Below are 72,089 nucleotides of genomic sequence, written 5' to 3'. Positions count from 1 at the left end.
GACTAAAGACACAGTGGATTAGTGCTGAGGCGGGAGGCTTTTTAAAAACTCGGTGTAAAAGTCTCATTCTGAGCCCTCTGTTGCAAGCATATTAAAGTCGTCTCAGTGTTCAGAATGAGGATGAAGTGCTGGGAATGGAGGAATAAAATATCACAAGACACTCAGTGTTGCCTCCTTGCAAGGGGCTCCAAGCAGGCTGAGTCCAGCCTAGAAAAATATGCAGACCTTGAGCTCAACACAGCAGGTGGGGTGACGGGTAGACTCCCTGCTTTCAGCTCTCCGAAACGTTTTCAAAAAACAAAATGAGCTTAAAAGAAATGAGTCCATGAGCTTAAGGGAAATGTAATAACCACCTCTCCTTTCTGTTCCTCTTTTATTGGGCTTTTTAGGGATTTGTGCTGGCAAGGAGACAAAGGTATTGTCTCCTTCTGTGGAGAGCAGGCGAGGAAGGTAACGTGGAGTCAAGGCAAACGCTGCCAATTAGTGAAATGCTGTTGAGTCCAGAGATTGTTGTTAATCTGCTTGCCCTGCTCCTTTGAGCCCTGGCAATTGCTTCGCTCTTTGTTAAATTCTTTTAAATTGGTGGAGACAATTGCAGTCATCAGACACTTTATACACACAAGTAATCCACTTCTGTCTCCCCCAGAGCACACATGCATGCACATACACACACCATGCACATCCTGTGTCTGGAATTGTGAGAGGAATGGGGAGCAAACTGTTCCCCTCTGGCCCAGTGGACTGGTGAACCCAGAGGCACCCTCAGCCACCACCAGGGCATCAGTCACACTGTCTCCTTTTCCTGGGCCCTTCTTTGATGGTATCTCTCTTCACTGATTTGACTTTGTAAGGTGACTCATCCCCTGAGCTTTTCTTTTTGTTTGTGTTGTTTTAGTGGGTTGTCTATTTGTTCTGTCTTTAAACCAATGAGCTATAAAGTGAATATTGGGACATGGGGTAAAGTCATCCCCCGTCGGTGGTGTTTAGCACGAGTGTAGACCCAGCAATGCCCCAGATACTCCATTGCTCAGCCATATCTGAGCTCAGAAGTTTGAAGCAGTCTTCACCTTTACAGGATTGGTGATATAGTTTGTCTGTGTCACCCAAATCTCATCTTGAATTGTAGTTCCCATAATTCCCACATGTTGTGGGAGGGACACGTGGGCGATAATTGAATCGTGGGGGTGGGGTTTCCCCATACTGTTCTCATGGTAGTGAATAAGTCTCACGAGATCCGATGGTTTGATAAGGGGTTTCCCCTTTCGCTTGGCTCTCAGTCTCTTTTGCCTGCAGCCATGTAAGATGTGACTTTGCTCCTCCTTGCCTTCCACCATAATTGTTAGGATTCCCCAGCCATGTGGAACTGTGAGTGCATTAAACCTCTTTCCTTTATAATGACCCAGTCTTGGGTATGTCATTCAGCAGCATGAAAACGGACTGATATAGGTGACCTCCTCTCTTTGTCTCTGCCTTTCTCTCTCTCTCTCTTTTACTGTGTGTGTGTGTACAAGTGTGTGTGTACAAGTGTGTGTGTACAAGTGTGTGTGTCTCTCTCTGCCTCTCTGCTTTTCTCCTATTAGAACTGTAGAATCAGTTGAGGCTCTTGCCTTGCCTTCTAAACAATGGAGGGATCCCATGGACTCCTGGGCTAAGCCCATCTATCTCAAAAGTAATCAGTCAGACTCTGGGCTGGAGGGTCACGGGCCCCAGTGGTACCACTAGCCCACCGGACCTCAGGTTCTCTAGGGTGGAGGGTCCCAAGCTGGCCCTTACCTCACTCAAAGAGCTTAGCTTTAGTCCAGAACTCTTTATATTCCTGTAATGCATACAACCAGATTCCTGGCTACAACTCCATGTATCCTGACCAGCGCCTTCAGCCTGGCTAACTCTGGTTTTGTTCTTTTTCCAATCTAATATGTGTCATTATTGACGAACCAAGCAGTCTCTCCTTTTTGCTGTCTTCCTCCTTTAAATGTTCTCTGTCCTTGTTAGCAGAAAGCATGCATTCACGTCTATACCTCTTTCCTAGAATTCTTTAGTTGGCTTTTCCGTCTGCTTCTGAACTGTAAGTCATTTGAAGGCAAAAGTTACATATTTCTTCTCCTTACGCCCCCATGCTGAGTGCCCAACTCACAGGAGAGGCTCACTCCTGAGTGTCTGGAAGAAGAAAGGCTAGAAACGGGGAAGTGTGGACAGATGCTGGTTGAGGAGGAGGAGGAGGAGGAGGAGTTGAATGTGGTCTCAGCCATTTGGATGATGGAGACTTATCGAGGTGACTAAGTGGAATTGCCTTGGGCCGCTGTAGACAGGAGCCCAAGGCTGGAGGGAGGAGCTAGAAGCAGAAGAAGTGAGCATGATCAGCAGAGGTGAGAGCTGAGGAGCTGAGGAAAAGATGGCTCTCAGAGAAAAGAGGGAAGGGAAGGAAGACGTCAAGGACAGATCCTGCAGGATTGTCTGATTCTTGCTCCCACAGGAGAAGGACAAGTCAAGGAGGATGCAGCAGAGAAGGACTGTCCCGTCCATGCGTGCAGGGTCTGACCTAGACACAGAAATCATAGGTAGAGCTAACGTTTATTGAAAATGTATTCAATTATGTGTGCTACATATTGTTCCAAGTGCTTTATGTCTGTTATTATTTCAGTTAATCCTTCCAACAACCCTCTGTGGTATGAGTTTACAGACAGAGATGAAGCTCAGAGAGTTTCAATATGCCCAGAACCATATACACCCCTGGGGCACTCCACACCCTCTCCCCTGGCATCTTCTGACCTGTTTTAGTCACTGAATTGATTTCTATAATCAACTGATCATCCTATTTCAATGGATTCACAGAAATATCTTAAGAAATCCTTTTTGATGTTCTAGCTGATACTTTCTTCGAGCAAATCTGAAAGCCAAACATGAATGCAATGACTGTTTGTATCTGGAAGAAAAATAATCTATTTACATTGCATTCGTTATTCTCTGGTCACCAGGGAGAGACGATGTTCAGGCAAAACAAGAACTACACCCAATTAAGGGCCATGCTTCCTTGAATGTCCAAGGCCATGAGTAATTGAAACCCTCCAGCCAGCACAGAGGCAGCTCAGAGCAGGGTTGCTTAGTACATAAATAAGGCCATGGCACCTGCTTGGGTAACATACTCTCTGTGGCTTCAATTGCTACTGCTTTCTTTAGAATCTTGATTGCAAGAAGAACAGGGGTTTTCTTTAGTCCAGGGCTGTGATATAATTTTAAAAAACAGAAATGTATTTGATCTTTGTCCCTGATTCCTGGCACAGGGCTTCGAAAACCTTGGCATTTCCTGAGTGATAGGAGTGTCTTTTGTCACTCGTAACAAGCCCTTGTCACCAGATTATATATGAGTTTAGCTAACGAGGTGACTCAGTGGTTCTTAGATACTTTCAAGGGAAGGCTTGGTCATGTCAGAAAAATCCAATATGAGATTAAAGGTTTGGAACTCTCAGTGCCACTCTCTGACCTCAGGGGAGGGGAGAAGAGCTAGAGACTGAACTTAGTCACCAACGGACAATAATTTAATTAATCATGCCTGCATAATGAAACCTCCATAAAAACCCTGAATAATGGGGTTTGGGGGGCTCCCTGTGGGAAATACATCCATGTCGGAGGGTGGTGCACCCTGGCTCCAGCCAGAGTAGGGGCAGAGGGTCCTGCACTCCTCCCTTGCCCTGGACTCTGCCCAGTGCTTATCTTGGTTGTTCCTGAGCTGTAGCATTTACAATCAAACTGTAGTTGTAAGCACAGCGCTTTCAGTGAGCTCTGTGTGTTGCTCTGGCAAATCACCAAGTCTGAAGTGGGGGTCATGGGAACCTCCAAATCTGTAGTCAAGGCGGCAGAAGTGGGGATACTTTGGGGACTGACACTTGCTTCTGGTATCTAAAGTGGGGACAGTCTTGTAGAACTGTGCCCATCACTTGGGGGATCTACACTAACTCCAAGTACTTAGTGTCAGAATGGAATGAATTGTAGGACACCCAGTTTGTGCCCAGAGATTTGGTGCTAGAACATAGAGGCCGTCAAATGAAGGATGATGAGGTTCATAAATTTGGAAAGGAGAGCTTTATTTCTCATGAAGGGCTGCAGCCTGTGGGGTGGCCATTCTGACAGGCTGGGAAGCAGAGCCTCTGGTTAGAAGACCAGAGTAGGCACGTCCAGAGTGGGAAGAATAAGAAAGGGATTTATGCTGCACAGGTGGCCCAATCTCCATCTTCAATAAGCCATAGGAGGAGCATGAGTATGCGTGAAAGGAGAGACATGCACACACAATTGAGCTTCATGCCTCTTCATGAGTCATATGTTCAAAACATGGCAGCATTAGCACAATCTGAGGGTGGAATTTTCAGCCTCTGACTTTAAAAGGTGAAGCAGAGGGCACAAAAACCCTCACTGGGTGTATTAGCCTGTTTTCATTCTGCTAGTAAAGACATACCTGCGACTGGGAAGAAAAAGAGGTTGAATTGGACTTACAGTTCCACTTGGCTGGGGAGGCCTCAGAATCACAGCAGGAGGCAAAAGGCGCTTTTTACATGGTGGCAAGAGAAAATGAAGAAGCAAAAGTGGAAACCCCCAAAAACCCCATCAGATCTCATGAGACTCATTCACCACCACAAGAACAGCACAGGAAAGACTGGCCCCCATGACTCAATTGCCTCCCCCTGGGTCCCTCCCACAACACGTGGGAATTCTGGGAGATACAATTCAAGTTGAGATTTTGGTGGGAACACAGCCAATCCACATTACTGGGCATCCTCTGTAGACTGGCCAGAACCACTCTGTGGTCAGTGGTCTCTTATCAGGAAGGAGTGCTAGTCAGTTGTGTCAAAACTGCAAAAAGAGAGGCACAGCATCTGCCATTCAGTTGAAGTCAGGAGTGGAGTCTTTGCAAAAGGCTGCTTTCTGGTCAGCCTTTAGGGGAGAACGCCTAATGGTGGAGGCTATAATGAGGTGTGTCCAACCACGCATCCCATCATGGCTGGGAACTCAGTTTTCAAGGTCTCGCTGGGATCCCTTTGGCCAAGAGGGGGTCTGTTGAGTTGGCTGGGGTTTAGAATTTTGTATCTCAAGGCTAAGATGGAATGGACAGTGAATATGTATTAAAACGCAGCTCAGCATGGTGGAAGTACACACATGAATGGCAGGTTAGTAAACTTATTTACAGTGTGTTCTCCATTTGCTTGCTGGGAACCAAATAAGATTTGCTAAGGCTCCTTCTGGAAACCTTTGCTGACCCACCAAGCTCGCTAAAGGCAACCTCTCTGGACTCCCAACATACACATCTCTCCTTGCACATGTCTTGTGAGATATCCCAGCTGACTTATTTATGAGTACTCTCCACTCACTGATTCTCTATCTGATTCATTTATTCATCCACGCAGCAAACATTTTATATATACTAAGGCTACAGGAATAAATAAGACATGACCTCCATCCCTAAGTGGTGAGATATCTGATTCTCACTGACTCCCCTCAGTTGATCTCAACTGAGGGCAATTTGGCCCCCGGAGGACATTTGGCAACATCTGGAGACACTTTTGATTCTCACAACTATGCAGGGGATGTGGGCCAAGGCCTAGGATCCTGCTCAGCATTTTACAATGCACAGACAGCCCTCCAGGACAAGGAATGATCCACTCAAATGTCAGTAGTATTGACATGGAGAAACTCTGGGTGTCCACTGGACTGTGAGCCACTTAGGGATGGAAGTCATGTCTTATTCATTCCTGTAGCCTTAGTATATATACAATGTTGACTGCATGGATGAATAAATGAATCAGATAGGAAACTAGGACACTTCTCTCTGACAACTCTAAGAAAGGTTGGTTTTGCTTGTGCACAGGCAAAGTTAACACTGGGAATATTAACATCTTAACACCTTTCCATGAAGTGGATTAGGGTCAGTGCTTCAGGGCATAGTCCAGGGTTCCCAGAGAGCAGGCATTAGGAAGGGTCTGGAGTGGACTGAATAAGGAAGTGTAGTGCAGTGGGGAGAAAGGGGACTTTAGCATCAAATGGTGACTGACATAGTTTTTGGTATTAACAGTATAATATTGAACAAGCGGGTCTTCTGATTCTGTCATCTATAAAATGGTAATAAGCATACATATTGTTTTAAGAAATAAATAGCCAAAAGATAGAATCAACCCAAATGCCCATTAATAGATGAATGGTTAAACAAAATACGGCGTATCGTGGTATATACATACAATGGAATATTATAGAGTCTTTAAAAGGAAGGAAATTCTGACACCTTCTACAAGATGGATGAACCTTGGGGACGTTATGTTAATTGAAACAAGCCAGTCACAAAAGGACAAATACTGCATGATTCCACCTATATTAGGGACCTAGTGTAGTCAAATTCGTAGAAACAGAATATCAAACGGTGGTTGCCAGGGGCTGGGGGAAAGGGAAGGGAAGGAGTCAGTGCTTCATGGGGGCAGAGTTTCAGTTTGGAATGACGCAAAAGTTATGCAAATGGATGGTGGTAATGTTGCATAACAATGTGAATGTTCTTAATATCACCGAACTGTACACTTAAAATGACTAAAATGGTCAATGGTCAATTGTATGGATGTACATTTCACCACAGTAAAAGAAAAAAAGAAAATGCCTGGCATACAGTAAGGATTTATCACTCTTCCTCCCTTTCCAAGAAGAATGTGTTGCCCATGAGACTTCTAGTTGATCTTAAGATGAGGAACCAACAGAGAGTATCTGCAAGTAAGGGATGGGTGCATATGGACACAGATTTGATCAAAAAGAAACATTTCAGACTCATCCTTCCTTTTGAACTTTTTTTTTTTTTTTTTTTTTGAGATGGAGTCTCTCTCTTTCACCCAGGCTGGAGGGCAGTGGCGCGATCTCAGCTCACTGCAACATCCACCTCCCAGCTTCAAGTGATTCTCCTGCCTCAGCCTCCCAAGTAGCTGGGATTACAGACACCCACCAACATGCCCTTCTAACCTAGTGTTCAACTCCCTGCAAAACTTTCCCAGAGCCATCTGAAGCCCATGGCATTCTGTTCCAAGATGAGTTAAATGAGAAGCAAAGGCTGTAAAGGACTAATGCAGTCTATGTAACTAGAAATAAATTATTGTCTACGTGGAAACTATTCTTTCCTGATCAGCTCTGCCAATGTGTTATCCAGAAAAATAGTTTAATCACTCAATCTCTCTTCCTCTTGGGTACTAGTAATAGACTATATTGGACAAAATTCAGACGACTAAAAGCAAAAGGAGAGAAGCAAATATGTAGTGATCAGGGTATTAACATTTGCAGACAACCGCTTACTCACAGGAGTGAATGTTCACTAAGGCTATGCTAAGCCAGATGTTGCTCTCTGTGTAGGATTTCATTTCATACCCAGACAACTCTACCTGGAGGGACTAGCATCATACCCATTTTAAAGATGAGGAAACTGAAGCTCAGGCAGATAAGGAACTTGCTTCAGGATATTACTAGTGAGGGGTGGAGCTAGAATCTGAACCCAGGAACCTCCATATTACACTACCTCCCCCTGTTTTTGAAGACAATTATTTCTGTCTAAAATAATGTCTATCCTGTAGACCATAAGCTCTGTATAGCATAACTCATAATTTGGTGAGTTCCTCAAAGAATTTGTTGAATCATTGAACACTATTGTTATTCCACTTGTGCTTTGGACCTAGTCTTTAGTTCACACAGGCATGCAAAATATTGAGCTAAGTGACATATCCTGGAACGGAGGAGGTGTGGTTAACCATGAGATAGGCATCTGTCAGTGTCCCAAAGCCTGACCCAGCTCTCTAAAGGATGGCCACTACTGTACACGCACCCTCACCCCACCTGGACCTTGCCTTGAGTCTGCTGGAATTTATAGGAGGAATTACCAATCATCCCTTGCAGTTCACTGGTCAGAACATTTTCTACCAACATCACCACCCCCATACCCACCCCCACCTTGGAATTGCACGGGATTTATTCCCTGCCTTCCACATGTGCTCAGATAATACACAAAGCTCTTTCTCTCCAAAGGTTAGGAAACATTAGGAATGGTAATTCAGTTCAGATAATAGAGCGTCTGAAATTTTATTTTATCTGCCAATACTGATGATTTATACAAACTCAGGGAAGATTCTTATCCCATTGGTACCTCATTTTCCACTTAGAAAATTGAAATTTTAGCATAAACTGCTATTAATCCGGAATCTAACCAACCGGAAAATTCATTACCAAAATGTTTTTAAAATCAGCAGTCGGGAAGAGCAATCAGCCATAAGAAGACCCAAGATCAAGCCGAGCACTCGGGTGCTAAGGAAGATTATGATTCCCTGTTTCCTTAAGTGTTTTTATTTTTTTATTGGAGAATGCCCATCATTCCACAGGGTGTGGGGTGGAGGCAGGAAGTTGATATGAAAAAACCTAGAAAACATGGAGCAAGTCTAGGAGGAAGAAAAGTATCCACAGGAAGGAAGAGATGAAGAAAAGAGAGAAGTCTAGGTATACTCCACTTGATGTTAGCCAAAAGACTGAAAAGCAATGAGAAATCCAAGTACTAGAAGCAAACTGAAGGAAATGGAGGAGGAATGAAGTAACTGAAGACAAAAGAAAGTAGTCAATAATCTAAATGAGACAAATCTAAATGAGGCAAATGAAAGCTGGAGAGTATATTATTATATCAGCCAAAGCATCTCCAACTGGGTATAATGGAAAGCAAACAGGAACAGCTTAAATGAGAGGCATGGCCTCTAAGCAAGTGCCAATATCAACGCAGCCTGGAGAAAAGGTGGAAGTAGGAGAGCTTAATGCAAACCTGTGCTGAGGTCTCACTTGTGTTTCTTGGCATCAAGATTCACATAAGCGCCAGGTGTAGAGACTCACAGCTATAATCCCAGCACCCTTCTTACAGGTAGACAGGCATGAGTGGGGCAGGCTCTCCCCCTACACACTAGGAATATCGGTTGGTGGTTTGGCAATTATCACATTGTCTCTCTGAAGGAAGTCATGTACACAGAGGTCCATTTCCAAGATAAAGTGCCTTGAATTGGCTTAGGTCAGCAAACTACATAAGAAATAGGATATACTAGGCCCCTGCTTGCCCTGCTTGAATAGCCAATGCTTGCTTGTCAGCCTCCCCCTTCCCCACCTTCCCCCGTCCTAGTTGCCCTCACCTAAACCAAAAAAGTTTAGTCTAAGAGGAAAGTTGACTGCCCTGCAAAATAGCTTGTTTTGTCTGTTCTTATCAGCCGGCCCAGCTACTTGGGTCATAAGTCAAAATACTTGAAGAACCCCTGAGCTAACTAGGATTGCAATGCATTGCAGGCTGCAACAAAACACAACAAGACAACCCCCAAAAAACAAAACAAAGCACCTGAAGCTCCTATTCAACAATCAATAGGCGATGTCCGGGAAGACTGTGACCCCATAGCACTCAGTCTGTGAGGAACCTGAGGAGGGACCTGTGTACTAGGGAATAAATTGCTTGTTGAAACTGTGCTGGGTGTGCCTGCCCTATCAGACACCCAATCTTGCAAGACCATCATTAAAAGTCTCCTTTTCACTGTTCTCCAGGTCTCTGAGTCCATTCTTTGGGTTTGGATGGGTGAGCTTCTTTGTCACACTCTCTAAAAAGGGTAACTCAGCAGCACCAGGGAGAAGCCATTTCCTGATGGTCCACACCTGTTAACATCAAAATATTAATTGAAAGCAGACCCCAGGGAGAAGCAACTCCGTGGCATGCACATTAAAAGACAAAAATTGGTGATGATTTCTGGGAGCACACTCTACCAGAAAAAGGAAGAAAGAATCAGATGGGCATGGGGACAGCTTCCTAAACACACTGCGCATGCTTAGTTCCTAGGGGTAAGGAAAGCACTGCGCATGCTTAGTTCCTAGGGGTAAGGAAAGCACTGCGCATGCTTAGTTCCTAGGGGTAAGGAAAGCACTGCGCATGCGAGAAGCCCAGCCTAAGGGAAGAATCACGGGAAATCATCTTTTCTCTCTTGGACCTTCAGGCGCCCATTTGGGTCGCTTCCAAGCTGATTTTCCGTCCTTTCCTGTTCTAAAGCCTTTTAAAATAAACTTCCACTCCTGCTCTGAAACTTGCCTTGGCCTCTTTTTCTGCTTTATGCCCTTCAGTCAAATTCTTTCTTCTAAAGAGGTGAGGACTGAAGTTGCTACGGAGCCGTAGGGATAGGCCACCAGTAACTCAGGAGAACTCTCTGTTTCCGGTAAGAATTTGATATACTGAGGTGGGAGGATCACTTGGGGCGAAGAGGTCCAGACCAGCCTGGACAACATGGAAAGACCCCATCTCTCCAAAAAATAAAAATATTAGTCAGGCATAGTTGCAGCTATTTGGGAGGCTGAGGCAGGAGGATTGTATGAGCCCAGAAGTTGGAGGCTACAGTGAGCTATGATCAGACAACTGCACTGCACCGTGGGTGACAGAGTGAGACTCTGTCTCGAAAGAGAAGGAAAGAGAGAGAGAGAAGATTCATGTATTCACATAGGAATATTCCCTGGGTAAGCCTTCATTTTCAGGTGGTCACTGTGGTCCAATGGACTTGAGACTGAAGACCAAGTCTGGGGCCCGACTGCGTCTCTTATTACCTGTGTAATCATGAACAAGTTACTAACTTCAGATTCGATTGCTTTGTCCTTAAAGTGGAAGTATGCCTATTTTATTGGAGTTGTTGTGAAAGCCAAATTAAATTTGTGAAAATATGTAACTTATAGGTGACACACAGAGGCACTCAGGAAATGTCAACATTATCAGGCTGACGGTTTGCCTGTGCCTAAGTTAGCTGTTGCCAAACACCGTTCAGTACGTGTGGCTTTCAGTGAACAATCAGAGAATCTCTGGTCTCTGGCACAAGCAAAAGATTTACATTAGGGAGTGCAATTGACTGGCTGGCCATGTGTGCTTTCTGAAGGATGGTATTTTAAAACGGGAACAAGTGTATTGCATGCAAGATACATTTGGTGAAAAAAAATATTTAGACTACGAAACTGCAGAAAAAGCTTGTGAATTTTTTAGAAGTGTAATTGCACAACATGGCCTAACTCCAAAACAATTTGAAAGGCAGATAAAAACAGTATGTTTTGGAGATACTTGCTGAAATTTATATGAATCCTATTCCTTGTCTTAGGGCTACAGGCTCAATAAAATAAAACTGTTGGGGTGTGAAAACCAGGACTGTCCTGGAACTGGTGCAGCACACATGAACTTGTTGCTCACAGAAGCCGAGTAAACTATGTATAGTCAGAGACATTAGTTTTCCTGATTTGTTTCATACGTATACTTCCAGCGAAATCACAATTTTAAAGCACAGGTTAGACTTAAGTAGAATGCTATGTAGATTTCACACTGGAAAGCAGGATTATTATCTGAAATACTTTCTCCATCTCCCTACTTGCCATTAATATATGTCATTGATTCAATCTCTGTACCCAGATGTTATCCGAAACATAGGATTTATGATTACAGAAACTACAGCACAAAAAAGTTGATCAATCAGAACATTTTTTTTTATCTTGCCTGAACACAGGGTGTTTTAAAAGGTTTTTGAGCTTCAAATTCTATTAGAAAGAAAACGAAGACAATTCGGTGTTATTTTGCAAAAGTGTATTCTAATAAATAATCTGAAGACTTTTACCTTTCAACCAATCCCTCAAGTGAATTCAATTAATGCAGGAGTCAATTTCCAGTGATAGAATTTTTAATCAAGCAAGTTTCAGAGCATTTTTTCTGAATAATCAGTACAACCACAAGCCAATTTCCTATGATGATATGTTAGTTTGAAACTAGACTTTATTTGCACTACATGAAGCAAAGCTAGGGCAGGTAGGACTGTGCATTTTATCCAATAGTGTTAAATAATTGGAAACCAGCTTACCAGTGACTCCCAGCTGGGAGTTACTATTAATATAATTTCCAGCCAGCTCTTTGGGAGTTCAAAGCTGAATATATACATATACGCTTGAATATTTTCCACATGTAAGACTTGTTTCTTTGAAATGTGATAGGACATGAACTTCACTAAATAGAACCTCATGACTTCAGAGAAGATTAAGAAATGAATTCTTTTTAATTGATGTTGAGTTTCATGACTCAAAGATACCCTTATCCTCCTGACTTGAAAACACACTATCATTAGAAGCGGAAATTCACAATAGAAAAAAGCAAAAATAAAAAAATTCCTTTTATCATTTATTAATTATATTGTTCTCTGTTCAGCAACAGAGAGATATGTACAGAAGCCACAAAAGCTCTAGATAATTACATTTTCCAATTACAAGAGATTTAGTTTTTGAGACTATGACATTAGAATATTTCAGAATGAGTCTTCAGTTTAGAACCAGGGTTATTATTCTTTTTATATCGGATTACTTTATGTGTATTTCTATGTTGCTTTGAAGGATTCCTGAGTAATTTCTATGCATGTGTCACAGGTTTTTTTTCTTGTCACGCCTTCCTGGCGTCTGACTTGCCCCCGCCACTGCCCCAATTAACCACTCGCGCCCCTGGTCTGGATTACTGGGTCTAAATGGCACAGGTGTTCGGCTTTTATCCCAATTACCCTTGAAAGGATAGGAAGAAAATATTGGAAATCGTGTCCCACATGGGGTCAAGGCTGCCATGAGCTTAAGGCAGGAAGTTAAGTAAACACTAGAGACCAAAGGACCAGAGGCCATGGCAAGGCCCAGTTGGAACAAATAAGTCACAGAGAATTCGTCTAAATTAATTCCAGAGACAACACGTCTCCACCTGCAGAAACTTCTTACACGTTCCACACGGCATTCCTAAGGTTTGGTGCCATTTAAGGGAGCTGGATTGAGGTGCAGCCACCATCTCCTCCTGGGCACCCTCCATGCAGCCGTGTGAACCAACTCTATCGGCAACAAGAACGCACCTTGGGCCTCTGCATGCCGACCTGTTACTTTATGTAGTTATAACTGTGACTTTCTTTATGCAACGTTGCTTTTATTTATTTATTTATTTGAGACGGAGTTTCACTCTTGTCACCCAGGCTGGAGTGCAATGGCGCAATCTCTGGTCGCTGCAACCTCCGCCTCTGGGTTCAGGTTACTCTCCAGCCTCTGCCTCCCAAGTAACTGGGATTACAAGCGCCCGCCACCACGCCCAGCTAATTTTTGTATTTTTTAGTAGAGATGGGGTTTCATCATGTTGGCCAGGCTGTTCTCAAACTCCTGACTTCAGGTGATCTGCCCGCCTTGGCCTCCCAAGGTGCTGGGATTACAGGCGTGAGCCTCCACGCCCGGCTAGGCAAGCTTTAGATTGCTAAACTTGGGGCCATTGCACAGAATAAATAGAAAACAATAGATCTGAGCAACAGAACCTGAACCGGAGGGGAGTCTGAGCTGTGTGCCTCTGGTACCGTTCACTGATCCAGCTCTATCTTCTTCATAAGGGAGAGCAGTGGCTCCTCCTCGCCCAGACCCCACGCTCACCTGTGAGATGAAACTTCTCCCCAGCCAGGGCACAGTGCGGAGGCAGGGATGGAGATGCTGGTTGGCATTGGGATACTACCCTCACCATTGCCAAAATAAGAAGCGCTGAGGTATTTCTTTGAAAGCAGTTTTTTAAAGGTATGTTTTGAAAGGCATTTTTTAAAAGTGAGATGTCTGATCTGCTTAGGGGAACTAAAAAGACAGAAGAAACTATAGTTAGAAATAAAATGTTGAGAGAGAAAGAGGCAGAGAGAGTGTGCCGGTCAATCAGATTTCCAAAAGTCAATCAGATTTCTAAATCCTTTAGTCATTTGGCTGACAATGTCTAAGGATCAATTACATGCATGACAGAGTCAATACAGGATTTAGAAATTGCTTAAGAAATTAACAACAACAACCCGATCCGGGCTGCAGTGGAGTCTGAAGCCCCACAGTTGGTCTGTCTTATTCCCTGGGGTTCCCATCCCAGCCCTTACAGAGTTCCCTGGTCCCCACACCCTCTCCTACCCCAGGCCTTGCAGGACTGCAGGAGATTATTTAGGCAGCTGAATCAAGATGCTGACTTCAGCACTGTAAAACCCGGCTAGCAGGGAGTCCAAGCGGAAGGGCTGCTTTGCTGACAGTTTTACAAGCTTCAGTAAACGCCAACGGCCCCCTCTTCCTTTCTTTGTGTGGCTTGAATTTCGGGGTCTTGCAGGCTGGAGAGTGGGGGATCTGTGGTCGGTGCTGGGAGGCTCACAGAGGAGCTACCCAGATGAATGAAAGCACAGCACCATCCTGGAAAGCACCGTCTGTTGTTCATCCAATTGCATCCGGGCTACTTCCACACCGGCACGTAGAGGACATTGTTTAAAAGCTGGAGGAAGACAGACCAGCATTTCCTGCTATTGTCTTGTCTTTTAAACGTTGACTCCAAGAAATGGAGTGCCCAACTTTATGCAATAACAGAAACACAGACGAAGGTTTTATGCAGAATTTTCAAGAAGCAGAAATATTTCCCATCTTTGCTCACATTCCAATAAGAATAAACACTCGCATTGCTGTGCACATGTGAGCATGCACATACACACAGCCCGGATCATTCTGTCAGGCTGGGCATGCTCAGCATGTGGAAGTTAATTCAGCTGAACGAGTATGCCCATGCTGCTTTCAGCACGTTTAACTTGTAAAATATGAAAACTACAGAACCAACTGGTGGGCACAGGCCTATGGTGAGCACCCGATGCAGAGGCCTCTGCCTACAGAGCCCCTTCCCAGGCACAGGGTCACCCCACAAGGGCTAATGTAACACAACTGGTACCAGGTGCTGCAGAAAGCCCTTACCAGCATTATCTCATTTAATTAGCACACAGAAATGCATGCACCTTCTAAAACATTACTTTTTAGGTATTTTTATTTTGCTGTCTTTTGTGACAGATATTGTGATTTAGAAAGTTGAAATAATGGCCAGAGCTACTAAGTGACAAAAGTCCATTGGAGCCCACAGCTCAAACACTGTTTGTATTTATTAGTTATTGCTGCAACAATGCAACATCACAAATCACCCCAAAACCTAATGGCTAAAAGCAACAACAACTTATTCTCATGTGTACTGGCTCTGTTCTGGGTGACACATTCTTTTCCTAGGACCCGTGAGCTGGCTGAGCAAGTTCTTCTGATGGCAGTGGCAGATGCACACATTGGCAGCTGCAAGTGGAGATATGCGGACCCCCGGTCTAGCCTTGTAGCCGGTGCACCACCTCCTTCTCGTTCTGTTGAGCAAGGAAAAGTCACACAGCCAACCCAGAGTCAAGGAGACTGAGGGAGGAAGTTCACTTCCCCCATAGGGGAGGAACTGCAAAGTCACTGGGCAAAAGGTGTGGACAGGTAGGGTGAAGAATCGGAGCTAATGCGTAACATAACTCCTCTGTTCTTAGCCTCTGCATCATCCCCCTGGAATTCTGCCTGTGAGCTGACATTTCTGGGAGCTTCATTAATTCATTCTCGAGTATATTAATTAATGCTGAGAGACAAAAATAACTGAGTGGTTAAGAACACTGGCTTTGGCGGTGACACCTAAAAACTGTCTTCATGAATCTCAGCTGTCATTCACTGCTGCAACCTTGACCAATTTCCTTAACTGTCAGCCTCATTTTCCTAGTGTATGAGAGATGCCGTGTGCCCAGCATGGTGGAGTCAATGTTTTCTGCTATTTTAGAGTTTACAGCTCAACAGGTGGTCAGTTCAGTTTAGTGGATGTTCTTTTTTGTTTGTTGGTTTAGAGGCAAGGTCTCACTCTGTCGCCCAGGCTGGAGTGCAGTGGTGCAATTACAACTTACTGCAGCCTCAAACTCTTGGGGCCAAGCGATCCTCCTGCCTCAGCCTCCTGTGTAGCTGGGAATACAGGTGTGAATGTTCTTTACCACCTGTGTAGGATATGGAACTTCATCATGAGACTCCGCCCCTTCTGCTGCTGTTGTCCTCTGTCAATCACCTGCCTCTGAAGCCATCTCCCACATCAGTGGGGTGATTTTTGTTTCGAAGGACAAGCTGACAATGACAAGACTTCCCGCTTCCCCTCTAGGGTGCAGAGACAAGAACTGCAAGGTGCTGCTCCCTCCCGTGACTCCTAAGCTGCTAGATGAGAGCTGTGCTTCTCTTATCTGGGCCTCAGGACATGGCCCTGTGTTTCCAATCCTTCAGGTGAGGTTCCAGGATAGTGTGCAATGGTGGCACCCAGGGTGGACTTGGTCCCTCACTCTACAGAGGTAAGCCTGCAGCCTGCAACTGGCTAAGACAGCTGCAAAAAGGATTAGAAATGAACCAGTGAGTTCACCATGTCACCTCCTTCATTAAGCCCCTCACCTGCAACATAGAGCAGGTGGCAGCATTGCCTGGTGGTTAGGGACACTGGCTCTGCTACTTCTTCACTGTATGACCCAGGGCAAGCTGCTTAGCCTTCATGCCTCTCATTGCTCATCAATAAAATGCAGAAAGCCCTAGGGAAGTTACCAGCCACCCACTCCCTTTGGGGCCAGCATCTGCCTCGCTGGAGCATGAGACAAGGCCCATGCTTGTGTGACTTGGTGTCTCTGCTGGCTCACTTTTCCATTTAGTGTGCACACATACAGTCATTGTCCGACACTTCCATTGGACGCCTTTGGAGATGGATTCTCTTGCTCTGGTGTGAGTCCTCTACAGGTTGGGAGACTGCTGCCACCAAAGGGAGAAGACGGTGGTACCGTGCACCTCCCTTCCCCACTTCTCAGGTCACATTAGCTGAACATGTGAAAATAATTAATGAACCTAATGATTGAGCAAATGGATCAATCATCCATCAGATGGAAATGACTTTATATGTTAATAAAGGATGGCAAGAATGGGCAAATGGTTAACTCCATGGGATAAGTCACAGTGAGTGATACAATTTCAGATGAGCCAGAAGCAAGGCGGGGGTGGCCTGGTCTTTTGTGGAATTCTTCAAACCCTTCCCCTTCAAACCAGTGGGTCCCCATCCTGAAGGATCATAGAGTCACCCAGGAGCTTCTAAAAATGCCACTCGCCAGGACTCGTGCCTTCCTCGCCAGCTCGAGGTTTCCGGGGCTCTGGATTACCAGGTGAGTCCAACAACCAGTGGCAGCAGGAAGCGAGGGGAGGTCAGGAGTGTGGAAGGACAGGGGTTCCCAAACTGCAGCCAGCATCTGGATTCTCTGAGTGTTTAATGAGGTACCACCTCAGATCAGTCGGAATGGCCATTACTAAAAGTCAAAACCGACAAAGGCTGGCAAGGCTGCAGGGAAGAGAAAATGCTTATACCTTATTGGTGGGAATGTTGATTAGCTCAGCCACTGTGGAAGGCAGTTTGGAGATTTCTCAAAGCTTTGAAAACTGGGCTATCATTCAACTGAGCCATCCAATTACTGGGTATATGTCCAAAGGAAAATAAACGATTCTACCAAAACAGACACGTATGCAGATGTTCATCGCAGCACTGTTCCCAATAGCAAAGATATGGAATCAACCTAAATGGCCATCACTGGTGGACTGGATAAAGAAAATATGGTACATAGACACCATAGAATACGATAGAGCCTTAAAAAAGAATGAGATCATGTCCTTTGCAGCAACATGGATGCAGCTAGAGGCCATTATTCTAAGTGAATTAATGCAGGAACAGAAAACAAATACCGCATGGTCTCACTTACAGGTGGGCCTAAACACAGAGCACATGTGGACATAAATGTGGGAACAATAGACACTGCAGGCTATTAGAGTGCGGAGTGAGGGGGCAAAGGGGTAAAAGCTAACCCATCCTGGGTGACGGGATAACCTGGACCCCAAACCTCAGCATCATGCAATATACCCAAGTAACAAACCTGCACACGTGCCCTCTGAATCTGAAATAAAAGTTGAAATTATTAAAAAAAAAAATTTTTTTTAAATTAAAACCGGCCAGGTGTGGTGGCTCACGCCTGTAATCCCAGCACTTTGGAATTTGGAATTTGGCTTTATGAATTAGAAATAAAATTTTCAGAAAATGGACAGAGTCCCAGGCAGGTCACTGTCTCAGCATGCAGAGAGGAGAGGCACCGTCAACATCTGACCTTGATGGACCTTGAGGTCCCATCCATCCTTGTCTGATGAGAAGGTGAGACTCATGGGGGTCTCAGTATTCATCAGCCTCAGGTAAGATTTGTTTGTTTGTTTGTTTGATTTTTGAGACAGAGTCTCGCTCTGTTGCTTAGGGTAGAGGGCAGTGGCATGATCTCCGCTCACTGCAACCTCTCCCTCCTGGGTTCAAGCAATTCTCCTGCCTCAGCCTCCTGAGTAGCTGGGACTACAGGCATGCGCCACTAGCCTGACTAATTTTTGTATTTTTAGTAGAGACGGAGCTTCTCCACGTTGGCCAGGCTGGTCCCAAAGTCCTGACCTCAGGTGATCCACCCACCTCGGCCTCCCAAAGTTCTGAGATTACAGGCGTGAGCCACTGCCCCAGCTGGTAAGATGCTTCTTAAGGCAGACAGAGACCAGGCAAAGGGTAAGGCAGTGGAATCAGGAGCTAGGTCTCTAGCTCCTTTCTGAACTGCATCAATGACATCAGAGAAAGAAAACAAACTTCTGCCCACGCCATGGAGCAAATAGGACCTCATCTCACAGCCTCCGCATTATCGTGAGCTGGCCTGATGCTTCCAGCTAAGCTACGTGCTCTCCAGTTGGACAGAAATAATTTCCGAGAATGTCCACTCAGGCCAGATCATGCTAAATCCCATACATCTTCCACTCTTGCTAAGTAAGCAACTGCTGCATCTTTCCCAGTTCCAACTTTGGTCCCCCTCTACTCTGCCCTCCCTAGAGATGAGAGATGTATTGAGATACTCCCTCATAGAATCACCCCTGGCCTCTGGCAACTCCCCACTAGAGAAAACCTCTGCTTCCTTAGACCCTCCCAAAAATCACCCAACCAAAGCCCAAACCCGGTAGTAGGTTGTTTCCAACATCTTCTTACTCTGAGACCCCCTGCAGTTCTCAAGCTGTGTGTGCTCTCTCACTGCAACTTCTAATAAACCCAACTTGTTCAACTACAGATGTGTTCCTGGTGGCTTTTGGCCACAGGGCAAGTGGTCAGTATGAGTTAAGTACCATTCTCCAAGCTTGTTGAAATATTCTTTGCTGACAGACTACTGAACACTCTCTATGTCAGGAACCCCCCAGGTATCTCAGGCCATATACAAGGTCAGGATCATGAGGAGACTCCGCCCCTTCTGCTGCTGTTGTCCTCTGTCAATCACCTGCCTCCGAAGCCATCTCCCACATTACCAGTCAGGGATCCCCACAGCAAGCACATCTTCAATGAGCATCTACAGGCTAAGCTCTGGGCTAAGGCTTATGGGGAAAAGCCTTGCCCCTATATAATTTTGATTACCCACCAAGTACTAAAAGTGGTGTGGACACAGTACACTTCTCATGCGGTCCTGAAAGCTTCCATCTGTAGAAAGTACAAGATGAACACATTCTAATAAACGGGAAGTTATGAACCAGCTACGTCATCCATCAGCTCTTTCTTATCAGGGAATTGGCAGGATACATGAACAAAAGGATAATTATTTATTAATGGTTACTTGAAACCTGGGGTTTCCTCACCTGATTTCAAAACACACAGGGCCATTTATTTTAAGTGGTTTCCGGACTTTGATAGATTGAATACTCGTCTGAGCTGGCAAAGGCATACACGCAGTGATGCTAACTAGAGTAACTATAGAAACTATCCTATCCTGATACAGCCTTAGAACATCTCCAAACAATCATCCGCATAAAGGAAACATCAAGGGAATAGAAAAACCATCTGTTCTCTATAGCTAGAACACTTGAACAGCTTGTAAAGGGAAAAAAATGGAAACCTCACAACAAAAAATCTGGCAGATGATAAACACAAGATTTGCGAGTTTATCAGCCAGTTGCTGCAGACCAAGATCAATATACACAGAAAGGACACAGTCATAACCCGGGACCTCTGATGGGAATGAAAAGACAGACAGAAAAACTTGAAAGGTTTGAGGCTGATTACAGCTATACTACCCCGAGCCCACTACTCACAGAAAGCTATTTCTTTTCTTTACAGATGATGGAAAATTCCAAACAGAATAAAATCATACAGAATGTTGCAAGATAAAGCATTTCTTTGGGTGTTTCTAGCTCAGCTGCAAACAGAATGTAGTGAAGTCCCACGAGGAAGGTATGCTCTGTTGTAATGTCTAAGTCGATTTTGCAGATTTGAAAGTCACAGCCAATCCGAAGACGATTTCAACCCAAGTTCTTTCGTGAAATAAGCAAAAGTTCCAAATAGTTCCCAGCTCCTAAATCCCAGATCTGACTCTTTCTAAATGTGTCTTTTTTCCTGTCTCTTCTTGTTCACCTCTTCTGTAGCTGCAGGCGTTTTTCAGCCAACAGTTTGACTTCAACGAAGTCAGCAGCATCCTGAGTCAAACCCGGCTGGAGTCCCTCTGCTCAGAGCAGCGTTGCGTGGGTGTGTCACACAGATGGGCACAGTCACCCAGGCCACAGGGCTTCTCTAGAAGCTGGAGGGAACCTTGGCTAGGGCTTAACCTGCTTCGGTTCACCACTTCTCTGCCAAGCCCTTTTCTGTGGAATTTCCATCTGCCTCTCCACAGCAATGACTTGAAAACTGGCAACATAAGGTACTAGTTACTGAATAGGGCATTTTAATTTCTTTCAAAGTCCTTCTAAAGCTGTTTAATGTGTGTGTTTAGGCATCTCTCCCAAAATACAATGTCCTATTTTGGCTCCCCTTTGTTTTTCTCTACGTCCTAATCCCGTTACCCAAAGGGAACCACTGTTAGTAGTTTTATGTGAGTCTGTTTACGTCATCAAACATTTACTTAAGTTTCAAACCAAAATTACGTCATATCTTTCATCTTGTTCTACAACCTGCTATCTTACTTTACAATGGTTATGGGTGTCTTTGGAATACACTAATTGCAAGTATACTTAAAGGTTGCACTGCCATCCATTGCATCAAGACATCCTCAGATGTCCATTCAGTCTCCTAATTTCTCCCGATGATAGTGTTGCAGTCAACAGCTTTGAACATGAAAGAAAATGCAATGTGCTGGTATGCTTGTAACTGTGTTATTTCAAGATGTTGAGATGAATGTAGATCATTTCACCTACCTACGGCCCTATTGCCTTCTCCCCAGACATGAGCACCTCCCAGTTAAGTGAGCAGCTGAGCTTGGCAATAACTGTCTTTTACCCCTACATGTAATTGAGCACCAAGTGCCATCTTGTCTTGCTTTTCAATACTTCCCAAATGAATCCATTCTTTTTCTGTCTCTCCTCCCATCTTGAGCAACTACCATCTCTTATCTGGGATACCACACCATCCGCAATGTGGTGCTCTCTATTCCTCTTACGTGTCTGTAATCCAGCCACCTGGTGATACTGATCATACTCAATTCACCTGTGATTATTCCCCTACTAAGACCCTTCACAGGGGTCCATGGTCCTTGGGATACAATAAACACTTCTCAGCATTCACTTCTCAGGGTACCTTGCTTTCCTTCTCAGCCCTCTCTGCTGCCTTTTCCCACCTGGCAGCCCACAGTCCAGACAGGAATGTGGAACGACGTTCACCTCTTCAAAAGTGTCACTTTCTCTCCTCCCCTCAAGCGTCTGCACCTGCTATGCCCTAAGCTTGGATCAATTTGCCATTTATTCATCTCCCTCAAGCCCCCTGAGACTGTGGCTTTACGTGAAGTAAGTTCAAATGCTCCTCTCCTCAGGAAGTCCTTCCTGAGCTCTCCACTAGTCCAGGCTAGATCTTCTCCTCTCCCCTTCCCTCCTGCATCGCTCGTGACATTTTTATAATTGCATGTTGATTTATGCATTCACCCTGACAGGGGCCACTCTCAGGAAACCCTCTCCACAAGGCACTCTGGTCTCCAGTGGTCCCCATGTGTGCATATCTCTCCTTCTATGGGAGCTAAATGAGAAGAGTAGACTTCTTAATTTTTAAGCTCGGTACAAGATATGTGCACCCCTTCCCAGAGATAAGCTACCATCTGTCTCATGAGAAGACAGCACACGAGCCTATCCCTATGAAAGGTTTGTCATCATTTAGACAAACCTGACAAAAACAAGAAATGGTGAAAGGATTCCCTATTTAATAAATGGTGCTGGGAAAACTGGCTAGCCATATGTAGAAAGCTGAAACTGGATCCCTTCCTTACACCTTCTACAAAAATTAATTCAAGGTGGATTAGAGACTTAAATGCTAGACCTAAAACCATAAAAACCCTAGAAGAAAACCTAGGCAATACCATTCAGGACATAGGCATGGGCAAGGACTTCAAGTCTAAAATACCGAAAGCAATGGCAACAAAAGCCAAAATTGACAAATGGGATCTAATTAAACTAAAGAGCTTCTGCACAGCAAAAGAAACTATCATCAGAGTGAACAGGCAACCTACAGAATGGGAGAAAATTTTTGCAATCTACTCATCTGACAAAGGGTTAATATCCAGAACCTACAAAGAACTCAAACAAATTTACAATAAAAAACCAGACAACTCCATCAGAAAGTGGGCAAAGGATATGAACAGACACTTCTCAAAAGACGGCAGTTGATAGACGCATGAAAAAATGCTCATCATCACTGGTCATCAGAGAAATGCAAATCAAAACCACAACGAGACACCATCTCACGCCAGTTAGAATGGTGATCATTAAAAAGTCAGGAAACAACAGATGTTGGAGAAGATGTGGAGAAATAGGAACACTTTTACACTGTTGGTGGGACTATAAACTAGTTCAACCATTGTGGAAGACAGTGTGGCGATTCCTCAAGGATCTAGAACTAGAAATGCCATTTGACCCAGCCATCCCATTACTGGGGATATACCCAAAGGACTATAAATCATGCTGCTATAAAGACATGTGCACATGTATGTTTATTGTGGCACTATTCACAATAGCAAAGACTTAGAACCAACCCAAATGTCCATCAGTGACAGACTGGATTAAGAAAATGTGCCACATGTTCACCATGGAATACTATGCAGCCATAAAAAAGGATGAGTTCATGTCCTTTGTAGGGACATGGATGCAGCTGGAAACCATCATTCTCAGCAAACTATTGCAAGAACAGAAAACCAAACACCGCATGTTCTCACTCATAGGTGGAACCTGAACAATGAGAACACTTGGACACAGGAAGGGGAACATCACACACCGGGGCCTGTTGTGGGGTGTGGGAAGCAGGGAGGGATAGCATTAGGAGATATACCTAATGTAAATGACGAGTTAATGAGTGCAGCACACCAACATGGCACATGTATACATATGTAACAAACCTGCATGTTGTGCACATGTACCCTAGAAGTTAAAGTATAATAATAAAAAAATAACCCCCCAAAAAAAAGAAGAAAAAGAAAACATGCTTCTTTCTCCTTGTTGTTGTTTTTAATGTTTCTGTTGAAGAGACAATACAGCAGCCTATGAAGTGAGGGAGAGAGGATCAAGTACCCCTGGGTGTTCCGACTTTTTTCCATAAATCTAACCATATGGAACAAAACTCCCAATGGGAGAATCACCACCTGGTCCCAGGAGAACAATGCCAGCATCAACCAAGCTATACCACTTCTGAAGTCCAAGACTGTTTGGACCAAAGAAAAACCCAAACAAGCAAACACACACACAAAACGTAGCAGAGGGCTGAAGCCCGTTGTCTAATACCTACAACTTGCTTAGCAATGAACTTTTTCAGGAATAAAGGGATCGTGAATCCCTTTGACTGGTCTCTGCATCTTGGAGTTCTGAACTGAGAGTCATATTAGTGTATTAGTGTATTGCCTGGGGAGTATGAGCTATGATTTGGGCAAATCCTGGAACACGCCCACTCTGCCAGCTCCATACATTCAGGGATCTAACTGTCTCATTTATCATGAATCTCCACACCTCGCACAGTGCATAAACCATGGCAGGTGCTTGAAAAATAGTGCCGGAATAAATTAAAAACTGATTGAGAAGAGACAATAAAAGCCATCAAGAACAATTGTCCCACCCAATTTTCCCCCATAAATGACAGAATGTTCTAGAATTCCATACCTGGAGAATTCCCAGATCCTTTCTAAAGTGACAGGAGGCAAAAAGACAGAGGGTTGGAAGCTCAAGGAGTGGACTATTGGGTGGAGGCAGTAGGGACACGGGTCCTATCCGCCTTCCAAGGTAGTCCATTGGTATGCATCACTGATAAAATGATGGAGGGAAGGCATCTCTTCCAGCTTCATTACGGGGAAGACCAGCACGCAGAATCAGAGGCTGACTGGTGTCATCCAGACACAAAGACACTACTTGAGGATGCTGCCTAGAATGGAGGGAATATACTACATCAGTCAAAGGCCCCAGGGTTTATTTCAGTTCTGTGCATACTTTTAACATCGTAAGGTGAAGCTGCAGCACCCTGAGAGAGAAACAGCCATATCTGCACGCTCCACCGCATAGGACACTGAATCCCCAGACCATACACTTCCTGAGTGAGCCAGAGAGAATCCATTTAATGAAGACTTGGATCAGGATTTCCCATACTGTGTTTCATGGAGCATTGTGCTTTGAGCTACTCCAGGAAATCAGTGGTTACCTGGTCAGACAAGTAAAAAAAATGCTGCACATTCTACTTCCTTATTTTTATTTATTTTTTATTTTTTTGAGATACATGCTCTCTGTGCTGCCCAGACTGGAGTGCAGTGGCATGATGTTGGCTCACTGAAACCTCTGCCTCCCGGATTCAAGCAATTCTCTTGCCTCAACCTCCTGAGTAGCTGGGATTACAGACGTGCACAACCATGCCTGGCTAATTTTTGTGATTTTAGTAGAGACAGCGTTTCACCATGTTTGCCAGGCTGGTCTTGAACTCCTGACCTCAAATGATCCACTCACCCTCCTCGGCCTCCCAAAGTGCTGGGATTACAGGCGTGAGCCACCACACCTGGCCAGATCTTACTTCCTTCCTTAAAAAGAAATAATCTAAATTAAAAACTCATTAACCCCTTAAAAAGGAAGGACATTTTGACACATACTGCAACGTGGAAGAACCTGGAGGATGTTAGGCTCAGTAAAATAAGCCAGTCCCAAAAGGATGAATACAGCACCATCTCACTTGTATGAGATCCGTAGAGTAGTCAAATCCATAGACAGAAAGTAGAATGGGGGTTACTGGGAGTTGGGGGAAGAGGGAACAGGGAGTTATTCTTTTAGTGGGGTAAAAGTTTGTTTGGAATGATGCAAAAGTTCTACAGACAGATGATGGTGATGATTGCACAGCAATGTGAATGTAGCTAACACCATTGAACTATACACCTAAGGATGCTTAGCATAGTAAATTTTATGTTATGTGTATTTTTACCACAATCTTTAAAAATTAAAAAAAAAAATCTCATTAACCCAGAGTTGACCCAAATTTTCCTTCATGGAATAACTCTCAAAAATTCTTTTAACCTATCACCACCTCCCTCCCAACAACTGCTGTTGCCATGGGATATATCAACTAGTCTAGGGCTTGAAAGTGAAATTCTAAGCTTGAGGGTTTTCGGGGAGGGGGACTGACACTGTTAGGAACTGATGGTCATAGATAACAAAGCTAAACCTGTTTTGAATTGGAGTGGGACTAAGGAAATGGACTTGCCTGCTCCCTAGCTGTTCCCCAGGATATTGTCTTTGTTGGAGAACAGATCACAGGCCACAAGGAGGTGGCTGCCTCCAACATTTAGGAGAGGATCCTATGATACTGCTTAGAGCTGTAGAGATCCTGTCGCTGACAGCTCCGTGGCTTCTGCCTTCCATTTTTTCCTTTAATCTAGTTCCCACCTAAGACAGAGAAAGATCATTTGCTCCATTTCCACGTCCTTGGCCAAATTTCACACTTGCTCAAAGGAAAACGATTTTATTTTTGTCACACGCAGTGTCCCACATTTGCTATTACAAGAAGACCTGTGTATTATTCTCACACTGCCATAAAGACGTACTCAAGACTGGGTAATTCATAAAGAAAAGAGGCTTAATTGACTCACAGTTCCACTGGCTGGGAGGCCTCAGGAAACTTATAATCATGGCAAAAGGGGAAGCAGGCACCTTCTTCACAAGGCGGCAGGAGAGAGTGAAGCAAAAGAGGGACTTTCAAACACTTACGAAACCATCAGATCTCATGAGAATTCACTCACTGGCATGAGAACAGCATGGGGAAACTGCTCCCTTCATCCAATCAGCTCCCTTCTTTGACATGTGGGGATTACAGGTCCCTCCCTCCATATATGGAGATTACAATTCAAGGTGAGATTTGGGGGAGGACACAGAGTCAAACCATATCAACCTATTTTTACCAGTTGTTTTGAACCACATGAAATTGTCAAATTTGACCATCTTTGACCTGCTAAAATAGCAACTTCAAATGGTTTAAATTAAAAAGCTGTGTGCTGATCCTGCCTCCTAACCCCAGAAGAAGTTGTTTTCCACAAAGTATACTCCAGGAAATGCATCTTTGAGCACATGATTTTTGATCCAAATGTCCTCTAGCAATATCGGCCATGACCTTGTATTCTAAGCTAGCCTCCACCCCACATTTGTCTGCTTACAATCTCCTTTCCTGCCCACCTCACAGACATCACCTGGACTTTAAATGAAGCACCAGGCATGGAGCGGGAGCACTCAGCTTCCTGTGCGGGAACACTCAGCCTTCCACTCTGCCACTCTCTCCATGCTCCCTGTGTATTTTCTCTTGAGGTGGGGCAATGGCAACCACATCCTCTAGGCTCAAAGGGTTTTTCTTTTCTTTAAAACACCTAGCATTAAACGCGCACACACGTCTTCATCCCAATCGCCTGCTACAACCCTCAATTCTTTATTATCACTATTATTATTATTTCAATAGTTTTGGGAAAAACAGGTAGTGTTTGGTTACATGGGTAAGTTCTTTAGTGGTGATTTCTGATTTAGGTGCAACCGTCACCCAAGCAGTGTACAAGCGCCCAATGTGTAGTCTTATCCCTCAGCCTCCTGCCACCGTTCCCCCAGAATCCCCAGAGTCCATTATGCCTCTCCATCCTCATAGCTTAGCTCTCACTTATAAGTGAGAACATACGATGTTTGGTTTCCCATTCCTGAGTTACTTCATTTATATAGAATAACGATCTCCAGCTCCATCCAGGTTGCTGTGAATACCATTATTTCATTCCTTTTTATAGCTGAGTAGTATTCCATGGTATATATATACCACATTTTCTTTATCCACTCTACAATACCAAATGCTTAATTCGCCTTTCTTCCTCCCTTCTTGTTCTAAGTAATTCCATAGTAAGATATTTCCACCTTGGTGTGTCTGCACAAAACTTCCCACTCCTACCTCTGGTGCTTTAGTACCTGCCTTTTCTACTTGAAATATCTCCCCACCTCCAACCTGAATCCCATGGGAAATTTGGAACTTATTTCTAAACCACCTCCTTCTGTGTGGTTTTCCAAAACACCCTACACCTTTGCCTTCTGCATCAGAGGGACTTCACTTGTACATACAAATGGAAATACTATTTGTTACCCAGGCCTGCTATGCTAATACAGATCAGGAAATGCTTATTTATTTTACATATCTGCTTAACCATTTGGTTTTCCTACTCCACTCTAAACACCTTTAAAGCAATAAATTCATACATATATTATGTATTTGTATATATAATAAATGCATACAAAATTACAAATGTAATTTTGACACTTATATTTGAAATTCCTTAGGTTTCTGTTGCTAGCCAATGTCTTAGTATGCTTGGGCACTTATAAATGACAGAAACTTATTTCTCTCAGTCTAGAGGCTGAAAATCCAAGATCAAGGTGCTGGCAGATTTGATATCTGCTAAGGGCACACTTCCTTCATGGGAGAGCATCTTCTCACTGTAACCTCCCAGGTGGATGGGGCAAACAAGTTCCCTCCTGCCTCTTTTATAAGGGCCCTAATCCCACGCATGAGGGCATCACCCTCATGATCTAATCCCCTTCCAAAGGCCCCACCTCCAAATACCATTCCCTTAAGGATTAGGATTTCAACATAGGAATTTTGGGGAGACATAAACATTTAGACCATAGCACCCAACTAGTGAACCATCAGGCCCTAGGTCTCCCACAAACACCCCCCAACCACACACACACACACACACACACACACACACACACACACACACACACACACCAGTCTCTTCTTACTCAAACCAGGAAGAAAAAATATTTTATTCATGATAGGCTCAGCCAGCTTAGGCAGATTCACCATGAAACTCAATGAGCTTAATCTTTCCAGTCCCTCCTTTCCTCCAGTCTCTTTCAAGGTCCTGTACCTAATTTTAAATTAATAACTTATCTTTTGCTTAAGGAAGGCCCCCCAAATTCTGTAAACTCCAGGCCCCACAATCCTGAATTCTAGCCACTGAACAACACGGCTAATCCCTACTGAATTTGTTCCTTCCTCTCCCTCCTGAATTGTTCTCCTTTTGCATTTCTACAGCCTAATCTTCTGCAGATCAGCGGGCTGCTATTTTCCCAGGTGGATCCCATTTCCTTCCTTCCTTCCTCCTTCTTGAGCACACTTCTAACCTCTTTGTTTATCCTTCTGCACTAAGACTTGATCTGTGCTTCCTCTAACACCAGCCAAGTTCGTATTCCTGGAAGAATTCACGTGCATCCTGTGACTAGTTCTTCTGACTCATTGATAAAGATTTTTAATATACTCCGTTCTCACAGTTACCCCAGGGGCATTCTGCTAAACACCTTCTTGCAGATAGATCTGCTGCCATTTATTTATCAGTTCCATTACATTCGGTTTATAGTTTTGGAGGCAGGTTTCAAGCTGCATCAGAGTTTTCCTATTCCAGCCAATTTGAACTTGTTTTGCAAGTAAAATTTCATGGGACATTTTCATCAAGCGCTTTCCTAGAGTCCAAATAGATGACATCTGTTGTGTTTCTTCTGACCATCCATGTATTGGGTTGTGTGTGTGTGTACAGACGTGCACATTTCTTTTCAAGAAGCAAGCCTTTAAGCCTGCCTGGCATCACTGGTACCTAAAATCCCACCCACGTGGCTGTCGGTCCCAGATTTCATTACTCTCTGGTTTGGTGCTAATTAGTTTGCATGGGTTAGGATTTTTCTTCCCTCTTATAATTTGCCTTATACTATAAACAATTGTTTTAGCTTTAACAGTGAAGTTGAGCTTATGGAACTAGATTTCACAAGATCACCTTATCCTTCATTCTATTACCTCGGGGATTCACTCTTTGCTCCCAGCTGCTTCTCATCAAAGCTAATTCCCTCCCACAACATTCCCCCAGCTCCCAGTGCTGACACCAGTCTCCCCATTACACACGATGACTCAGGGTGCTTGGGAAGCAGATTCTCATTTCCTGTCTTTTCCCGCAGCTTGCTACCGCCTCCCTATGGTATGTTTCCCGGTTGGACAAGCAGCTCAGAATGCCCCCTGCCCATCTCACTTCATAATTTGTGTCAGTACTTCCTGGAGTGGGACTGCTTCCCTTGGAAGTTGCTGGAAGGTGGAGTTAATTCAGGTCATGGTGTTCCGGCTGCAAAGGGTCCCGCTGGACCAGAGGCTTCATGGAGGGGTGGGGCTAATGGAGCAGAGATGGAGAATGGAAGCTGAAAAGAAGATTCCAAACTGAAAGGAGTTTACACTGGCAGTGATTTGTACAAGACAAAAGGAGAAAAACTGGAAAAACCGAGATCATATTAAAGTGAACAAATAAGGATCAACAGCTTCAGAGAAATGAAGACATTGCTAATAACAATCAGTGATGAGGGAGATATGGTTTGGCCGTGTCCCCGTCCAAATCCCATCTTGAATTATAGCTCCCATAATTCCCACATGTTATGGGAGGGACTCAATGGGAGGTAACTGAATCATGGGAGTGGGTCTTTCCCATGCTGTTGTCATGATAGTGAATAAGCCTCGTGAGAACGGATGGTTTTTAAAAAGGGGAGTTCCCTTGCACACACACTCTTGCCCATCACCATGTAAGACGTGCCTTTGCTCTTTCTCCACCTCCATCGAGATTATGATGCCTTCCAGTTATGTGGAACTGTGAGTCCATTAAACCAGTTTCCTTTAGAAATTACCCAGTCTTGGGTATGTTTTTGTTAGCAGCATGAGAACAGACTAATACAGGAGGTAAATTTCTTCCCCCACCAAATGAACATGGAAGGCATTAAAGGCTTTGAAGTTAAAGGTAGGAAGCATGCTGGATGTGAAAAGTGTGAAAGCTTCTTTCTCTCAAGGAATCCTGACTTCTGCAGGTACAGAGGACAGAGAAGCCTAATGATCACTCAGAGAGTGAATAAAGGCTGGGAGCTGGTAGAGGATAGAGGATGCCACTGCCACCAGCCCTCACTGCACTTCCTTCAGGTAAGACAGGGAGGAAGTGAGAGGGCACAGAGGCCACACATTCAGTTTTGCTGTCATCAATTCCTAGAGTCACAAGTTTTATCTCCTGACACATTTCTGATACAGTGCTTAGGACATCCTGCCCTTCAAAAACAGCTCAGGAAATAAACCTTGTGACTTCAGGCATTGAGCCATTCTTGGGATCGAAAATCTGTGACCTATAGAGTATGGAATGATAGACACTGGAGACTAGGAAGGATGAAGGGTGGAAGCGGGTGAGAGATGAGAAATTATCAGAGCCACTGGAACCAGAGTGACTCCATCTTGAAGAGGGGCTGGGTAAAATGAGGCTGACACCTGCTGGGCTGTGTCCCCAGGAGGTCAGCCATTCTTAGTCACAGGAACGACGGGATAGGAAGTAACAAAGACCCCTCTGATTAAACAGGATGCAGTAAAGAAGCCAGCCAAAACCCATCAAATCCTAGATGGCAATGACGATGACCTCTGGTCATCTTCACTGCTCATTCTACACTAATGAAAATGCATTTGCACACTCAAAGACACTCCCACTCCTGCAGTGACAGTTTACAAATGCCATGACAATGTCCAGAAGTTACCCTACATGGTTTAACCCTCAGTTGCAGGGGAATTGCCCACCCCTTTCCTGGAAAATTCATGAATAATTCACCCCTTGTTTAGCATGTGATCAAAAAGTAACCATAAAAATAGCCAACCAGTAGCCCTTGTGGCTGCTCTGCCTATGGAGTAGCCCTTCTTTTGTTTATTTACTTCTCTCATAAATGCTTTCACTTTACTCTGTGGAGTCACCCCAAATTCTCTCTTCCAGGGAGATCCAAGAACAGTCTCTTAGGGTCTGGATCAGGACCCCTTTCTGGTAGCAAAATTACTTAATGGATACAATGTACATTATTTGAGTGATGGTTACACTAAAAGCCCAGACTTTACCTCTAGGCAATATATCCAGGTAACAAAATTGCGCTTGTACCCCTTAAATTTATACAAACAATTAAAAAAAGAAAATCACAACCTGGGGGGAGACTGCTGTTACTCAGCCCTCGGGTTTCCACCTGTCAGTGTTACTGTGAAGAATAACCTTAAAATTATCCCAGGAGTGTCTAAAGGAAAAATTCATAGTACATTTGATGGTCTGCTGTCGGAACTTTTCATGCCATTTTTTTTCTGGTTAAGTGTCAAAATGAGCATCATAAAATTCTGCGTAAGAGTCTAACTGATACTATTAGAATCATTAACATGTTACTGCTCCTTTATGTTTGAGATTCTTCATAACCATTCAGACTATCCATTCATTTACCGAATACATAGTCATAAAGTTTGTAGGAAAGCTCCCTTCAGCCTACCTGCTTTGAATTTAGTTCCTCACTAATTGTGTTCTAACTCATCTCCCTGTGCCTCCTCACCTTCCAACCCTACCATCAGCGCCTTCCTGACGAGAAAGTAAAAATTAGCTCAGAACAAGAAAGTAAAAACATGCCTGGCCATTCATCAGGCTGGAATAACAGACACGGATAAAGCCGTCTTCAAAGTAACAGGGAACGGTATTTCTCCCAAGGACATACTGCAACTCTAACAGGTCAGAACAGCCCCTTCTTTGAGTCACTACTGCTTTTTTACTCTCTAAGAAACTTTATTCTCTAAAATCATGGACTCTCCAATGCTTTGCTGTTTAGAATTGTATCAGTAAGAATGAAACCTCCACTTTTGGCTGGAAAACCTAGTCGCTTTTTGATGCAGAGAAACAGTCTAGGTTTATAACGCGGAGGCAGAGCTTCAGACAAGGGGTTTCCACATCTATCTCACAACTGCATTGTTTCCATAGAAACAGGATCCTGGGTCCATTTTTCAGTGCAGATCTGATACTGACCCCTTTATACTACCCTACTTCACTGTGAGCCTATCAAAACACTGCTTCATTCAAATTTCATCTAAACCCCACCCTTCCCCAGAATCCTAGATTACTTCTGTTTCTTCTTTGTTTGGTGAAATGCCCTCTAGAGTTCCATTTACCCAATTGGATTAGATAAATAAATCCAAATGTACCAGACTATTGGTTTGTTTCTGGTGGTCTTTGGTTGATGCAGCTAGCACATTGAGCAGCTAATGCTTATTCTGCCACAAACAGAATAAATTTTTCAAGAGGTTGGCAGAATGGCTATAAGAGTCATCTCCAGCTGGGCACAGTGGGCACAGTAGCGCACGCCTCTAATCCCAGCACTTTGGGAGGCCAAGGCAGGTGGATCACTTGAGGCCAGGAGTTCAAGACGAGCCTGGCCAAGATGGTGAAACCCTAGCTCTACTAAACATACAAAAAAGAAAAGAAAATTGTTGGGTGTGTTGGCAGACACCTGTAATCCCAACAACTCAGGAGGCTGAAGCAAAAGAATCACTTGAGCCTTGGAGGTGGAGATGGCAGTGAGCCGAGAGTATGCCACTGCACTTTAGCATGGATAATGGAGAGAGACTCCGTCTCAAAAAATAAAAAGAAAAACTAAAATTCATCTCCTATCATTATGTATGGTTCGTTTATTTTTTTCAAAGTATTTAGATGATGGAACTTCTGCCTTTGTTAAGGGTATTTGTACAGGACATGGGGTATTTGAATTATACAAATCTTGTACTCAAGGATCCAGGACCAGTCAATACTTTCATATAAACTTGGAAATAATTACCCTAGACCAGAGATCACTGGTATATTATTATAAAACTGTTTCTGTAAATGGACGAATAGTAAATATTGCTGAAAACTATGTAACTCTGTTGTTGTTGTAGCCCAAAAGTAGCCATAGACAATATGTAGTGATGGGGCTTGGCTGTATTCCAACAAAACTTTGTTTTAGCAAAACAAGAAATGGGCCAGATTGAACTCAAGGGCCACGGTTTGCTGACCCTCATCCTAGACCATCGCAATAAAATAGAATCAGTGTTCGTTAGTTGGCTATTGTCCTCTCCATTGTGGATGGACTGTCCAGTGTTACCTGAGCTCCTAGGGAAGGAAGGTGGAAACCTGAAGAACTTGGGGAGTGTCCCCTGAACAAGATACATTACTCATCCATGGCGGTGGTGAAGGGCAAAGAGATATTTGGTACCTACGCTGTGCTTGGCACTTTGCATAAATGGTAAATCCATACAGTACTGCCAGCTAAGTATTGAAATGCCCAATTTATATGTATGGAAATCTGAGGTCTGGGTCATGCTGCTTCTTTCTGTCACTAAACTGTTAAATTATGGCACCAAGATTCAAAACCAAGTCCATCTTACTCCAAACCTGCTCTTTCTCATATGTTTTCTTTAAGGAAAAAGCAAGTCAAATCTCCTTTGCCCGTCTATCTCTTTTTTACTCACAAGTTTTAGCAGAGCCAGTGTGTTACAGTTCCCTCTGCATTTCATTAGAGCCTTCTCCAGCAACTCTTAGTAAAAGGGAAGTTTTATAACAGTGAGTCAGGGCCTGCTGGGGATGTTGGGGGAAAGGGGAGGGAGAGCTTAGCCCAAAGACAGCCTACCCTCCAAAACTGGCTATACTGTCATCTGTGACGAGGGAGGAGTGCAGAGGTGCAACCTCCCTGCCTCCTTCAGCACCTTTACAAGAACCAAGAGAAGAAGCTGGAACTTATTGAAGACGCAAGCTCAGAGCAGTTTGTAAAGCTCTGTTAGCTGAGCCAGCCAATGGAAAATCAGCAGCAACAGCCCCGGCTCATCATGGGACACACAAATAGAAGAGATTTCACAAGCCAGTGCCCTGATGCTAACAGTATTTGGCTTAATTCTCCTAACACCCTTCAAGGTAAAACACACACACACACCCCCACAGACACACACACATACACACACACATACACACACAAAAATTATTGAAATGACTTGGTCTCTTCAAAAAGTGCCATTTGAAGAAAAGCAGACAATATCTAAAGAAATAACAACCTATACTCTGTTTGAAGACCTGAATACAAATAAGCTATTTTGGCAGAAGCATTGAAAGTTTTTCCCTTTGAGTGCTCAGACAACAAAATTTGAATCAATTTCTAAACTAGAGCAGGCTGTTTCTTTTTGCTTCTGGGAGTATGCACTTGCCTTACTATTAGCTGCAAACCATGAAAAGACCTGCCTTTGTGAGCCACGTATGTGGCTTAAATACCTATTTTAAGAATTGCTGAAAACCTAGCTTCTTTAAAGAGTTCACTGATACTAATTACCATCCTTTTAACATACATTTTAGTACCATCTTATTTTTCTTTTCTTTTTTTAAAAATTTTTTAAAAATGTTGCTTGAAGTTCTGGGGCAGGTGCAAAATGTCCAGGTTTGTTACATCGGTATACATGTGCCATGTTTGTTTGCTGCGCCTATCAACACGTCCCCTAGGTTTTAAGCCCTGCAAGCATTAGGTATTTGTCCTAATGTTCTCCCTCCCCTTACCTCCAACCGCTCCCCCACCGACAGGCCCTGAACACCATCTTATTTTTCTTGTTGGAGAGAGGATGAGAGGGAACAGCTGATGGAAAGAGTAACTGACTTTCAAATTGTAGTTCCCTGAAAATAAGCCCTACAATATGAAGCAAATAACAAGTCACAGATTACAGTATAGCCAGTTTTGGAAGGTAGGCTGTCTTTGGGCTAAGCACTCAAGAAGCCCTTCATGTCAAGCAAGCCTCAGCTTGGACAATGTGATAAGCTTTTTTTTTTTTTTTTTGAGACGTAGTTTCAACCTGTTGCCCAGGCTGGAGTGCAGTGGTGCAATCTCAACTCACTGCAACCTCCACCTCTGGGTTCAAGTGATTCTTGTGCCTCAGCCTCCCAAGTAGCTGTGACTACAGACATGCACCACCATGCCCGGCTAATTTTTGTATTTTCAGTAGAGATGGGGTTTCGTCATGTTGGCCAGGCTGGTCTTGAGCTCCCAACCTCTGGTGATCCACCTGCCTTGGCCTCCTGAAGTCCTGGGATTATAGGTGTCAGCCACTGTGCCTGGCCTTTTTTTTTTTTTTTTTTTTTTAGACAGAGTCTTACTCTGTCACCCAGGCTGGAGTGCAATGTTGCAATCTCTGCTCACTGCAACCTCTGCCATCCACGTTCCAGAAATTCTCCCACCTCAGCCTCCCGAGTAGCTGGGATTACAGATGTCCACCACCATGCCCAGCTAATTTTTTTTGTATTTTTAGTAGAGACAGAGTTTCACTACGTTGGCAAGGCTGGGAGGCCGAGGCGGGAGGATCACCTGAAGTCAGGAGTTGATAAGCTATTTCTTATTGCACCTGTGTATGGCCTACTACCATGGCCATCCACTCAGTATACACAAGACAGCTGCAGTGTTTCAGAGACACTAAGCAAACTGAGGTTGCCACAGAATTCCTGAGACTTGATCAAAATTAAAATTCTCATTTCTGGGCTAGCAGGCTTTCTTTGGTTCTCAGGTAAGCCTTGGAATTTTCTGGAGAACTTCTGACAGGAAAACATCTTGGCAAATGACCATTTTGTTCAAAAAATAAACTAGAGCTATTTTTCCTCCTATGGCATGCTAGAAACAAGCTTCATGAGTTACCTCAAGCCCTCCCTCACAGTAGTGCTGCCATTTAACAGTGTAGGCAAAAGGGCCACGACCTTGGCTTGAGTTGTTCAGTCTCTACCCAGATAATCTTTGGCAAGTTACTTCATGCCTCTAATCCTCTTTTGCTGGTAATTGTTTTACCATTGATGTCTCTGATTCCCATTTACAGATGTGGCTGGTAATACCTACCTTAAAGTACTGCTGCGAGGGATAAATGAAAGGGCTTGGTATAAACCAAGGATTTGGTAAATATTCTGCCTCCGTTATTACAAGGAAGATGAAAAAGAGAGGACAGATCTCCTGCCACAACTTCCGTATTGGCAAAAATGACCTGTTTCCCACTGTTTTTAGGGTAAAGGGGATGGGATCAGAGCCAGAGGTCTTTCCATGGGCCTTGTGAGTCAAAGCTGCCCACAGAGTAGAACAAAGTTGCTGCCTGTATTCTCTTCCCTACACGCATTTGCCAGTGCTTTAGATCTTCAGGGGCAACTCTAAGCTCTTGCTCCCTGTGGTGTGCCCAACTTCTAGGGCAAAACCGTAGAGAGGGCTTCTTCCCTTCGTTCTGAAACTGTATGGTGGCCCCATAAACGTGGGGACACATTTAATCAGTGTAGAAGTCCTCTTAGTGGCTATTGGGAATAAAATGGAAAGGGGGCTGGGTGCGGTGGCTCACGCCTATAATCCCAGCACTTTGGAAGGCCCAGGCAGGCAGATCACTTGAGGTCAGGAGTTCGAGACCAGCCTGGCCAACATGGTGAAACCCTATCTCTACTAAAAGTACAAAAATTAGCCTGGTGTGGTGGCGCAGGCCTGTAATCCCAGCTACTTGGAGGCTGAGACAGGATAATCACTTGAACCTGGGAGGCGAAGATTATAGTGAGCTGAGATTGCACCACAGCACACACACACACAAAAAGAAGGGTCTGCACACTTGAGGATAACAATATATGTGGGAAAATTAACACATGGATGGGCTCTAGCTATGGAATAAATCCCAGTTAAAATCTCTTCAATGTATCTAGGAGGCTCACCCTAGAAAGATAGTCTTTTCTGTACTAACCTTCTTTTCAATAATAATTTGGGTAGCAAAGATCCACTGCAGATGAATTAAGAAGGGAAGGTCTACAGTGAATGAACATCTTCAGCCTGGAAAGCCCCTCTAAGGATCCTAGAATTACAAAGCCAGCCTCCAGGGCAAACCACACCGAAGCCATTAGGAGGAAATGAGGGAAGAGTGCAGAGACAAGAGCAGAATTCAGCTCTCCTGGCCCTCAGCCCCTCTTCTGACCACTGAAATGAATTTCCCTTCAACCACAGAATAAAAAATAATTGGATTTCTCTAAGTCTTATTAAGGTGTAACGTGCAGTTCAGAAGAACCTGTATATTTAACTGTATTTCTCGTCTAACCCGGGGGACTGAAATGAAATAAAAGACTAAGACAATAATGCTGGAGCTGGGAGTCCTTGCACCCCCTCCGCTCCCTGCACCCCCTTCCCCTCACAGCACCCCCTTCTCCTCTCCGAAGCCCCTCCCTTGCCCGCACCCCCTCCCCGCATGCTCCTTGTCTCCACGCACCCCCTTCCCCTCCCCAAAACCCCTCCCTTCCCCACACCCTCCTCCCCTTCCCGCACCCTCCTCCCCTCCCCGCGCTATAATTGCGCTGCTGTAGCAGATAAGAGGACGGAGAGCACTGCAGCGCTGGCTGAATACAAAACCAAAGCCTCCTCTCCTCCTCCCATAATTAATCATTTCTGCTTTCCGCAGGAACCATCCTCTGCAGTGTTCGGCATTTGGCTGGGACTTTGACGTTCTGTTATTGCCATCACGGTCTTTGTTTTTTTGGAAAAGAAGAAAAACCCATCCGTGGCACATGGACCCTACACGGGGGCAGCATCCCATGTAAAATTCATGTAGCTCTCTTCCCCTAGCCACCTGAGCATCCTTTTATCCCTAAAGAACTTGGGAAAGGCAATGCCAAGGGGCGTTCTTTCCTACACGGTAGTCCCAAATATTCATACTGATTCATGACTCAGATTACTCTTTAATGAGCGGAATACTTTTTTCAAGCCACCAAAAATATCGTGTGCATGTAGACATTCCATTCATGCACCGAAAGAAACCAATATTTCTAAACTCCTTTACCCTTCACTGATGTGGTTTCCATGGAAACCATAACATTAAGCCAGGCAGTTACTTACTTCCACATTACATAATGTTATCTAATGCTTAGTTACTCCTGAACAAACGTGTTTGTTCAGTAGCTTTTTGTCCATGTAATCAACCATATCTACTTTGATTTGATTAAACAGGGAACAGTGGCCTAAAATCATTTACTGCAATATGCTTTGTGTCTGCTACTCATCCAGAAAATGACATGCTGTGTATTTGCCAAAGAGGACGATGTGCACGTGAAGTTGTGGGAAGAGATTCTGGCAAGGCTGATGCAATACGTGGTTATGGATTAGAGTAATTAAGATTAAGAGGATAGGAAGTTAGAAACTAGAGCAGAAATATGGCATATGAAATTGTAAGAGTTTTGATCCTCTTCCTCCCCCTTCTCTGTATATATTGGTAAAATACTGCAGGAAAAAAAAAAGGTTGCCATTAAAATTCTTGTTTCAGTTAGGAACATTACTTCCCATATTAGCAGTAGGCTCTGTCGAACGATTACTATTGATTTACAAGTGATTTCTAGAACATAATAGACGACCCATTCTCCATCACCCTGGGGCTCCTTCCTTTTTAATACGGCATTAGGCAGTCGCTTCATCCCACCTCTGGCTCCTTTCTAACATCAAAACTTAGAAAAAGATTTTCCCCATCACCCAACAGAGTTACTGTCTTCTTTTTCTTTCAAACTATTAGGTGCTTTATCTATGATTTTTGCTCATTAAAAAAACACACATTGGCCGGGTCCCGTGGCTCATGCCTGTCATCCCAGCACTTTCGAAGGCTGGGGTGGGCAGATCACGAGGTCAGGAGTTTGAGAGCAGCCCGGCCAATATGGTGAAACCCCATCTCTACTAAAAATATAAAAATTAGCTGGGCGTGGTGGCGGGCACCTGTAATCCCAGCTACTCGGGAGGCAGAGGCAGGAAAATCACTTGAACCTGGGAGGCAGAGGTTGCACTGAGCTGAGATCACGCCACTGCACTCCAGCCTGAGCAACAGAGCAAGATTCCATCTCAAAAACAAAAACAAAAAAAAAGTTGAGTTATTCCTCTATGAGTGAAAAATGATGGATAAAGCTCTCAGACATAAATAATGCTTGTTGAGAAAAAATTCTTTAGGAAGTGTTGATGCCTGATTTTACTCACAGGTAGGGTCCACTGTCTACACACAGCATGACCTGGAGGAATTTATTTTTTCCTTCTTTTCCTTCCTTCTTGTCTCTCCCTCACCTTTTTTTTATTTTCTTTCTCTCCCTCCCTCCCTCTTTCCCTCCCTTCTTACCTTCCTTCCTTCCTTTTTTCCTCTCTGTTTGTCTTTTAAAAATAATTAGTGTTTTAGATCGATGTTAAAAGAATTCATTGAGAAATAAATTAAATCCATAAGCTGACTTTTTAAAAACAACCAAATTTCTTTATAACTGTATAATCTGTTTAATAAGTTTCTGCTTTGTTCTCATAGAGTGTAGTCTTATTAAGGACATGATGGTAATATGAAGAGTTACTTTAGAAAAAATAATTTATTTTGGGAAAAGAAAGAGACAGACACACTAGATGTCCATTAAAACTACTCCAAAATCCCACCCTCTCAAAAATGGCTTGTGCCATTTTTATGCAAAAGGCAACAGCATTTAGCGAGAGTTCCTGAAGGAATAATGCTTCCTGTAGTTTGTTCTGTATCCCTTTCTTCCCACATTCCTCCTATCTCTTGATTCTCTCCCACTCTGCCCTGACCCATCACCTTCTTGTGTCAGCATCCTAATACTTTTTATACATAGTTCTTAGTTTTTGTATTTGTAAAAGCTCATAGTTGAATTTCCTAAGATTCTAGAGGCTTCACTGTCCTACAATATTGTCTGTCTCCTGCTCTCTCTTCTCGTTTTGCTCTTCCTAACGTCTTCAAGCTAGCTAGCATGAGCTGTTCTCGTCATCTTTGTCCTCTGTTGCATTCTTCCCTCCCCACTTCCTTCCCCACCCTCTGGGCATCACAACCTCCCAGCCCACTCACCTCTTAACAGAAGGTTCAGTTCAGGCATCAAATCCTGAATCCAGTCTCCGCCGCCGGGCATCCTCCCTGCAGTCCCCATACCTGACTGGATTTTCCCCTCTTGCTTCCAGTAGGCTCTCCGGCTTGTATGCTGCTTTCACAGCACCTGTAAAATGTTACTTTGTCAGTTGTTGATCAGTCTCTATCCATTCATTTATTGAACAAATCCTTATAGGGTTGTTCTCTGGGTCAACCCAGGACATGGGTTTACAGAAGTGAGGAAGCCAATGAGGTCCCCATCCAGAACTTTCCCCTCCTCTAGCTTGCATCTCTTTATGTATCCTTTTCCCTAGCTCAATGTCCACAAATCGGGGCCTAGCAACATTTGTTTGTTGAATTGCCTTTAAAAACTTAACTTAAAAATTAACAGAGTATGGGTAAATAACAATTCACTCATACTCTCACTAGCCAGAAGTTAACACTGTCATAGTTTTAGATATATGTTTTCCAAGCAAATTTCTTTAGATATTAATATAAATCTTTTTAAAATGGAATCATACACTGCATGTTTTTTAATACTCAATTCGTAAGCATTGCTGTCAGCATTCTGAATGGTTTCATGTCATGTTGGAATAAATGTTTCTGAATGAGAAGACACTCCAATGGACCAAGTGACTTTTTAGCAATTTTTGTCTTGGGCCTGGTTCAATATATTTACAACTGTATCAGCAGTGAAGTCTTCCCTGATTTTCCCACTTGTCTGGAAACAGGAACAAGAAGGAACCTAGGAACTTGAGTCCCTGAAGACAGAGCTCAATTTCAAGAAAACAGATGAGGATTAATCATGCTTTGTCTGTGGTTTCTAATCCAAAGTTTCCATTTGCAATCAGTCTGACACCTTGAAAGTCTGATATTTAAACCCCTTTATCTGAGTGGTGTCTGATTTTTCACTCAGAAGATTCTTGTAAAAGCAAATTTCAGAATGTAGAATCAGGTACCTCGACTTTCAAATGCTGGTCCTATTTGGGAATGCTGGGAAACCTTTAGAAAAGCTACTACATATGTTTTGTAAGATGAGACTAATAATAGAAGATTAATTGAACTAAATACATATATTTGTATTTAACAAATATAATACTGTAACTCTCTCTCTCTCTCTCTCTCTCTCTCTGTCTACACACACAGACACAACCCAGGGACACAAAGATCAATACTGATCTCCTTTGGAAAATTTTTAGGTGTTTTTCCCCTAAAGTAATGCAATATTAATTACATTCCTCCTTTATGTCTCACCCCCACCACCTTCTCTTAAAATGTTTTCCACTGACTGGATATCAAATCAGCTTATTCTTTTCTTTATAATTCTCCATAATTTACTTGTCTTCTAGTATAAGCGACTTCCTCCCCTTTAAGCCTCAATGTTCACTGCACTTAGAATTTTGGTAGTAACCATTTTGCCATTGTTCAGTCATATAATCACATAGGAGAAAATTTTGACTTTTAATAGTCCTAAATGATCCTAATCCTTTAACACTTCTGTGATATATTTTATTTAAGGAGATGAATTGAAACTATTTTGTAAAATGAAATTTAATACAGAGAATTGCAAAATAAGAATGTAAAAATAGTGGGCATTGCTAACATTACCCTAATTCCCTTTGATTGTTCAGAATTTTGCAATTTAGCTCAGTTGGGAAATGCAGTATGTACAATGACAGACGGCTCGGGGACTGCCTTATCTGATATTCCAAAATCACAAGGTCAAATGATCTAGTTTTCACATGCTCCAGCAGGAAACTCAGAAATTAGACAAAAAAAGAAACAAAGCTGACCCTTCCAAATGTGGGGTTCTGAGTGAAAAGAGCCCCAAGCAACCAGTCCACCCGTGTCAAAGGGAGAAGATAGTCAAGAGTGTGAAGGAGACAAAGCAAAGGAGGCTGTCCATCTAGATTTCCTTTTTCTTTTCTTCATGGCTGCACTACAACTCCAGTGGCCTTTGCACTGCATTGCACTCATTAAAGAAAGGATCTGTGTATTTCTGCTGTTAACAAATCCGGACCTCTTACTGAAATGTTTGCGTTAGTGTGAGAAACATTGCGATTGACAGATAAGGTCAAATCCGACACAGTACACTTTCTGTGGTGGTGATACAGGTGGGATGATGATGATGATGATGATGATTATTATTATTATTATTATTTTTGGCGAGGAAGATTGGATAGATAGAGAGATAGATAGATAGATAGATAGATAGATAGATAGATCAAGATTGATGATAGATGGATGGCTATATGGATGAACAGATGGATGGGTAGATAGATAGATAGATAGATAGATAGATAGATAGATAGATAGATAGATAGAAAATATGTATATATATTATATATAATGAAATTTTAAAACTCTACTTTTCTACAATTAGATATCTACATTTACCTAAATATTTTTGGATGTGTTCATAAACCTATTTTCAAAATAAATGGTTCAGATTTTATTGCCTACTGCATTTGTCTTCGAAATCTCTTTCAGTATAACACACATACATTCTTACGTCTGACTTTTTATAATTTTGGTCTACATGTGAGTCCACATCTAGCCTTTGAAGTAATTGGGGCTTCTTATCTCCACTTTGTAGGAAAGGCAGCCAAAAGGTCAGAGAACGTGCCCAAAGTCCAACAGTTAGTAAATCAGTGATGTTCCTTTTGTAAAATGAAAGCTATAGAGTCTGACCACAAAAAAATGCAAAGATACAGAAACCTTACATATAATATCTGGAATTGTAGACTCCAGAAAGCCCAGTTCTAGAACTTCAGTTTAGAAATTCCTGTAATAAATGAAAAACCTAGAATTTGCACCCCCAGTTCTAGATGCAGGTCTTGCATACCTGCCCCCATCCTATGATGTTCCAGTATCTAAGCTCATGTTCACTTGGTCTGTGTCTGTTTATAGATTTTTTTTTTTTTTTTTTTACAATATCCTTGCTCACTTTTTTTTTTTTTTTTTTTTTTTTGAGACAGAGTCACTCTCTCACCCAGGCTGGAGTGCAGTGGCACAATCACGGTTTTCTGAAGCCTGGAGTTTCGGGGATCAAATGATCCACCTGTCTCAGCTGCCTGAGTAGCTGAGACCACAAGTGCGTGCCACTAATTTTTTAAAAAAATATTTTGTACAGACGGGCTCTTGTTGCCTGGGCTGGTCTCAAATTCCTGGGCTCAAGGGATCCTCCTACTTCAGCCTCCCAAAGTGCTGGGACTACAGGCGTGAGCCACTGTGCCTGGCCGTTTTTTTAAATTCCCAAGCAGCAACACAGTTTTTTGCCTGCCTGATAGAAAAGTTTCTCCAGCCCCGAATCCTGTTGGAACACCTCTGGGAGAACCTGCAGCAACCTGACAGAGGCTTCCGTGAGGATTTGTGTGGAAAGAAGCACAATGCTTTATACCCAGGGTGCCCAGAGATTCCCCTCGCAACTCCAGACAATAGAACAGTGAGTCCACATCTTCTGAGCATGAAATCTTCACTTAATCTTTGGCTATTTCTCTTTTCTACCCATTAACCTTTCTGTATAGCGATCACCAATTGTTGTCACTGATCTGCTATTGCCTGACTTGTCTTAGGTATAACTAACAGGCTTCTTATATGCACGTAGATACTAAAATCCTAAACAAACTATGAACAATTAAATATTATGTATATTAAAATAATGACCAAGTCAGGCTTATCCTCGTAATGCAAATACTATGCAACATTAATCAGGTAATTGGCTTAACAGGTTAAAGGAGAAAAATCATGTGATCCTCTCAATTGATGCTGAAAAAGCATTTGATAAAATCCAGGACCATTTGTGATGAAAATGCTTTGCAAGTTAGGAATAAAAGGAAACCCTTTTTTACATAATATTTGAAAGTGACATATTAAAAAATACACATTCCCATTATAATTTTAAAAGCCAAGATAGCTATGCTTGCTGTGACTGTTGCTATCCAACATTATTCTACCAATCATTGCTAATGCAAAGGAATAAAAAGAAATATTCTGAAGGAAGAGGCCAAACAGAGTTTTTTCTCTCACAAAATGTTTGAAAAATGCATTGGCCTTTCGTTTTCATAACACTGTTGTGGAGGGAGTATAATATTGTCTTCACTTGCCCAAGCTCTTCAAGTCAGCAAGATCTGAAGCCAAGATCTGACCTCAGGCAGTCTGAAGCCAGGCCCACAGGATTCATCACCAGCCTATTCCCTCCTATGTGCTGCTTGGAAATCAAAACAAATAACTACATTAAAATGATCAGGGTTATGAAAAGCAGGCATCAAAGTTTTCTAGCTATTTATCGTGTATCTCTTAAAAAAAAAAAAAAAAAAACTGGGAAGTTTGCTTTTTAAATCAGAGGTTTTGTCCTAACTAAAAATAAAAGAAGGAATATCCTTTATTAAAATAAAATGGCTGGGTGCTGTGGCTCACACCTGTGATTCTAGCCCTTTTGGAGGCCAAGGCGGGTAGATCATTTGAAGTCAGGAGTTCAAGACCAGCATGGCCAACATGATGAAACCCGGTTCCTACTAAAAATACAAAACAAACAAACAAACAAACAAACAAATTGGCTGAACGTGGTGGCACATGCCTGTAGTCCCAGCTACTTGGGAAGCTGAGGTGGGAGGATCACTTGAGCCTGGGAGGTAGAGGTTGCAGTGAGCTGAGATTGTGCCATTGCACTCCACCCTGGGCAACAGAGTGAGACTCTATCTCAAAAACTAAAAATTAAAATTAAAAAATAAAAGAAATGGCTGGGTGCAGTGGCTCATACCTGTAATCCTAGCACAGTGGAAGGTCGAGGTGGGAGGATGGCATAAGCCCAGGAGTTCAAGACCAGCCTGGGCAACATAGAGAGACCTTGTTTCTCCAAAAACAAAAACAAAAACAAAAAAACCTACAAAAATTAGCTGGGCATGGTGGTGTGTACCTGTAGTCTCAGCTACTTCAGAGGCTGAGGTGGGAGAATTGCTTGAACCTGGGAATTTGAGGCTACAGTGAGCCATGTTCACACCACTGCACTCCAGCCTAAACAACAAAGGGAGACACTGCCTTAAAAAATATAGCTAGAATAGAATAGAATAGAATAGAATAGAATAGAATAGAATAGAATAGAATAGAATAGAATAGAATGTAGTAGCATAACAGGAGGATGACAATGAGCACCAAATCCTCTCTGACTTCTAATTTGTGGAATTCAGACCAAGAAAGGACGTACCTTTATTTATTGTTTTTTATAAGACCTTATGGATCAGTTGAACTCTCACCATTTTTCTAATGTAAAATGAAGCGCATGTTTCTTTGTCCTCACTCAGAGGGTCCTGGAGAGCCTAATAAGTGAGTGTCCTCGAGCATGTCCAGTGATTCGGCGGCTGGAAAGGCTGGACAGGCACCGCAGGATCCCTCAGCAAGACGCTTTTGTTTCCATTTCACCTTCTGTCCTGCCTGTCAACATTTGTCCTGCAACTTTTAATAGAAACTACATCAGATGAAGAGAAGGAAAAAATAAACCTATCTGGGCTGCTAAATTTTAATTTTTCAAAATATAGTTGGCTTCACAGTCTCAAGTTAATTTTGTTGCACACAGCTTAAAGCCCTGCTGAATTTTTCACTGTGTGAGTGGTTAAATTGCATTGCCTTTTCTTCTACTGGTAAAAACCAGTGTTAGGTTTGAGTCTTTTGCTGTGTCCTCAGAAAAGAAACTGCATCGCCAAAACCTGGTACTTAGAAAGTAGGCTTTGAAGTTGTCAGAGAAGCTCCGAACTATATTTCAGAAAAAAATACGTGTTTTCTGTATTATATTTAAGTACTGAGTGACTATTACATGAATGTTATGAATATTGTATAGTGTAGGCTTTCCCTGGTTCTTCATTGTCCAGTTTACTAATATAAACCATTGTAATAGCAACATGCAGATTTTCCTACTCATTTTAAAATTCATAGTTTCAGCTGGGTGCAGTTGCTCAAGCCTGTAATCCCAGCACCTTGGGAAGTGAAGGTGGGAGGATTGCTTGAGGCCAAGAATTTGAAACTAGCCTGAATGACACGGTGAGACCCTGTCTCTGCAAAATGAAATAAATTAGCTGGGCATAGTGGTGCATGCCTGTAGTCCTAGATACTTGGGAGGCTGATGAGGGAGGATTGCTTGAGCCAAGGAGTTTGAGGTTGCAGTGAACCAGGATCACACCACTGCACTCCAGCCTGGGCAACAGAGTGAGACCCTATCTCTAAAAATAAATAAATAAATAAATAAATAAATAATAAAATGCATGGTTTTAATTTTACCCCTAGACTATCACGTTGAGGTGAATCATGTCTGAACACCTATGGAGGTTAAACGGGAGATTTCAAATTACTTCCACAACAACTTATTTCTGCAGAGTATGGGGGCCACATGGAACACGGGGTGCAGAACTTGTCAGAGGATCCTTGCCCCACTTAGTTTTGGAAAACATGGAGTTCTCCTGAGCAAAGAAGGTTGCCTTGTCTGGTTGCTGCGGTCACTGCACCTCTAGCTTCTGACACTGACAATTTCTGAAACTGTCCTCCTTTTAATGAATGGCAGCACAAATAGCATGAGGAGCCCACGCTAGAATATGGTTGAATTATAGAATTTTATATATATAAACAAACAACCTCCCTCAGTTCCATGGTTGTATCATATGGCATGGATGCAGATTTTCTCTGTTATACTGGATTCCTTAAAACTCAGGGTTAAGGGGAGTTGGATTATGAGCTTAAAAATATTTGTGTATCCTCAGCCTAGTTTGCTCATTCTGAGCTGAGCCCATCAAGACGTCATCTTCTCTGAACACGCTCAGGAATATGACGGCTGCTTGGCAAGGGGAAAGGAGCTCTATCTAATGCTCTCGGAGCTTTCCCAAGAACACACATTCTTCTTGCAAAATATTTGTTGCCTGGCCTGACTGTTGGATGCTGTCCTCTGACGTGAGTATGAAACTGAGCTTCAGAGGTGCCCGTGTTATGCACCAACCTTGGTATTTACAAGTTCACGGGAACAGATGCTTCGCTGTTGTTTCATTGTGCTGGGCTGTCAAAGGACACAGGCAGCTGTGGTAGGGTAGTCAGGAGCCGTGCAAACCATGAAGCATTTCAAGCATGTTGTTGTGCCATGTACCTTAGACGACAGTCTGACCTCTCAGAGGGCTATGCAGAAAAGATTGGCAGCATCACCATCAAGGCCATTGTCATCATCATGCTCATCGTCATCATCATCACTTCTGCGAAGATTAATCAGACACCTGAAATAAGTCAAAAGCCCCAGAAAAAATAAGGTGCACAGCTATGTATCACACAGAACATAGCATTACCCCTGCCTGCAAAAAGACAGCAAAGAGAAAGGAAACTGGCCCTTATTTAGTGTTCTGAGTGCCAGGCCTCGTGCCAAGTACTTCTGTGGCATACACGATACTGGGCCTTGTGAAGAGGTTAATAAGCAAAAGAGAGTTTCGAGGGACGATCTTGACACCCATGTTTGTTCCAAATGAAGAATCCATTTTCAATCCACTTCTTATTAAGGATGTTACTTGTCTCACATACAGTTCTAGAATTGTCCCTTTCCGTGGCCACAGTACAGAAGCCAACTCAATGATTAAGATAATGTGACCAAAAAAAAATTTTTAAATTTTAAAAAATTAAAAAAATAAAACAAAGCGAAACAAACAAACAACAAAGATAATGTGACCAAAAATAAATCAAGATTTGTGCTTGGATCGCCTGGGTCTAAATCCAGCCCTGCCTTGCACCTGCCACTTCCCTTCTCTCTCTGGTCAACCCCATCTGCAGGTGTGGATGATAATAGGAGGGCTATTTCATTAAGAGTGTTGCAGGACTTAAATGAGAATCCAAGTAAGCACTCATTACATCAATATGTACAGAATGGCCATGGCCTATTTTTAGTCCGAAAGAGATTCAGGACACAAAATGTTCAGAGCAGCACAGGAGATAGCAGATCACGGCATTGTGCAACACAGAACGAGGCTTTCCCTGAAACAAGTGCTTAGCGGCAGGTGGTATTTTGCAGAGCATACTGGAGAAAGGAAACCTACTTAAAATACAAATGACGATGATTATATGTGAGATTCCCTTTGTGTATAGGCTGAGAGTGGGGACTTTGGTGTGAGCAGTGGTACCCAAGCCCAGGTAAGCAGAGACCAAGAGCAGCAAGAGTGACAAAAAAGGATCAGCAGAACTCGGTCCGCATAGAGGGAGCAGAAAAGCTGACCAGAAAAGAGGTCATTCTTCACCACGTCCTGCTAAGAAGTTTTCCTTTCCTTTCCTTTCCTTCTCTCTTAAAGCATCATTTAAACCATTTCTTAATGAAGCAGAAACAAAAATAGATAATAGTCTCCCCACAGTACAATATGCACTCAATGCTTTTGTAAATTGCAAAGGAAAATAATTGTAGTTTTCATTCCGTTTTTTGATAGTCACTAATTGCTAGCAACAACTTCTGGTCATCTTTAGGCCCCTGGGAGCACCTTATAGAAATATTTTATTCAAGATTCCAGGAACCAAAGGAGTTCAGCTGTGCATCTTATGGAAAAGTGTGTTGTTCCTCCTGGAAATGTCTCACATCAGGGATTCACGAACTTTCCCTCATCTCAGCCCTTCCATAACAGTGAGGCAGGTGTCTCGATTTTCCCATAAGGAAACAGTTGAAAACCCTGTTTCCAACTTTATGTTGCCTTTACTACTCTATCAGTGTCTACGTTATTCTGCTAACACTTCCACATTCTCTGAAATTGGGCTCTCCTTTAATCAATTTGAGTCTATTTCTCTTTATCCCCTAATCCAAAACCTTTCTAGATCGAGAAGGAAAAAGCTGCTAACATCAAATTTCCTGCCTAAACACGAAATTTTAATGACTACTCTCTCTAAGATGCATGCCAACTATATATGTACTTTAAAATCCTGACACTTAAAATCTACTCATCGGAGGCCTAGTGTAATACCAATATTTGCTGCTAAATTGCCACTTGCCTTTGCATGTTTTATTGTGGTGTGGTTCTGGTTTGTATTATCAGCTTGTTATGGGCAGGGAAGCATCATAAAGACAGATGGGTTAGATGTGGACTGTAACATTTTTTCTGATCATATGAATAATAGGAATGTGTTTTGGGGTTAATAAGCATGGAAAAATTTAGAAGACACTCCAAGATGACACGAGTGGGTTATTCTGTGACCAACACGTGTTTGTATTGAGGATATGAAATATATTTTGCTAACCAGAGATCACTGAAATGCCTCTTCTTGGATGTAGCTCTAAGTTGCCTTTTCTCCTTCTCAATATAGAAAATAAAGAAGCTATGGAAATGTCCCTGCAACTGTGCTCAAGAAAAGGTAGCAAAAGATCATTCCAGCAATTACAGAAAGCACTTCCCAGCATGGCCACTGAGGTATCAGGAGGTATCAGGCATTCTTCTAGGAGTTTATTTGAATGAATGAAAGCAGAATTACCCAATTCTGGATTTGCTGTATGCTCTGAGAGCACAACAAAGACACCATATTATACTTAGGACTTTTTCTCAGCTCTTTGTATTTATTTAGTTTTATAAGGAAAATCAAAGGGGAAGAAAATCGTAAGTGGACATTTCTGAGCCATGTTTCAAGTTACTTAGAGAGTTTCAGTTATGAAAGATACATGTATCCCAATTAAGAATAGAATGGAACCTCTGAGAGAACCTGTCTTCTCCCAGAGCACCCATGAATGGTTGCACAGGTTGAGTACAGCACAACTCTAGGGGGCGCCATTCACATTGTGGTCACGTTGTAGTCTATGTGAATGACACTTAAAGTTGTGCAGTGTGCAACCTGAACAGATGCTCGGATTACATTGCTCTTTAGTCATGGTGTTGACATGTCTTGAAAATTTCAGAAGAGGGACTTGAAAAACGAGGGTCCCTATGAAAAGGGTAAGTCGGGTATTTTCATAGGGTAGAAAGAAAATGCATATGGGAGAGCTTTCACCATGACATGAAGAGTTTGAAACCCTGTACCACAACTTACAAGGATAGCTTTGTGCGAGTTACCGGACCTCTCTACACGTTTATTTTGCATTTGTAAATAATGTCTAGACACATGTTGCAGAATGCTGTGAGGAAGGGTGAAGCACCTGCTCGTAAAGCATATTGTGAGTGGTGAGTATTAGCAATTATAGCCACGGTTGTTTTGATATGTATCTGGTCAATCGGCCATCCTATGGAAATCCTAATGCAATACAGTAGGACAAGGTCGAGAACAGCAAAGAAAAGGTTATCTTGGTGTGGAACCTGCAGAGATCTTCACAGAGAAGCCAAAAAGAAATGATTATGAATTTTCAGAGGAAAGAGTCATCAAGCACACTCACGATATGTTCCATTTAGGGAGCAAAAGACCCAAGTGAAAAGCCCAGGCCTTTTACTTGTTTCTATGTGTATATGTGTTTATATTTGTAAACCTTGCTCATACGAAGAGGAATTGAGTTGAGTCACCTTACTAAATACAACTTTTTTTTTTCAGACAGTCTCGCTCTGTCACCCAGGCTGGAGTGCAGCAGCGTGATCTCAGCTCACTGCAACCTCTGCCTCCTGGGTTCGAGCGATTCTCCTGCCTCAGCCTCCCGAGTAGCTGGGACTACAGGCGCCTGCCACCACACCCGGCTAGTTTTTTGTGTTTTTAGTAGAGATGGGATTTCACTCTGTTAGCCAGGATGGTCTCAATCTCCTGACCTTGTGATCCGCCCACCTCGGCCTCCCAAAGTGCTGGGATTACAGGCATGAGCCACCGCACCCAGCCTACTAAATACAGATTTATATTTGGATAGTCTGAGGTTTCTTTTCTCAGTGGGCCTGCCATTATAATAAAATATTTAAAAATATAGAGGATAGAAATTTGCAAGGAAGTGAAATAAGGGTAGGAAAATAGGCGATAGGTCTCAGATAGTTGCTAAGATAATGTGGTCAGATGCCAGAGTCGTGGTGTACATGAAACAGAAACAGATCAGTTATTACCCAAGGGAACAGATTTTTCTGGCCCTGAGACCCAAGAGAAATTTATTTCTAGGTGCTCATCAAGAAATGGTTAAACAATAACAAATTATAAGGACTCTGCATTTGAATAAAAGACAAAGGGATTCCCAAACTGAAGAACTAGGACAAATCAATGTGCGTTAGAATTTCTTGCTTATCTTGAGTGAGAATTAGGTTACTTCAGGGAACCTAATATTTGCCTTTTTTCCTGGGAGGCAATTTAGAGGTTGAGGAGAGAAAAGGTACAGGAACTTCGCTCTATTTCCATTCTGACCTCGGCCCTATCTTCTTATGGTAAGATTTAATCCACTCCCAATGACGTCACTTTTTTGGAAGCTCAAGACTAGGAGTGTCGCCTCTTGGGAACAGTCCAGGCTGGTGAATAGGGTCTTACCAAGAGCTAAGGATGCCAGCATTTGTGGACTTTTCGTACACAAATGCGTCCTCTGCCGTTTGCCTACCCTGAAAGGATCTCTGGTTTCCAGATTCTGTGTTCTGTGAATGCAGCAGCTGTTGACTAATGTATTTCACATTGCTTTTGCCCTGAGTCTGTTTAGGGAAAAGGCACAGTTTAGAGGAGTTGAGGAGTAATCAATAAACATAGACTCAGGAGTTTGCTAAAACACCTCTACTAGCTCATTTTAATCCATTTACTCCCACTGAGCTAGTCTCTTTTACAGAAAGGCTAGAATTGGCAGGAAGATCAAATCAGAAAATCTATGACTTGTCTACACAGAATGAAAACAGTAATAAATTGAGACAACTCAGTCTCCAGAATATAGATATACAGAAAATGACATAAAGCATCCATTTTAGTCTTTTAAATATATCCCTCAAATTAAAAAAGAAAGACAAGAGTACAACTTATAGCTTTTCTTTCCCAAATAGACATTGCCAATACTCCTTTGCTTTTTCTCATCTACATTTTATTCTAAACCTAGGCCCATACTACAAGAATAACCCCCTTACAAAGCCTCTATGTCTTTTGTATAATCTGTGGCATAACTTCGTTAGATGGGACTTCACTAATTTGAAGGGAGTGATCATTAAGACAGGAGGGGATCACTGCGGTTGTCCTTGGCACTAGCCAGCGATAAAATGATTTGCTAAGTAAATTAATAGTGTCCATGAGATTTCAAGGGAAATGTTTGCCTACCTTAGGAAACAAGCTGTTGTCAAGTACATTCGATCCCAAAGCTATCAATTAGGCACACACTGAATGCTGTTTAAATGGAGAGTGTAGCACAGTTTCACACAGACATGGGGAGCGATGCCAGCCACGCTGCATGGAAGCTGAGTGACCTTGGGCAAGATGCTTCATCTCACTAAGCCCAGGTTTCCTCCTTGAAAATCAAAATGAAACTATCTCAAATAAGCTAAAAAATCAAACACACTAGACAGATCTTAAGTTTCCCTGCGTATCTGTTGCCTTTCTTCTTCTATCTCTTCCATTTGTTCCAAAATAGCACGTCCACACAGTAGAGAGAAAAGCATTTAGTTACCTCAAGGTAGAGGCCTCCACTTGAAAAGTAATGAAAACTCTATTTCATTTCAAATTTGCTATTTCACAGACAGGCCTTTAAGCTGGATGTATATGATGTGAGTGTGCTTTCAAGGTAAAATGAGAGTACCTAAAAATATAACAAGATTATGTTTTGTCTCTTTTTTTTTTTTTTTTTTTTTTTTTTTTTTTTTTTTTTTTTTTTTTTTTTTTGAGACGGAGCCTGGCTCTGCCGCCCAGGCTGGAATGCAGTGGCCGGATCTCGGCTCACGGCAAGCTCCGCCTCCCGGGTTCCCGCCATTCTCCTGCCTCAGCCTCCGGATCTCGGCTCACGGCAAGCTCCGCCTCCCGGGTTCCCGCCATTCTCCTGCCTCAGCCTCCCGAGTAGCTGGGACTACAGGCGCCCGCCACCTCGCCCGGCTAGTTTTTTGTATTTCTTTTTAGTAGAGACGGGGTTTCACCGCGTTAGCCAGGATGGTCTCGATCTCCTGACCTCGTGATCCGCCCGTCTCGGCCTCCCAAAGTGCTGGGATTACAGGCTTGAGCCACCGCGCGCGGCCATGTTTTGTCCTTTTAAAGTGAGTTGTCTGTGAGCATTTCTAGGATGGGCCAAAATAGCTTTAAAAAAAAAAAAACAACAACTGATTGTCACTATTGGGAGTACATTTCAGCACATACATTCCTTAGGAAAGGTACCCAAACTGTTACCTGCATAAATAAAATGTGGTCTCTAGCAGGGGTGCGGTATTTAAAGCAGGGATGCTTGTGCACAGCTCGGGGTCCTGTTTACCAAGCTGTGCAGCGCTGAGTTAACCATGCCCTAGAGGCCTGCCTCAGCCACCATAGTAATGATTCCTGCATACACAAATTCATTAGTTGTTTAATTAAGTTAAATCATGAATTGAATTTGTTTAATCATTAATTAAGGAGCAAGTAGTGTTGTGCTAAAATTTAGCACCTCAGGAAGAAACCAAGAAAATAACAATTCCAACATCTTTGGACTTTATGCCTGCTAAAGGCCTCCAATTCTGCCCTTGTCCCCACTAGACACATACACACATACACACATACAAACACACACACACACACAATGCACACCATTTTCAGAAACACTTTTACCTTTCCATTCTAAACTCTTGGTGGTGTTTTCAAAATCAAAGTGAAAGTCATTCATTGACACATCATACGTTTGACTTTTGTTCCCTCCACAGATAACATTTTCCATACCTAAGAGAGGAAAACAAATCTACCTTGCTTCACAGGATAAAAACGTTGGCCGTTTTTACCCTCAAAGGATCCATATTCGGTAGAGGGCTCACGTTTCAAACCCACCTGGATTCTCAGGAGAACTCTACCAATAATCTCAAATCCTTCAATAACCATTTTCAGAGTTCAGATAACAGTACAGCTAGAATCACAAGCAGAGGTATTTTCAGGACTCCACCTTATCATGACATGGAGAATAAGATGGAGCCTTGTATTTATTCAACACCTAAAATTAAGCTCCTTTTCAGCAACCGCCATAAGCTGTTGGCTGCCACCTGGAGATCCTGGGATTGTGAGAAGGAGAGAAAGTGGTCCTTTTCTGTATGACTATCCGCAGCTCCCCAAGTGTGATCTTAGGCAAGACTTAGGAGTCTTCAGAGCCTCCCAGGTGGTTCCTGTGTGGACGCGGTGAAATGATGCATCGTGGCAATTTACACTGGCTGCTGGCACTCATCAGTAAGTCATTTATGGCATCTCTTACAAGTGTCTCCCCAAAACAAGGTGCAAATTCTGATGCACTTGATTTCATTTTACATGTTGCCAAGCGGGCATTTGGAGCATTATCTTTGGTAGTGTGACTCAGCGGGCTCGTGGCTGAGAATTCCTGCCTTGGCATAATTGTCCACATCCTCGCCAAAGTGACTGGGTTAGTTGTCATAGCAACAGACACACACATTATTCACCTGCTTTTTTCTTCTGGCTTCTCAGGGTACAGGACCCTGAAGTGTGGGAAGCCCTCTCTCTAAGGTGCTCTCAGCCAAGGTAGGTGAGTTTTCTCACCTATTACTCCTGAAAGCTGATTTTCAAAAACCTTATCTTTCAGGTTGTAGCCTAGTGGATCAGTCAGAGCACACACGCATTCAAATGACACACACCCAGACCAAGCAGTCTATACCATGTCAGATCAATGGAGCCCCCGTATTTGCTAAGGAAGGTGGTGTCTCTGTAGACTGGAGGGAGAGGAAGGACAGGTAGAAAAGGGAGACAATCATTTGTCCTCCTAGCTTACTGAACGGGAATAGGGAGCATAATGTTTGGTAAATTGTCTCTCTGCAGAATTCTGATGTTTCTCCGAATGAATGAAAAAAACATGGGCAGGTTTAGTGCTTTAGAATTCATAGATATAACATATATGTAAATATTTACATGGTTAGATATGTGAATCTCTAAATATCTGTCTATTTTAATAAATCAGATATAATTTGAGTTTATGGCCAATACTTTGTAGTTAATATAATTCTACAAATCTGTATTTAGGAGGTAAATACAGATTTACTGCATTTACCTGTGAGTTAGAAAACAGGGTTGCCACATAAGAAATAAGGGTGAAAAATTAAAAAAAAAAACAAAAACAAGAAATGAGTTGTCCTGCAGAGAACCAACAACAAGGATGCTCATGATTATAACACAAAGCGCAGAAATGATGCTCTAAAGAGAAGCATAAAATGCAGGAAAATGCTGGAGAACAGGTTGGCTTCATAACAGAAGAGCTCAGGAAGAGACTCAGATGGGAGAGGTGTTTATGATGAACCATGGAATAAATAAAGTACTGATGGAGAGGGGATAGCGCGAGCCAAAGGTATCTGATATAAGGAGAACAGAATAAACAAAGACGGAAGTGTAACTTCACTGTGTTACTTCAGGGTGGAAGGAAGAGGGTCAGAAATAAAGCTAGAAGGGACGTTGGTACACAAGGGGAGGTTTGGAATGGGTATCAGTCTGTTTTTGCACTGCTATAATGAATGAGTAATTTATAAAGAAAAGAGGTTTAATTGGCTCACAGTTCTGCAAGCTGTACAGGAAGCATAGCGACTTCTTCTGGGGAGACCTCAGGAAGCTTCCAATCATAGCAGAAGACAAAGGGGGAGTGAAATGTCTCACATGGCAGGAGCGGGAGGAGCAGGGAGGTGTTACACACTTTTAACAACCAGATCTTGCCAGAACTCACTTACAATCACGAGAGCAGCACCAGGGGCATGGTGTTAAAACATTCATGAGAAACTTATCTCCATGATCCAATCACCTCCCATTAGGCTCCACCTCCAACATTGGGGATTAAAATTGAACATGAGATTTTGGCAGGGACACAGGTCCAAACCATATCAAATGGCAATGAAAGGGTTATATTTGATTTGGGGAGTCACTGAGAATTTATTGAGGGTTGTATTTAATTTGGGGAGTCACTGAGAATTTATTGAGCAAGTAATGACATGATGGGAGAATCATCAAAAAATATTAATGGCACCTACTAACAGGTAAAAGGAATTGAAGTAGAGAGGATGGTGGACAAGAGACATGAGAGTGGTACCCAAGAATGTGCCATCTAACCAATGACCATATGTCTTCAGAGAAGAAGTGGGTTCAAAATTGTCTCCAGGGTCCCTGTGGCTAAAGATGGAATAACTTTAACATCATTAAAAATAACTGCAATGGAGTAGGGCATGCAGATACACACACACACACACGTGCACACACATACACATGCGCATGCACACACTCACACATACACATATGTGCACACCCATGCACACACGCACACACATATGTGCACACACATACATGCACACACACACACTTCTCTGGCTACCTTTGGAGGATATTGATTAGGCAACTCGTTATTTTGAAAATGGATAAATAAACAAAAAGAATCAAACATGAGGTGGCCCTTCTTCTACAAACTAGACCTCAAGGCCACCAAATAGAGGATTTGGAAGATTTCTCTTTATAGAAGCATTCCAGTCAATGACTTAAGAAAGAAGGGTAGAATACAGCATCACCGTTTTGCAACCCCTAATGAAATCATAGATCCAGGCTAGTGGTTCTCAAAGTCTGGTCCCTGAACCAGCAGCATCAGCATCACCTGAAAGTTTGTTAAAAATGTACTTTCTTGAGCCTAATTCAGACCTACTGAATTGGAAACTCAGGTTAGGGCTCAACAATCTGTATCTTATCAAGCCTTCCAGTGTGTCTGGAGCATGCTCACGACTGAGAACCACTGACCTGGACAGTAGTCATCATCAGTTGCTGATATCACAGGAAGACACGGCCCTGTGTCACGAGTCTCCTGACGAAAGGATATGTCATCATGCAGTAATTTGTCAAATAATGCATACCATGCCTCTATATCAAACTATCAACTTATAGTAAACGTAGGGGAGCATAGAATATGCTAAACAAACTTTCATAGGAATGCAACCGATAAAACCCTGACTGTGGAAAACCCGACAGGACAAGCACACTGGCTTCTTCAGCAAATTAATTGTAGGGGTAAGAGGAGAAAGAGAGAGAGAGACTGGGGAGAGGGCATCTACAGACTAAAGGAGGCTGAAGAAAGTAACAAGTAATTGCAATGTATGAACCATATTTCAGTTTGATTCATACAAATGACAACCACAGTAAAAAAAATTCAAGACAATTGGCAACTATGGAAAGGGGAATACTGCCTGGAAATATTGTCTGCTATTAATTACTTTTCAGAGGAATAATACAGTTGTGGCTGTTTCTTGTCAAAAAAAAAAATTCTTATCTTTTAGAGATAAAAACTGAAATATTTATAGCTTTAAAATGATCTAAGTGGGGTAGATGTAGGAAAAAAAGCCACAAGACTGGTTATGATTTCATCATTAGTTCCTGGATGGTGGGTACAAGAGATTTATTATAAAATTCGGTTGACTTTTGTAAATGTTTGAAATTTTCCAAAACGATTAAGTGGAGAGATTTAAAAGGCATACTATACATACCTCCCCTCAACACACACCTAAAATTGATCTGAGGTCTGCAAGCAGGATGATTCGAAAAATGGCAATGAGGAGAAAGTCCTAGGGTTGAAGGGGAGAGTAAGTATGTTCTCAAGCTTGTTGGACTTATGGCACTGGCAGCTCATTCATGGGAAGAGTTCAATCAGCCATTTCGAAAGGCTGGTGTCCAGCCCAGCAGAAAAGTTGGTATTAGAGAATAGCCAGGTTAAATAACGTATTTTGTAGATATCAACAGACTCACCCTTAAAAAGGAACAAAATAAAATTATTTGCCAAAATAACTACCATAGCATACTATATTCTGACATAGGAGGAAGGGTGAACGGAAAGGTGTGTGCTGCGTTTTGTCGATCCACATGTCGCAGCAAATGAATCCTTGACCATTGTGCAAGTCAGGATGGGCTAGGGTATGCACAAGCAACAAACAACCACAAAATATCAATGGCTAAACATTCTTAAAAGTGTGTGTGTAGGCCAGGCGTGGTGGTTCACACCTGTAATCCCAGCACTTTGGGAGGCTGAGGCAGGCAGATCACAAGGTCAGGAGTTCAAGACCAGCCTGACCAACGTGGTGAAACCCTGTCTTTACTAAACATACAAAAAGTAGCCAGAAGTAGTGGTGTGTGCCTGTAATCCCAGCTATTCAGGAGGCTGATGTGGGAGAATCACTTGAACCTGGGAGGTGGAGGTTGCGGTGAGCCAAGATTGTGCCACTGCACTCCAGCCCGGGTGGCAGAGTGGGACTCCATCTCAAAAAACAAAGTGTGTGCGTAGACATGTATATGTATACACACATATCTACACAGAGACACAGCTATACATATATGTATATATGTACATACATATGTATAGAGATTTAAAATGTTGCATTCACATTAACTGGACAGCACCAGTCAGCAGTGCTCCACTGAAGAATTGCTGGTTGTTTTTTTTTTTTTTTTGAGACAGAGTCTCACTCTGTAGCCCAGCCCAGGCAGAGTGCAATGGTGTGATCTTGGCTCACTGCATGCTCTGCCTTCAAGGTTCAAGTGATTCTCCTGCCTCAACCTCCGGAGTAGCTGGGATTACAGGCATGCACCAGCATGCCTGGCTAATTTTTGTATTTTTAGTAGAGACAGGATTTCACCATATTAGCCAGGCTGGTCTTGAACTCCTGACCTCAGGTGATCCACCCACCTTGGCCTCCCAAAGTGCAGGGATTACAGGCATGAGCCACCGCACCCGGCCTAGAACTACTGTTTTCAGGGGAAGAGAATGTGGGTGTATTAGTCCGTTCTCACACTGCTATAAAGAAATACCAAGACTGGGTAATTTACAAAGGAAAGAGGTTTAATTGACTCACAGTTCCGCATGGCTGGGAAGGCCTCAGGAAACTTACAGTCGTGACAGAAGGGGATGCAGGCATCTCTCACACGGCAGCAGGTGAGAGAGAGGAGGAAACGAAGGTGGAAGAGCCCCTTATAAAACCATCAGATCTTCTGAGAAGTCACTCACTATCACAAGAACAGCATGGGAGGGGGGGAAGTGGTCCCACGATCCAATCGCCTCCCTCCCTGCACACCTGGGAATTACAGTTTGCGATGAGATTTGGGTGAGGACACACAGCCAAATCATATCAATGGGATTCGTGCCCTGGATTTTAAAGCTTCTTCCTAGTCAGTTTCATGTCTGTTCATCCCACATTTCACTGAACAAAGTAAGTCATCCACAACCAAGTCCAAAAGGAGCAGGGATGGTGCGATCTTGCCAAATGCCCAGGAGAAGAAAAAGAACGTTTGTGAACAGCCCTACAAAGAACGGTGTCCCCCGAAGATTCACACGTTGAAGCCCTAAATCTGAATGTATTTGAAGACAGGGCGTTCAACAAGGTAATTAAGATTAAATGAGAGCCTAAGGGTAGGCCCTAATCCAATAGGACAGGTGTCCTTATCAGGAGGGGAAGAGATGCCTGGAATGTGCGTACACAGAGGAAGGCTGTGGGAGGCCAGAGCGAGAAGACGGCCTTCTGCAAGCCACGGAAAGAACCCTCAGGAGAAACCAGCTCTGGCACCTTGATCTTGGACTTCCAGCCTCCAGAATGGCAAGAAATAAATGTTGCTGTTGGAGCTGCCTGGTCTGTGTGTCTTGTTCTGCCAGTCTCAGCCGACTAAGACAAACTCAATGATTATCCCAACCACAGTGGCTGAATCGGTACAGAAAATGCACTCAGCACTATGCATCTTCATTAGATTTCCATGGCATTATACTGAGGCATAGATGATCTATCAAATTAAATGAACTCGGTAAAAACAGGGAGAAATCAGGTGCAAATAAATGCTTTATTAAGGACTCATCCCAGTCTACACCAAAAAGCATTTTCTCAGTGTTGTTTTGCACACATTTCAGATGAGGATAAATAGCCTAGGCGCCAGCTTTCATCCCAACTTACTTTAAAAACAGAAATGCTGCCAAGAGAACTGTATCACTTATTTCAATGTAATATGGAAATGATTCAGCACAGAGACCGAGTCCTACCTGCTGGCTGATTACTGTGTGTATGGATACTCACCCAAGGTTCATCTTGCATTTTTCATCCAAGAAGCTCACGATGGTTAGCAAACATATTCTGATCATCTTCAAAGGTACAACATGAAGAAATAAATCTTTTATATCATCAGCCCACAGACATGCAGCCTCGGGTGCAAGCCTCACCTGTAGTGAGGTATTTCTTTTCTCACTTTTTATTTCAGCTTTACTGACCTGCTCCAGGCTGGTGAAGGTTCCCCACTAGCTCTTACCCCTGACCCTGTAAGACTCTTCCCACTGCCTGGGATTCCTACAGTTTCTTGAGGGACCCCCTTCTTGTGGCTTCTAAAAACTTGTCCTTGAGGACTCTTGTTTCTGTTTTATACTTGGCATTCAGCCAGGGGTAAGCATTCTTTTTATGCCCTTCCTAAGTACCTTTTCACAGCTATAATAGTATCTATTTTGTGCATTTAAATTGCCCCTTTACGTGGGTGCACCCTCAGGTCTCCTCTGGAAAGGGCAGCTATGGACTCAGGGTAGGCAAGGAGCTTGGCTGACGGCACGGATGTGGTTTGTTCTCGCCCCATCTGAGACGAGGCCTGAGTCCTCCCTGTGGGCAATTTGTCCAGAACCCTGACAAACTGAGGCAGAATAAAATTTAGACAAAGTGTCCAAAGAGATACCGAAAGACCTTGGGGAATAATCATAGCAAATATTAACTGAGCACTTATGTGCCAGACACAGTTTATAAGTGCTTTAGACATGACACAGAGTATGTGAAAAAGGATGCTTGGTGGTGGGGAAGTACCAAGTATCCCCCATTTCAAAGTCCGGACCATCTGTTCAGGGCTTGGAAGGTGGTGTCTGAGAGCAGGTTTTGTAATGGTATGCTGATCTGCTGTCTCCGAGAGTGTGTCAGAAACCAGAGGGAAGCTGGAGAAAGAGTCGGGGGGACAGACTTTGGATAGCACTGCTGGCAAGCTGAGGCCATTGCTCAGGGGCTGTCTCTTGCCCACCTTAAACATCTGAGAGGGGTTTCAAGGGGACATATTTATTTGTATCCCCTGGAGCTTGGGAGACACAGGCAATGGCTGTGTGATGCAAGCCTGGGAGATGTAAGGGTGACATCCTGTGCTGAGGTCCAAGACTGCAAAGTGCAAAAAGATGCAGACTGCATTGGAGAGACCTGCTCCTGGCCAGCCACACGTGAGTGACATGAAGCATGCGTGGCCATGAGCCAGTGGGTCTCTTTGCACTGGACGTTGTCCAGGAAGACTGCCTGGGAAAACAGGGAGGCAGAAAAGGATGGATCGTCAGCGGACTAAGGAAAGAGGGGAGCGTTGAAGAGGCTCCCTGGCATGTGCAGGAGCCACTGTGGGGTGGACCCAGCTTACTGGGAATCTCACAACCCTCCAAAGAGCCCCATGGGACAGCATCTGCATGGACATCTGCAGAGCCAGAGAGTGTTACTACTAGATTAAGACAATTCCAGCCGCTTACTCTCCTCGCCCCCTGTCCCCTACCTGCCCTGAAGGGACCAAGAATGAGAGTAGGAGTGGGGCAGAGAGGGCCTAAGGAAGCAGCAGACGCCGCTCCCCAACTCCAGCTCAGGCTTCCAGGTCTAAGTGATACTAACAGAGGGAGAAGCTCTGAAGGGAACAAGAGCTCTAACTATGCATTATTACAATGCACTGGGTGTTTTAATTACTGAAACTAGAAGGTTCTTGTGAGTAAAATGGACCAGAAAGCTGTAAGACCTGCCTGCTGGGACAGAACAAGAACTGACCCAAACTTGGATTGGAAGGTACAGTGGGAGGAATAAAAGGGTAGGGTTTATGGTTGTACCCCACTGAGTTCACCTCAAATATGATCAAGTAACATAGTCAGTTACTTGATCCTCACAATTTTCTCAAGAGAAAGATGCAGAGCAGGTCCCTAGATGGCCCTTTGGTGACCCAGTTCTTCCCCCTTTGTCACTCATGGTTCTCAGAATAACTTTAGAATGTGCTGGGGATGCAGCATCCTGAGATGAGGAGGCACTGGCCGAAGCAGCTTGGTTCTGTTTCCATCGCTCCTACAATGCTTTCACCCAGGAAGTCAAGTTTCCCCTGGAGTATAAAACCCAGAGTGGAGAGCTTTTGGGGTCCATCGGCTGCAGTGCAATGTGAGACTGCATCGGCCCTGACAATTTTCCTGAGCCTTGGGGGACTGGCTCACCGTAACCCCTAGCTTTCTCCTGTCCCTTGCTGCCTATCCATGAGTCATAAAGCCACTTTGCTTAACTTGTTGGGTGGGGGCTCACTCTCACCCGTCTTGTGCAAGTGGTAGAAACTGCAGCCCCAGATGCAGAATGCTGCAGTGTTGGAATAGTTAGTGCACAGTGAACCAACTTTACGACAAGTGTAATAGCTGATGACATTTTACTCATGAGAAGGTTGAGGCTCAGAAACATTCAACACAACAACCTCTTAGACCATATTGCTAGTGGGAGGTAGCATTAAGATCCACAACCGGGTAGTTCATCCCCACATCCTTAACCACTGTATTACAGCAACCTACCAAATTGTGTAGAAGGAACAAGATTTAAAGCCAGAGCATTTAGGCTAAAGTCCTGGCTTCAGCCATAAGTAGCAGTTTAACTGGGGGAAATTAACTAAAGCTCAAGTATACTCATCGATAAAATAGGGCTAAAAATATCTTCCATATCTACTTCTTAGAACTTCACTAAAGTTGAAATTAGATAATTCACATGAAAATACAGATTACAGATTGCTTAAAAAAAAAAAAAAGACGCCTGAATAATATTGTCGACTAAATGTATTTGGGTTGTCACATAACTTTTTTTTTAAAGAAAACTACAATGAAAGAAAGATAGTGAAAAAGTCTTTAATGATACTTTGAAATAGTAAAAAATTATTTTAAAAAATTTAAAACTTTTAAATTTTAGTTTAAACAAAAAATTATTGTTGCTGATGCCTTGAGTCAGTGGTTGCCATTGAATCCAGTGACAATATTGTAATGTTTAGCATCAATGGTTTGAGTTTATTCTATTGAATACACCAAGCCACATTCCTCAGGGCATAAAATCTATTGCCTGAGTGAAAGGCTACATCTCAAGCCCAAGAGACAGCAAGCAAAAAGAATTGTTTCTAAAGAAATAAAGTTGTTTACATAAACATCTTCATGCAATTCTTTTAAAAGAAGTTCACATTTTTTAGGCTTTGCAAAAAAAGAGGAGTATGTCTCAAGACCAGATGTGACAATTTTACTTTGGTTTTATCTGTCTCGCTCACATTTCCAAATGATGATTGAATCTCCTAGAGCCTCTTAGTTCTAGCCTTGGACACTTTGAAGATCATGGGCTAAAATCTACACATGACATAGGCCTTTCTTTTAAAATAGGAAAATGATCTGGAACTAGATCAACCCTTGAGGAGACAGGACTTGCTTGTGGAGTTTTGGAACCCACCATAAAGAAAATCTTATTGTACATGTTGACAACTAAACATAGTAACACATGTTTGTTTGTAGCCAGGCATGATGGTGCATGCTCATAGTCCCAGCTACTCAGGAGGCTCAGGTGGGAAGATCACTTAAGCCTGGGAGCTCGAGTCTTGCATGGACAACATAGGGAGAGAGATCTCACCTCTTAAAAAAAATTGATTCATTCATTTAATAAAAATCTTAGGCCAGGTGGGGTGGCTCATGCATGTAATCCCAGCACTCTGGGAGGCTGAGGCAGGTGGATAATTTGAGGTCAGGAGTTCAAGACCAGCATGGCCAACACAGCGAAATCCCGTCTCTACTAGAAATGAAAATTAGCCAAGCATGATGACAGATGCCTGTAGTCCCAGCTACTGGGGAGGCTGAGGTGGGAGAATTGCTTGAGCCCAGGAGTCAGAAGTTGCAGTGAGCTGGGATCACGCCTCTGCACTCCAGCCTGGACGATGGAGTGAGACTCTGTCTCAAAAATAAATAAATAAATAAAAATTGAAAATTAAAAAAAGAATCTTAAAAAGTAGATCAGGAAGAGTAGTATTTATTATTGTTAATAAAAGAATATTAACATATTGGAAATCTGAAGCCTATCCACAGGTAGAATTGGCAGCTTGATCATTTCATACTGGTAAGAAGACAGTATTGTGTTGACTCATCTGTTCTGCAGAAGAAAAGGCGCTGGGCTTAAGAGCATCCTCTCTTTAATTACTGAAGTCTCCAACATCAGGACCAGCATGTTTGCAGATTTTCTGCAATTTCAACTTCTCAGAGTCAGAATCTTTATTATAAGAAAAGTTTTCCTAATATGTAGGGAACTTGTAGAGGTCAACATTTTGGTTACTCTCTTTGACTGACAAAAGCAATAAAACTTTGGGTGTCATACAAAGTGAATTGTCACTCTATTTAAATACAGAGTAAACATCTTTCTATGGAATACTTTGATTCTCCACATTTTTCCCTATTAATGTGCTTAGCAGTATTTATTATTTTAATAGATTTTTTTTTTTAGTAAAGATGGGATTTTACCATGTTGCCCAGGCTGGTCTCAAACTCGTGACCTCAGGCAATCCACCAGTCTCAGCCTCCCAAAGTGCTAGGATGACAAGCGTGAGCCACTGTGCCCGGCCAGATTTCGTTTTATAATGCCATGATCCAACAGTTTACATTTGTCAATATGTCCTCTATAACATACCACGACATCTGAATGACTTATTTCTCTTGGCAACTGTAAGATGATAATGAAATTGATCCTTTCTGTTCACATCCATAAAAAGACTTTACTTCCCTGAATGTCAACAATGGTCCCTGTCGTTATTTTTTGGAAACTCAAGAGGTTATTTGTGAAAATGCCCAGATAACCAGCTGCCCTTCCATAGACTTCTTTCTCCTGGAGCTCCCTTTACAAAGGCTCCATTTGAAGTAATCCCTGATTATACTATTGGTGTTCACAGTCAAAAACATTTCATCAAGCAAATGCAAGCAGTCACCTGAAAAGTTTTCTGTTGTTGTTTTGTTTTTTTAAAAAACAGAGTCTCACTCTGTCACACAAGCTAGAGTGCAGTAGCATGATCATAGCTCACTACTGCAGCCTCAAACTCCAGTCCTCAAGCAATTCTCCTGCCTCAGCCTTCTGAGTCACTGGGATTACAGGTGCACACCATTGCACCTGGCTCCCAGTGAAAAGGTTTCATCTGTTTAAGTCCTGTCTTAGTCAGCTCTAGCTGCCACAACAAAACACAACAGATTGGGCGGCTTACACAACAGAATATATTTTCTCACAGTTCTGGAGGCTGGGAAGTCCAAGAACAAGGTGCCAACTGATTTGGTCTCTGGTGAAGGCTTCATTCCTGGCTTACAGATGTCTGTGTTCTCACTGTGTCCCTGCATGGAAGAGCTCTGTTTATAAGGACACAATGCTACCAAGTTAGGGCCCTATCCTTCTGACTTAATTTAAACTTAGGCACCTTCTGAAGACTGTATCTCCAAATACAGTCATATTAGGAATTGGGCTTCAACATATGAATTTTTGGAGAGGACACAATTCATTCCATAGCAGTGCCCCACGCACAACACACCTGTATATTATAAACAAAGAGTTGACTTCAATCCCCCATGCTAATAGAGAGATCAGTCAAACACATAACCCAAAATGGGAGTATGGCCTCTAAAGTATTTATATCTCATATTGGACTAAATTATGCATTTGGTTTTACCATCTGTTGTGTTACCTAATATTTACCATGTTGCATTTTAAATCTTACTTGAGTTGTTGTTAACAGTAAATCATGTCCCATGAGCATCTGCCAATTGAAAATAAGTGAGGAAGAAGTTTTCAAATATAGTAAACAGGGTGCCTAAGCTATCCAAGGATTGTCAACTCACTGTGTCATCTTCCCACTTTTTATTTATTTATGAGATATTTACTGAGACCATGTTGGGCGAAGCCCTGTACTGGTCTCTGTGATGGTATCTTCAGAAGCTTTCACTTTGGTAGATAGCATAAGTCACACAACTAAGTTACAGCATGCACGGTAGAAAGTGATATGTTCTGTAAGAGGGATATAGAAAAAATTTGTTCCTATGGCAGTTTAAAGAGGGAAGAGAAGTTTCGAAGGAAGTGGTGGGCAGAAAGCATTTGAAATAGGTCTTAAGTGATTGGTTGAATTTGGACATTTGGAGATAAGAGGTAAAGAAATGCCAGGCAGAGGAAGCAGAATTCATTTGAAAGAAAGTTACCTACTCTTGAAGAAACTACATGTCTGTGCTGTTAATTTACAGCTCTCTTGTAATGTGACTACAACTCTGGCAACATGAAGAGAATCTCTTGTAATGTGACTACAACTCTGGCGACATGAAAAGAATCTCTTGTAGTGTGACTACAACTCTGGCGACGTGAAGAGAATCTCTTGTAGTGTGACTACAACTCTGGCGACGTGAAGAGAATCTCTTGTAGTGTGACTACAACTCTGGCGACGTGAAGAGAATCTCTTGTAGTGTGACTACAACTCTGGCGACGTGAAGAGAATCTCTTGTAGTGTGACTACAACTCTGGCGACGTGAAGAGAATCTCTTGTAGTGTGACTACAACTCTGGCGACGTGAAGAGAATCTCTTGTAGTGTGACTACAACTCTGGCGACGTGAAGAGAATCTCTTGTAGTGTGACTACAACTCTGGCGACGTGAAGAGGATCTCTTGTAGTGTGACTACAACTCTGGCGACGTGAAGAGGATCTCTTGTAGTGTGACTACAACTCTGGCGACGTGAAGAGGATCTCTTGTAATGTGACTACAACTCTGGCAACATGAAGAGAATCTCTTGTAATGTGACTACAACTCTGGCAACATGAAGAGGAAAAAACGATACTACTCACCAAAATGCGAATTCTGACCCATTGAATAATCAACTGATGAATAAGGCCATCTCTGAGAAGAATGCCTTTTGTTTATATAGCTCAGAATAAATTGTTGCATGGTAACAATGGAAGCAGCCAGTTTGTTGCCCTTCCCTCCCATAGACTGAGAATGAAGCTTTCTTGTTACTAGATTACGTTTTTTGAGGAATAAAATACATAATACTGCTCTTTAGAAGGAAAGCATAATTTCCATTCCAAACATTGGTTTTGGGTGGCAGACACACACACTCATTAGGACAATTATCTCTGGCATAATCAACATTGCTATTGAATGTATTTCTGATGGAAAAAGTATCCTAATAAATACACCTGAACTTGTATAATCTCTGAAAAATTATACCTTTCTTTAACGTTTTACCCCCAAAATATCTTTTGTAGTTAATGCCCGTGATGAATCAAATAACTAACCAATAAGGTAGCCTGAACACAAAAGGGCCAGAAAAAGGAAAAAACACAGAACTATGCTAATAAAAAGGATCAGAATATGCCACCCTTAAATCTGCCACTTTGACATAAAAATTATTTGAGCTGAAAGCACTGGAGAAACAGCAGATACAGAAAGAATTCTCTGGCCTTCCTCTTTCTGCCTGAAAAACAGGGAATACATTTTTATTTGTAAAGGTGTCTCCCTCTCCTCTACCAGGAAGAGGAGAATGACTCTTAATTATGGAACATAACGCTTATCACTGGAGACTTGAGTTTACATTAAAAAAAAAACTCTTAATAAATAGCCCTTGTCTATATATAATATATAATTATATTATTATTATATTATTATTATATATTATATAATATATATTATTATATTATTATTATATATTATATAATATATATTATTATATTATTATATATTATATAATATATATTATTGTATTATATATTATACAATATATTATTATATATTATACAATATATATTATTATATTATTATTATATATTATATAATATATATTATTTTATTATTATGTATTATATAATATATTATTATTGTATTATTATATATTATTACTGTTATTATATATTATATAATTATTTATATATTATGTAATATATAGTAGATAATATATATTACATATTTTTTTCCACAATTTATCACACCTAGAAACACCTCTTCTTTTGTCACTTCTTCACAATGTATCGCCCTTTGCTAAAATAGTATACAAGCTCTCAAACTTAACCATTTCTTTGGGATTTCACTTCTTTTCTGCAAAGCTGCCACATGCGTTTGAAATAAAATATTTTCCCGTTAATCTGTATTTTATGAGTTTGATTTGCAAACTCCAGTTACAGAAATTAAGATGATAGAAAGAAGCTCCCCTACACAGGCAACATCATGACTCTCCAATAAATGTTTGTAGAAAGATGCCAACAGCCTCTAGGTACTCCCACAGGATCAGGTAATTATTAGATCTAGAATGTGGGGTGGGGGGTGGAGTACCTTGAGACCATACCAAACTTCTCTTTACCAATGAAGAAACAGGGCCTAAGAGTTTTATTTATGACACACAGCCCAAGCTCTCGCTGCAAATTTACATTTAAGTTACCAATTAGAGGTATGTTTGCAAAATGAGTCTTCTGACTGCATTGCAGAATCCTTTCTGCTATTCCCTGGTGCCTCTCAACTCACACAACCAGAGAAAAACAGTTTAACCTTTTTCATTTGTGTCTGTTTTTAACACATGTATGTTCTTCTATTTGATTACCAGTGTGATAGAAAATATCCATAGAATCCTGAGATGAGTTGGGCAGACAGTAAATGTAGACTTGCTGGACGCTTAGACTTCGAGGACTTCCTTTGAACACAGAATCACATCCTGCCATTTGAAGATTTGAAGATGCATGTGAAAATGAGATTTTTTGAGGTTTTGTTTCCCAGGCAACTGCTCTCAATTCAAGATTGGACGTGAGCATTAGAATTCCCCCCGAGGCACTCTCCCCCTCCCACTCTCATCCTCTTTACTGCCATGAAGCTGTAGACTAAGGACCCGGAGTTCTAGCCTCCTTCGGAGACTGAAAGCAGATGCAGAGATGGTTAAGAAATGATGCGAAATTCATAAGCAGAAAATGCCTGCAGGCCAGCAAAGCATTCTAAAAACATTCAGTGCAGAGAAAAGGCATGCGTTGACCAATGTATGGGGAGACTAGAAAAGATGGGAAAAGAAGCCATTCTGTCATCTGTCATAACCTTCCAATAGCATTTTATCTCAGTAGATAATGGGACAGGAAAAGCCAGGTTTTTCGAAGCCATTAAGTAAAGCTTTAGTAGCTGAATAACAACTAAATCACTGTTGGGATGCTTTAGCACAAAACAAGCCACGAGTGTCCTCTGTTAAAACAGTTCCTGAGATTTGTAAGCCAAGGAGCCCAAAATCACCCAGGCAGTCAATATGACTTGAAGATTTTCCAGTAGTTTCAGGACCCATTGAAGTTATGTAATATCTACAATATCAACTATGAAAAAATGCTTTGTATTCATGGATAAAATGTGAGTGGCTACTTCTCCGGAAAACAGTGTATGTCTTTTCTACCAGAAACCTCAGCTCTTTGAAGCAATGGAGAGTTTCACAATGCGGGGATCTGGCGTCGTGGGACATCTTAAACTGGTTATTTCAAAGGTGTTTTTTTCTTTCTCAATGTGGTCATGGCACTAGACTTTAGATATAGGTCATAAGAAGCACATTCGAATTCGATATTTGTAAACAAAAGTAACCACTGAGCTCCTAGGAGTTAGAACATTTTCTTGGCAGGTTAAAGGTAAAAATGTGTTCTTTAAAAGAAAGATTGAGATGAATGTATTTGTCATTAAACTTTCACTATTTCTCTCTCTCTCACACACACACACACAGTTATTCATCTATCACTTCTTCTATCAAGTGTATTTCTGAGAAATAGTGCTAAGAATGTCTAGCTTAGCAATTATTTTCAGTAATGAAGCTTGTGTAGAAGAGGTATATGTGATGTGAATTCTAGACTTTTCTAGAAGACTATGAGCTTTTCTCTGAATTTCAAGAAATCTTGCTGTCTTTTTGATGAGATTACCCTACATACCACTATTCTATATTTTCTGTGGAGCTAAGATAATAAGGTTTCAAATTTGTCATTTCCCAATAATTTTTCTTTTTTTTTTTTTTTTGTTTCATTTTGATGACAGGACCCATGAGACTGACAGAATTAGCTATTGTACTTTCCAGAGAGCTCAATTGCTTTTGTTTTTGCTCAAGCTGTTTTCCCCATCACCTAGAAGGCATTTAGACCCTCCCTTCCCCTCAGCTTTGCCCACGTTTCTGACTCTCTAAACAGGTGGATATTCCAGAAGTGTAAATCCATCCTAATGGCCCAATAGTTCTCTAGATGTGGGGACGCAGAGGGAACAGAGAAGGGTCATGTGCTTTCCAAATTCAGGACTAGCCATGTGACTTTTCCTTATGGTGTCTTGATTTGATTATATAAATAAAACAAGGGGAAAATCCAGAAAGCTTTTCTCCAAGCCACACTTTCATAGTGTAAATATCAGGCCTCAAGCAGAATGAGATGCTCACAAAATGTCAGATCTATTTGTGGGAGGAGTTTTTAGGATAAATACAGCAAAATGAACACTCTGATGACTGGCAAGGAAAGAAAGTATGGTGGCACTTTAATTAAGTGGCCAGGAGATGGTACCAATTTGCTAAACATTTAAGTGGTTATAATTTCAGGCTGTGAAAAATAATTTATTTTCTTTTAACTCCAGAAGGCCAGTACTTTTATGGTGTTGACTATACCCAAGGGACAGCTAATTTCGTAAACCTAAGTTAGGAATGAAGAAAAGAGGAGAAAAAAAGTCAAGCAAAGAAAGAAAACAAGAAAACAAAGAATGAAAACGAAAAGAAATAGGATAAAGACTATAAAATGTGGAAGAATAAAAGATAAAGAAATGTAAGGATGAAAGGGAGGATAATTGTAAAGTCGCCTCTGAAATCTGAAAGAGCGTGATCCCCTATCTGTGCAGAACAGAGTTGAAGAAATAGAACAATTATGATTAATTATTATTATGATTATGCACATTTGCAATGCCAAAGATAAAAACTGCATAATTTTAAATGCTTTTTCTGTTCTAGAGTTTTGCTGAAAGCTTCTTAGGCATTTGTGTCTATGAGCAATTCCAAAATTCTGTGTTGCAACATAATAAGCTCAGAATTTTGTGTATGGCAGGGGTGTTGGGAAAGATTTGATCTGAACTCCTCATTGTGCAGATAAAGAAACTAAGGAAGATTTTCCCAGGTCCGGAAGCCTGTTTTCCCTTCATTTCTATGCAATAGGAGCAAATGATAATGTGGGCAGATAAAAAAAGCTAAGAAAGATTTGTCCAGGTCCAGAAGCCTGTTTTCCCTTCGTTTCAACGCCAACAGGAACAGATGAGAGTGTGGTAATGGAGCCAGAAGGGGGCGCATGATGATAACTGATGACCAATTTTGACTGCAAGCTGGATGTTAATTTCGCTGACCTTGAAGTCAGGATGGCCTCCTTGCGGGATTGTTCTATATAACTTCAGCCTCAAATTGAAAACCATACATATTTCATGGTAGGCATCTTGCTTTTAGAAATTTGATGTAGGGCGGGACAACTTCGTGGATTTCTAAAGCAAAGTTTCTTTTACAGGCCCAATTTCTTCCTTTCCCAAGCCAACTAATCAAACATGCTTTCGAATGTATTTGCTGGATTCCAAAATATCTCAAACATGTATTTATGAAGGAATGATTTTAAAATAGGATCCACTTTTTTTTTTCTATAAATGTTTAAACTGAACAGTTCCTAAGACCATTGGCTTGTTTTCAATGAATTTTTTTTGCAGAGGGAATGTTTAAAGTGTTTTTAAAACCTCAGAGTTAAATCATTTTCAAAACTTGTTTTCTCTGAAAGTTTTATTTGTTAGCACTCAAAGTTTTTCTACACATTGCATAAGCTAATTCATTCTTCTCCACAT

At 42.4% G+C, this 72,089-nt stretch overlaps 2 long non-coding RNA genes across 2 annotated transcripts; both read left to right on the top strand.

Annotated features, from left to right (window-relative positions):
• The first annotated feature begins 15,099 nt into the window (after positions 1 to 15,099).
• LOC141407591 (uncharacterized) lies at positions 15,100 to 17,883 on the top strand. The gene is made up of 2 exons (XR_012417218.1): positions 15,100 to 15,339; positions 16,037 to 17,883. It is a non-coding gene; the product is annotated as an uncharacterized lncRNA (long non-coding RNA).
• Positions 17,884 to 20,068: 2,185 nt separating this feature from the next.
• LOC102130163 (uncharacterized) lies at positions 20,069 to 30,126 on the top strand. Its single transcript, XR_010577820.2, has 3 exons — positions 20,069 to 20,185; positions 20,377 to 20,648; positions 29,419 to 30,126. It is a non-coding gene; the product is annotated as an uncharacterized lncRNA (long non-coding RNA).
• The last annotated feature ends 41,963 nt before the right edge of the window (positions 30,127 to 72,089 follow it).

This window comes from Macaca fascicularis, chromosome 9, assembly GCF_037993035.2.
Source record: "Macaca fascicularis isolate 582-1 chromosome 9, T2T-MFA8v1.1".
In the NCBI taxonomy this organism is placed as follows: domain Eukaryota; kingdom Metazoa; phylum Chordata; class Mammalia; order Primates; family Cercopithecidae; genus Macaca; species Macaca fascicularis.
This window is presented reverse-complemented; position numbering and strand designations above follow the sequence as displayed.